At 50.6% G+C, this 69,953-nt stretch overlaps 3 protein-coding genes across 4 annotated transcripts; 1 reads left to right on the top strand and 2 right to left on the bottom strand.

Moving 5' to 3' along the window:
• Positions 1-23,416: 23,416 nt before the first annotated feature.
• DEDD2 (death effector domain containing 2) lies at positions 23,417-49,148 on the bottom strand. The gene is made up of 5 exons (XM_066373620.1): positions 49,009-49,148; positions 48,027-48,392; positions 46,187-46,309; positions 40,251-40,391; positions 23,417-27,387 (listed from the first exon to the last, which is right to left on the bottom strand). Exons 2-5 carry the CDS (start codon positions 48,352-48,354, stop codon positions 26,996-26,998), a joined length of 984 nt encoding a protein of 327 aa, XP_066229717.1. The 5' UTR covers positions 48,355-48,392; positions 49,009-49,148; the 3' UTR covers positions 23,417-26,995.
• A 1,611-nt stretch (positions 49,149-50,759) lies between these two features.
• ZNF526 (zinc finger protein 526) lies at positions 50,760-56,649 on the top strand. Of its 2 annotated transcripts, none has more exons than XM_066373618.1 (2): positions 50,760-50,852; positions 54,037-56,649. In XM_066373618.1, the coding sequence occupies exon 2, from the start codon at positions 54,054-54,056 to the stop codon at positions 56,058-56,060; it is 2,007 nt and encodes a 668-aa protein (XP_066229715.1). In that variant the 5' UTR covers positions 50,760-50,852; positions 54,037-54,053; the 3' UTR covers positions 56,061-56,649. The 2 variants fall into 2 exon arrangements, with proteins under 2 accessions (XP_066229715.1, XP_066229716.1); XM_066373619.1 differs by lacking the exon at positions 50,760-50,852 and adding an exon at positions 51,937-52,058.
• A 2,483-nt stretch (positions 56,650-59,132) lies between these two features.
• On the bottom strand, positions 59,133-69,632 carry GSK3A (glycogen synthase kinase 3 alpha). The gene is made up of 11 exons (XM_066373617.1): positions 68,849-69,632; positions 67,013-67,200; positions 64,873-64,956; positions 64,604-64,714; positions 62,912-63,042; positions 62,714-62,820; positions 61,870-61,967; positions 61,698-61,793; positions 61,099-61,285; positions 60,350-60,442; positions 59,133-59,807 (listed from the first exon to the last, which is right to left on the bottom strand). The coding sequence occupies exons 1-11, from the start codon at positions 69,147-69,149 to the stop codon at positions 59,734-59,736; spliced, it is 1,470 nt and encodes a 489-aa protein (XP_066229714.1). The 5' UTR covers positions 69,150-69,632; the 3' UTR covers positions 59,133-59,733.
• Positions 69,633-69,953: the final 321 nt, after the last annotated feature.

The following is a 69,953-nucleotide window of genomic DNA, read 5'->3' as shown; positions in this document are numbered from 1 at the left end:
GGCCCTTTCCCCACTGAGGCGAGAATGACCGCCTAGTCTCTGCTCTGTGCCCCCCCCAGCCAGCTCCAGCCAAATGCACCATCATTTGTCCAGCCCCAGGTCACATCAATTGTCGAGCCTCCCCTCCTTGCTGACCAGCCATCTCGGCCATCAGCGGCCTCGGCCATTAGCTGGCTCCCGCCTCTGGCCTGCATTTGTTGAATCTCCCTTACCTGGCAGAACCGTCCAGACCAATGAAGCCCTTTCAGGGTTTGCCTGACCCTCTCCTCAAGGGAGTCCGATAGCCTCTGTTATGTGACCTGCAGCCCATGCTTCAGGGCAACCCCCTTTGGCACACTACTCAGGCGGTCATTTTTCAATGACCGCTGGCCACGATGGTTCTGGTGGATTGTGAGGCTGTGTGTTTGAGTATGTGTGTGAGTCCTCTTATGGTGGACTGGCTTCAGCTGTGCATTAAGTCAAAAGGAGTGTGTGTGTGTGTGTGTGTGTGTGTGTGTGTGTGTGAATAAGGGGTTAGGATTTAGCAGCTGTGCTTAAAAGTCAAAGAGTATCTGAGAGTGTGCTTATATATATGGGGAGTTAGGATGTTGGGCTGTTTCACCTGTGTGTGTTGCATGTGCACTTATCTGTGTGCTTTAATGCAGAGAGAGACTCAGTCTGTAGGTCTGGGCTTGGTGTGGAGGGCCAGGAAAGGCTGTTTCTGTCTTGGGCATGGGGGGCTGTGTGGTACAGGCATATGCTTCTCAAGCGGTTGTGAGCCAGTGGAGTGTGTCTCTCCGACTCTGGTGCCTGTGTTTGTAAAAGTGACAGATGCTGCCTCCCTGGCCTCGCTGCAGCGGATTAAGTCTGTGAATGCCACATGAGTCCGCACCCCAGTGGGGGAGGGTCCCTGCTCTCATACTTGTATGTGTGGGCCACAGCCCTGAACAGTATAGGATCCTGGGGATGAGAGCGGAAGTACCCCCTTGTTGTTTTCTGCCAGGGTGAAGATCTCTGCGTGTGCTTCCACATGTGTACACTCATGCTCACATACTAGTCTATGTTGTCCAAGGTACATTGTCACAAGATGCACATGTGTGTGAGTGATCACATGCGAGATAGCTCCCGAGGGCCCGCCAGATCAAGTCCAAACTTCTCAGATCCTCTACACTGTGCTTGTCTCTGCTCAGGCCACGCCCCCAACCCAAACTGCATCCTCCTGGCTGCCCTCAGCCATCTTTCTGCCCTGCCCCCTCTGTCCCTTCCTCACGGCCTGAGCATCCTCAAAGACCCCCTTCCCAGTTTAAACCCACGCCTGTCTTCATCTCCAGATTCCCAATGACGCTGAACCTCCCTTTGTGCTTCAGGCACCCAGGGTCATCCGAATCTGCCGTTGGTGCCTAACAATTGTTTTCAGGTAAGGAGTACTCATGCCGCTATCGACTGATTACCTCAGGGAACTAACTGTACTTCATGAGCTCAGTGACTCACACCACTCAGTAAATACCTACTGCATGCGGGACCTAGGATGTGGGGCCACCGCCTCCAGCCTCCTTGTGAGCGGGTTGGAGCTAGGCAAGCTGCCGGCTCTGAGAAGCCGTTAGGGTGGGGCTGTGGGTGAAGGAAGGCGCACCTGCCTCTCAAGCCCACCACCTGTATCTGGGAAAGGACTGTGCGGCACCAGGCTCCCCTGCAAACATTGGGGACAATGTAAGCTCATCCACAGCCCTGTCTTTGGACAGGCCCAACAAGGTGAGCCCATGACCTGACTCATTGTGGCTTTCCCTTCAGGACACAAAGCGAGACCCAGGTCCTCGCAGCCCTCACTGAGCCATGTAAGGCGTCCATTCACCTGACAAGTCCTGGAAAACAGGTCCGTAGATAGACATCTCAGGGGGCAGGGGGCAACGTGGGAGAAGGGGCAGAACCAGAGACAGAAATAGTGCTGGGACAGCTAAGGGAAGAGAGACAGACCAGGCTCAGTACCAGGAGTCCAAAGACCTTAACTCTAGCAATATTTGGTGGCTCACGGACTGGAAGAATCATGTGGACCTCAGACCTTCATCTGTGCAGGGGCACCACAAGGGCTGCTGTAAGAGCTAGGCAGATGTAAGGGGTGTTGTCAACCTCATTATTATTATTATTAGGTTAGGAGGTGTTATACTAAAGGAAAAAATGATGATTGATATATATTTAGAAGAAAAAAACAGACCCCAATCTGAAAATACCCCACACCCATGCTCTCCTCCAACAATTCTCCACACTCCATATCTCAATTATTTCAATCCTGAAAAAAGACCCTGGAAATTAACCAGCACATGCCAGACAGGGAAACTGCTCTGTTGCCCCCATTGAGGTCTAGGCAGCCCCTGGTGTGGCCATTTGTCCCCACTTCGTGGGTCATCCCTCATGCACTAGGATAATGCACCAGGACTCTAACAAGCTCTATCTCATGGGGTACTGAGGCTGGGGCCCTTAGCTTGGCTGTCACATTGGTGCAGAGGGGGTTCTGGCCTATAGTCTCTGCATGCAAGGAGTGAGTGTGTATGAACCAGAATGGAGGTGGCGTGAGGTGGCCACTGATGGACCCACTGGAAAAAAATCTGGCCAGCATACAGTCTGGAGTGTATCGGCTAATCTCTGCCTCTCTCTCTCTCTCTCTCTCTCTCTCTCTCATACACACATACACACACACATACTGGGGCCGAGTGCTTTCCCTTCCACGACCCCTTCCACAGACACTCTCCATTTCCCCTGCAAAGACTGGCAAAGGGAAGTGAGGGCAACCAAGGCCCCCAAAGCTGGTATTGCAACGAGCCAGAGGGTTGAACAGCAGCCTAAGGGAAATGGGGATCTCAGCTTCTCCAATGGGCACGAATGGGCTTCTGGCCAGCATTATCCAGAAATCAGGAAGTAGATGCAGAATTGTGTTACTAACAACTGCAGATCCTTCTTATGGCCCTGACATGGAATGCTATGTTACTATGGAAGAGCCACGGAAGGTTTCCCAGGGCTGGTTGACTTCAGAGAGGGGGAAATCTTTTCTTGTTTTGTTTTCTTGAACCCAGCTTCCAAATTGCTGTGCAAGTACGCTATCGAGCCTACCACACACCTGTGACCTCCGTGCACATTTCTCATCACTGCACCCAGGCCCTGCTACACAAACCCACCCTCCCTCTGACCCAGGATACAGAGCCACCTAACAAGAACAACAACAACACATAATAGCTCTATACAGAAATAGTACTTTTACATAATGTATACCCTTGTGTGTACACAGCACCTTCAGACCTCATGCATGCATGCAGAGCCTCTACCCTAAGCATACTGCACATCCAAATTCACACACCAACCATTGATGCCAGATGTGACACCCAGACCTGCACACGCGTGGATGTCTGTCACACAGAGCCGGAGAGTGCCTTCAGAGTGTACATGCGGTGAGGGGTCCATGAACATCAAGACAAGGGAAGGACCAGTATAAATACATACATCAACTCTCTCCTGCATACTTATCACCTACAATGGAGACCCCAGTACCAGGCCCCCCACTGAGCACACATGTCATGACTCTATACCTTTGGCTCCTCACTATGGCAAGGCACCCAAACCCTGCACACAGTCAGCCCCTCCTGATCACTGCTCGTAATGTACACAAGCCTTGCGCGTACACACACACTGCCTCCATGGTTGGATTCTGCACACCAACCCCCACTGTGCATTGATGCTACATTCTTCCCTGTACCCTGAGGGAGGGAGACAAATTTACCTGACAGTATGGCAAGAGACTAAGTTCCCAAGTTAAGTGGCTCATTGTGCCTTTCTCTAAATCCAGGACCTACTCCCCTACTTCACAGGGCCCAGGATGGTGGGAGAAAGTAAGGAGTGGTCAGCAAGCCAGAAGCTTTCTCTTAGTGTCTCCACCCGGGGCTCAAAAGCTCTGAGGACCCTCTCAAGTGGACCCGAACCCTAATTTCTTCCCCTTTTCCTTCCCATTAGCCAACCATGTCATTTTCTTCTCTGTCCACACCCTTCTTTCTCTGTGGGACTGAGTCCATAGCCGTGAGCTCTCACTTAAGGTCTTCCCCTCCCCCTCCCATGGACCCAATGAGCATTTAGCTGGAATTCCCTAGGAGGCCAGAGGAAATAGGGGGTGGTGCTAAAACCCCCAAGGAAGACCAAGCCCCCAGCAGGGAAAAGAGTGTATAAATACAGTGTGGTGTGGAGTAGGGATTAGGGTTATGGGAACTTGAGGGATTCTCGTCTTTGTATGGAGCTCCTCTGCCTGACACACTGTTTAAGGCCAATGCTACTAAACTGATGAATAAATGGAACTGAAGGAAGAGACAGAGAGGATGAAGAGACAGACAGAGAAAATAAGTGGCAAAGAGGAAGAATAAAAGAAAGGAGAAAGGGTGGGGAGAAAAAAGGAAAAAAAGGGAGAGGTGTTGAAAAGGAAGACAGAAAGAAAAGAAAGAAAAACTGGGGGTGGGGGTGCTTTAACTGAGAGCAGGACGAGACAGAAAAACTGGAAAACAGGGAGAAAGAGGAACCGGCAAAAGAGATGGAGTAAAAGGAGTCAAAAAAGGACAGGAGAAGAAGAGAAGGGAGTAAAAAGGCAAGAGGAGGCGGCCGACGGGTTCCCCAAGTTACACACTTTACTCGGAGAGCTGAGGGGCGGGCCCTGGCTCCCCAACATCACTTCGGACCCGGAAGCTTCACTGCCCACCTCTCCTCCTGCCCGAGACCCCACCACCTCTTTGCGCCCCATCCTGGCTGCTCCTTCTTCCCGTCTTCCACACTTCCGCAGTCCGAGACACCGGGTTCCTTTCTCTGGTCCCTCATTCCCACCCCCTCAGCCCTTCCTAGTTCCCTATACCCTCTTACCACCCCCCGCCCCCGCCCACTCATCCTGCTTGCTTTGCAGCTTCAGACAGTATCACCAATCATTATGCTTACCATCATCACACTAAACCGACCCCCACACCCCCCAGTAAAGGGGGGGAAAAAAAACACCAGGCGGCACCACCATCGGCCTTGACCCCCTCTCGCCTCATTTTCACCACAGTCGCCCCTTCCCTAAATGCAAGGTCCAAAATCGGGATCCAGCCCAGCCCGGAGCTCCCCTCCGAAGCGTCGAAGCCAGCCTTAGCCGAGGCCACCTCGCCTCTCTTCTCCGTGCTCGCTCTTTTTCTATATGGTGGTTCAGGCTTCGATGTGCTTTATTTTCGTCTTTTTATTAGTATTGTTATTTTTTTCTTGCCTTTTTAATTTTTTTTTTTTTTATTCTTTGGCCCGGGGGCGGCAACGATGAACGCCCACCTCCTTTCTGGTCGTCGCCAGGTCCCGGCTGTCGGCTCTTTCTCTAGTCTACGCTCCTCTCGCCTTCCTCGCTCCTTTCTCTTCTGTCTCCGCTCGCTCCTCCGTCCTTTCAGCTCCGTCCTCAGTCGACTGCTCTCTCCTCTTTCTACAGCCTCCGCTCCAAGCCTCGTCTTTTCCCATCCTTCTTGCCCCTTGTCCCCTTTTTCTCGCCCCTTTCTCCTCTCCGTTCTTATTTCTTCCCATCCCACCCCCCCACCACCACCACGCATATCTCTCCTTTAGTTCCCTCGCTGCCACCGACAGCAAGCCAACCCCCCTCGCCCCAAAATAATAAAAATACCCAGCCAGGGGCAAAGCCCCGACGCCGGGCGTCGGGAGGGAAGCGAGAGGGCTGGGGCCGCGGCGGCGGCGGGCAGCCGGAGCGCGGTGCGGAGCGAGCGGCGCCCGCCAGGCTCCCGCTCGGAGAGCTCTCTGCAATAGGCCGAGCCGGCTGCATTAAGCTTCTTGCAATCAATAAAGCGCGGGTCAGATTATGCAAAGCGTAGATATTAATATGCAAAGTTTTAAAGATTTTTAAATGGAAGGGCGAGCGCGGCGCGGGCGGGCGGGCAGGGGCTGCGAGGGGAGAGGGAGGAAGGGAGGGCGGGCGAGCGGGCGCGCAGGCGAGCTGGGGAGAGGAGGAGGCTGCCCGCCGCCCGCCCGCCTGGCTGCGCCGCGCCGCCTTGCCTTACCGCTGCTCCCATCGGTAGGCGCCGCTGTCTTCGCCATGCGCGTCAGCTGCACGGCTCCGAGGGGATGGCCGAGGAGGAGCCGCCGCCGCCAACGCTACCCCCGCTCCCGCTCCCGCTCCCGCGCCCGCTCGCTGCCTGCTGCTGGCGCTGCTCTGGCCGCTGCTCTTCGCCTGAGCTGCCGGCGCGAGCCCAGGCGCGCGCCATCCCCGGCTCCCACCTTGTCCCCATGGCAACCCCGGGCCCAAGGATGCTCAGAGAGAGAGAGCGCGAGAGAGAGAGCGAGGGGGGAGAGAGGGAGAGGGAGAGGGAGAGGGCGGGGAGCGCCGGGGACACGGAGGCAGGGAGAGGTCCGAGACCCACAGAGATACACAGAGACAGAGAGATACCGAGATACTCACAGATACACTTAAATAGACATAGTGACAGAGAAAGGAGAGGGGCAGGGATTAGTGGAGGATACCCATACAAGGAGGAGCTGAGAGACACACAGAGATACAGAGAGACACAGAAAGAGACAGCAGGGTAAAGGAAGGGAACAGGAGTCCAGGGGGGCTCAAAGGCAGGGAGAGACCCTGAGGGCCAGAGACCCTCAGAGACACCAAGAGACATCCAGAGACAGAGAGAAAAGGGGGAGGAGAGAGGGCAGCAAGCACAGAGGACACAGAAACAAGGAAAGAGAAAAAGAGATGCCCAAAGGCAGAGACATACAGAGATACAGAGACACCTATAGAGACAGGGGCTCAGAGAAAAGGGGGGGGGGCAAAGGAGGACTCAAAAGCAGGGAGAGGCCCTAAGACCAAAGAGTCAAAGAAACACCAGAAACACAGAGACAAGGAAAGGACAGGGGAAAGGGCAGAAGTACAGGGGACATGGAAGCAGGGAGACAGAGACAGAGAGATGCCAGAGACACACAGAAACATATAAACACATGCTCGGCGGGGTTGGGGGTAAGGGAGACAGGTAGAGAGCAGAAGATGGGGACAGAAAAGCAGAGAGAGGCACTAAGAACCACAGAGACACCCAGAGACAAAGCGATAAGGAGAAGAGTCCATGGAGAGAGAGAGATGAAGAGCTGGAAAAAAGAAAGACAGCCACAGAGAAGAAGACATACAAGCAGGAGATACAGATAGTCAGAGAGAGACAGAGACAAAGATAGAGACAGAGATAAGAGAGATAGACATGCAAGAATCAGAGATAGGAATATCTCTGGGATCAGAGATAGGAATATCTCTGGAATCAGAGATAGGAATATCTTCTTCTCTTTAGACAGAGAAGAATAAAGAGGCAAGATAGAGTTAGAGAGAGACAGAGACACTCACAGACAGATAGATAGAGATAAGAGAGACATTCTGAATCAGAGAGATATGAAGAAACAGCCACTGAGAGAGGCAAAGCCAGAAAGACACCGACAGAGACCAAAAGATACAGAGACTGAGGCAGAGAAAAAGGCACACAGAGAAAGAGACAGAGATAAACAAGGAGACAGATGATTAGTGAAATGTAGACAGAAACAGTGAAACAGACATAGGGATTCTGGGAGAGAATCTAAGAAACAGACAGAAAGAAAGAAATGTGCAAAGAAAGACACAGAGACCACGACAGAAAAAGAGAAAAATTAATACAGAGACAGTGAGAAACAGAAAGCAAAGAGGGACAGAATCAAAGTGATGCAGAGAAACAGAGATACAGAGAGAGAGATAGACTACAAAAGACAAGGAAGGAGAAACCTAAGGAGACAGAGTTAGGGCGAGAAGGAGACAGACACTGGAAGAGGCTTTTTGGTAGACTGAGATACATAGAAGATACAAGACAGAGACAACAAGAGATAAAGGGAGAGTCGGAAGTGGAGGATGAGACTTGGGAAAAGGGGGCAGGCGGGACCAAAAGACAGAGCCTAAGGAGGCAGAAATGGGCAGGCTGCGGTGAGAGCAGAGACAGGGAGAGTGACAAGTGGGGCTAGGGAAGCACCAAGGGGGAGAGGGCAGGTGGGGGAGACAAGAACAGCGGGGAGGGAGGCGGCAATACCGGGTCACTGACTACCTCCCCCGTGTTAGGCTTAGTAAGTCTGGGGAGGGAGAGGCAGGGAAGGTGAGCTGCGGGGGAAGGGACCCGGGCCGGAGCAAAGTCTGCGCTGGGTCTCGGGAGGGCACGTTCCTCCCGCCCCCTGCCGGCAGGGGCGCGGCTGTACATGGAGAAGGATGGGGCTGCGATGGTACCCAGACCGCAAGGGGGTTTAGAGGAGGAGGGAAGAGGGAGGACGCGGCCGCGCGCCGCGTGGTCTCGTATCAGCAGCCGCAGCCGCCCGTGGCTTTGTTACCCGCACCGCTGCCCCGCGCGGACTGAGTGGGCACACGGGACCCTCACGACGTATGCGTGAGAAAAACACGAGAATCACCACTGCCCACGTGTAGAGAGGCTCCTGAGACTTTCACTGCAAGTGCGTAACAGAAATAAATCCCGGAAACACCTACCCCGCGGGCGCACAAAGTAAGTACACGGGACCTGTGCGGAGGGCACAACAGACATGGAACTACTACCCCCTGTACGAAGCAGCCTCTGTGTGCATAGCACAAATGCAGGAAACAGGTACACTACCCTGTGTGCACACAAAGGTACCTATGCAGCATGTGTGTAAGAGACACGAAACCACTTAATAACCTCTGTACAGAGCAGCCCCCCCCCTCGAGGGCCCACACTGCGTGTACACAACACATTAATAAGGAACTGCCTTCACCACTTGCACGCAAACTAGGCACATAGCACCTGCAGGGCATGGACCACACATTGAGCAGCTTCCCAGGACCTGCACAACACAAATGAATGCAGGAGTGCCCTATGGCTGTGCCTATAAAGTAGGCACACGGACCTGATGACCTCTCTGGTGGGAACATGATAGACATTCAGGAGCAGATTCTAGAGGTCCACAGAGTGCATGTAATGCAAGTAAAGACTTTGCATACAAAGGCAATTGTCCCACTAGCAAGGAGGGAACTCAAAAAGGATGCCTGGAATGACAACACAGGGTCACCCACCCTGGAAGGAGCAAGAAGGGACAGTGGACCCTGCGATGAATATCCTGACAGACTCCTGAGCACCTGTTATCTATGTACTATAGACAGAGTAGCTGCAGAGGGCCGGATGCCTACTAGAAGGGACACTCGGGCCAGGGCGGGGCCAGGGATGTGCAGTTCTCTGCCTCACCTCCAGCACTTAAAAGGACCAGCATGTGGTGGGGGCCCAACCCTTCTAAGAATGATAATTATATGTACCATGAATACACATTAAACACAGGAGTACCAATATTAAGGATCTAGAAACACTAATGTGATACATGTGAAGTCCATATCAGATGCTCACTGGACAGTATGTTGAGGGGCAGTGGTCTGCTGCCTATGTGTGATAAAGGTCTCTTAATTATCCAGAATATCCACATTAAGCAGAAGCTGACATCCTTCACCTACTTACCAGAGGCAGATCCAGTAGGTGACTCAAACAACTGTGGGTGCAGGTTGTCCTAAATGCTCTGGGGGCCCCACCTAGCCCTGAATCATGACCCCATGAGGCTGAATGCAGCCTGTGTATACATGCCAGCCACATGCAAAGATGTATGCAGCACACTGAGCTCAACACAGGGAAAATATTCATGCTCTCTCTGCTCCTGAGAGCCCTCATTCTATAAGCACTGGATTCCTCTGAGCCATGTGTGCACCTGCGGTCTAGGTGACAGACATCTCCAGGCACACTCACACCTCTTCCTGTGCAGACGAACTTGTGTGCTCAGCTCCCAGTCCCTCCTCATCCTGCCTGTTCACATTTCAGAAACATGTAAAGTAACAGCACCTGCCGAATACTAAGTGCAGTATGTTGTAAGCTATGAATACTCTTCATTGGGTGTGTGCATCAGAATGTATCTCCGAACAAATGCACACGCTCACTAATGCAATGTGTCTATTTGTGCATCTCTGGCCACCTATCTGTGTGTGTGTGTACATCTTTTTGTCTGGGTGGGTCACAAGCCTCGGGTCTCTCTTAAAACCCTGAGGATAAGAGGGGTGAGATGGGAAATAGAGCCACACAGAGGGAAAGGAAGAAAGGGCAAAGAAGGAGGGAAGTGGAGCAGGAAGAGGGGTAAAGAAGAGAACTGGAACTGGAATAGGACCTCTGGGTAAGGAAGAAAGGAAGGAAGCCCTGGGGACAGAAGCAGATGGGGAGAGGGTAGGAAAGGAGGGAGCACAGGAGCAGGAAGAGAATGGATGGCAGAGAAAGGAGGGGCGGCTGAGAAGGAGGAGGGTGAGTGGGGACTGATTAGAGAATGGTGGAGTGCAGAGAGAGTGTGGGATTAAGGGTATCAAGAAGAGAGAAGGGCCTGACCAGGCGGTGGCGCAGTGGATAGAGCGTTGGACTGGGATGTGGAAGGACCCAGGTTCGAGACCCTGAGGTCGCCAGCTTGAGCGCGGGCTCATCTGTTTTGAGCAAAAGCTCACCAGCTTGGACCCAAGGTCGCTGGCTCGAGCAAGGGGTTACTCCATCCGCTGAAGGCCCATGGTCAAGGCACATATGAGAAAGCAATCAATGAACAACGAAGGTGTCTCAACGAAAAACTGATGATTGATACTTCTCATTTCTCTTCGTTCCTGTCTGTCTATCCCTATCTATCTGTCTGTCTATCCCTCTCTCTGACTCTCTGTCTCTGTTAAAAAAATAAAAACATTAAAAAAAAAAGAAGAAGAGAAAGGGTGGAAGACGCTGTGACTATCTCCATAATTACAAGAAGATCAGTATATATGATAGCTGATCAATAAATTTTTTTGTTGTCAAAAAAGAAGAGAGACAGGGACTGGGGAGGGGAGAAAGGAACTGGGAAATGAAAGGAGGAGGTAAGGGAAAGAAATAAGAAAGACAGAGGTATTTCTGGTCTGTACAAAATTTAGAGATTCTTCCAAGGGCCTCCCACAGGAAGGTGTTTGAGTGGGAGTTGGAGGAGAATGACAGGAAGTGGAAGAGAGAAGGGAAGGAAAATCATAATGTAGTTCACCAGGATGGGGCAGCCAGCTGCTTCTAGCATCCTCCAAGAGATGGGCCCCTGGGGCATAGGAGATCCACAGACCAGGCCCAGGTGTAGAGGGGAAGGTCCTGGAAGAGGTGGTAAAAGAAGCTGAGAGACTGGCAGACTTAAGAGGGGGAGGGCAAAGGGGCAAGGCCAGGGCTCGAGTTGACAGAGACTTCCAAAGACCAGAAGGAGCAGGGGTGAGCAGGAGTGGGGACTCAGGACCAGGTGGACGGAAGAAGCTTAGAGAGGGTCAGAGGAGCTAGGGCCTGCTGGGTGGAGACAGCCAGGCAAATGGAGGAGCAGCTGGAAGGCTAGGTGAAGGCCATGGACATCCTGCAGATGTGTCCTACCTTATGCACATTGCAGGGTCAGAAGCTTTCTCTGGTTGGCTCTTCCAGATCATTTCATTTAAGATCTATTCACTGAGGGCTACTAGGACTATGCTGCAAGCTGAAGACACAAAGGTGACCAAGACACAACTCTGCTATCATAGGCAGCATTATCTGGGGGAGAACAGAAAATAAATACGCAGTTGCTGATATACATAGTGACGCAGATGAACCCCAAAGCACAGTGAAAGAAACGGGACATAGAAGACAACATACGGCTCTGGGCCAAGCAGCTCAGTTGCTTACAGCATTGTCCCGATGTGCCAAGGTTGCCGGTTTGATGACCCGTCAGGACACATGCAAGAATCAACCAATGATGCATAAATAAGTGGATCAACAAATCAATGTTTCTCTCTCTCTCTCCCTCCCTCTCTCTCTAAAATCAGTTTTTTAAAAACTTTAAGACTACTTACTGTAGGATTCCATTTATATGGACTTCTAGACTGAGTAAAACTTTAGTGGCAGAAAAGCAGAGCAGTGGTTGAAATGGCGTGAGCATGGGAAGAAACTGCAGCGAAGAGCCAAGAAAGGAATGGGGGGGGGGGGGTCATGGAAATGTTTTGCATCATAATTTTAATAGTGATTACATGACTGTGTGTGTGACAGAGAAAACAACTCTATGCTTAAAATTGGTGACTCTTGCCTGACCAGGTGGTGGCACAGTGGATAGAGTGTCGGACTGGGATGTGGAAGGACCCAGGTTCGAGACCCCGAGGTCGCCAGCTTGAGCGCGGGCTCATCTGGCTTGAGCAAAGAGCTCACCAGCTTAGACCCTAGGCCCCTGCCTCCAGCAGGGGGTTACTCGGTCTGCTGAAGGCCCGCGGTCAAGGCACATGTGAGAAAGCAATCAATGAACAACTAAGAAGTCGCAAAGTGCAACGAGAAACTGATGATTGATGCTTCTCATCTCTCTCCGTTCCTGTCTGTCTGTCCCTGTCTATCTCTGCCTCTGTAAAAAAAAAAAATTAAAAAAAAAATTGGTGACTCTTATTGTATTTGTCATACTGTAATAAGGCTAACCAAAAATAAATAAACAAGCAATTACAAGGCAGAACAGTCAGACTTGACATAGGGAAAGCAGAGGGCTCTGTAGGAGCGAAGAGGAGGTAGTGGGGACAGTGAGGAAGGCTTCTGGGAAGCATGATACCAGAGATAAGACCTGAAGGCTGGGAGCAGAGGTGAGTCATTTCCATGGAAGGACTTTCACAAGGAAGGAGGGGAGAACTGAAAAAAGTTCCATTTGTCTGACACACAGAATGTGAAGTAGAGCTATCAAGAAATGAAAGCAGGCCTGACCTGTGGTGGCGCAGTGGATAAAGCGTCGACCTGGAAATGCTGAGGTCACCGGTTCGAAACGCTGGGCTTGCCTGGTCAAGGCACATATGGGAGTTGATGCTTCCAGCTCCTTCCCAACTTCTCTCTCTGTCTCTCTTTCTCCATTTCTCTCTCCTCTCTAAAATGAATAAATAAAATAAAAAATTCAAAAAAAAAAGAAGTAATTTAAAAAAAGAAAGAAATGAAAGCAGAGAAAATCAAGGTCCAAAATGCAAACCCCATGACTACTGGGAGTACCATGCTGAATAAGCCGTACCTGTACCCACAAAGGCCCAGAAAGGGAAACTATAAGACAGGACTGGAAATTTCTCATCTGCCCTGTCCCTTTACAGAAAGGGCTTTCTTCCTCTGCCCGTCCAGAACTTCTTCCCTGCTCCCTTCACGTGGAGACATCTCCCCTCACTAGGAAAAGGCCTTTGCAAAGGTCTGAGGCCCCAGTCACTACACATCTACCCACAAACTCTCTCTGGCCCCAGCGAATCTCTCCTACCTGGATTCTGTGTGGCTACTGCCCCCTGGTGGCTAGAGTGATGCATTACTTAGAATGAAAGGACAGTCCCAAGGCCAGGCCTAATCTCTGTCCCTCCAAGCTCTGTCCCTCCAAGTGGTCTAAACCACTCCCAGATGTCCTTCTCCGTGCTATACCCAACGGGCTTTTCAGTTCTATATGACTTTCCTTCTCTACAGCGCATGGCCACCATCTCTCAGAAATCCTCTTTGGGGAATTTGTTGCTAGATGAGATGCTGCCCAGCTCATGAATCACTTAATAAAGCCAATTAGATCTCAAAAAAAAAAAAAAATCCTCTTTATATTTTAGAAAGCTCACTTCCTTGGTTCTCCTCCTCAGTCTCAGAGCTCTCCCAGGGTACACTGTCTCTTCTCACAACTCAATATGTCAGTAACCCCCAAATTTGTCTCCAACTTCTCCCTCTCTCCTAGATTTCAGACCAAGGTATCTAGCCATCTCTTGGAGGTCCCAAAGGCAATTCAAAACCAATGCATCCAACCTGAACAGGCCACCTTCCCCACCATGCCCTACCCCGGACCTGGGATCCCTCTCTTCATAGTGACACCTCCATCCAATCTGACATTTAAGTCAGAAAAACAACCCCCAGCCTTGTCAGCCTCTTCCTCACATTCACATCCAAATCAGGCTCAAATCCTGCCCAGTTCATTTACCTCCTTACTATTAAGATGAACCATATAAAAATCGCCAATCATCAACTGGCCTTTTCTTACAAAACAGTAATTTCATAGAATTTTTCTCAATATTTCTCAAATCTTCTCCTCTTCCCTGCTGGTAGTATCCTAGTTCAAGCCTCCACGCCTCCTACTCACCTGCTGCACCTGCCTCCCAGCCTCCCAGCCTGCAGTCCGTCCTCCACATTGGGCACTGAGATGTTCTTTTCTACAACACGGCTCTAATCAAGTCACTTCCTGGCTTCAAACTCTCAGGGCTCTGTATTGCAAACTCCTCAGCCAGCTTGTCGGGCCCTGCACAATATCTGCTCCCCTCCCTCTCCAGTCACTACCCACGGTCCACCCTATACTCCAGCCACACACCATTCCACCACCACGTCCTTGAATCTGCCACTTCTTTTTTTTTTTTTTTTTTTGTATTTTTCTGAAGTTGGAAATGGGGAGGCAGTGAGACAGACTCCCGCATGCGCCTGACCGGGATCCACCCAGCATGCCCACCAGGGGGCGATGCTCTGCCCATCTGGGGCGTCGCTCTGCCATCTGGGGCATCACTCTGTTGCAACCAGAGCCATTCTAGCGCCTGAGGCAGAGGCCACAGAGCCATCCTCAGTGCCCAGGCCAACTTTGTTCCAATGGAGCCTTGGCTGCGGGAGGGGAAGAGAGAGACAGAGAGGAAGGAGGGGGGAGGGGTGGAGAAGTAGATGGGCGCTTCTCCTGTGTGCCCTGGCCGGGAATCGAACCCAGGTCTCCTGCACGCCAGGCTGATGCTCTACCACTGAGCCAACCGGCCAGGGCTGAATCTGCCACTTCTTACCTGCTAGCCTTGGCATATGCTGTTTCCTATAACTGGAATGTCCTTTCCACTTTTCTCGCCCTTGCTAACTTCTATTCGACTTCAAAACCCAGCTCATGTATCTCAGGCTATCATAAATATCCAGTTTATGCATTTACGCATCAATATACACAGCTGGAATACCTGTATAAGTATGACTTCCATGGGGGGTGCTAGGCATGCAAAGGGGCAGATGGTACAATTACTCCCCTCAGGAACTCATGGTCCAGTGGGAGCGACAAACACATCAATTAATCAAAACAACACAAATCCAGCCTGGGGAAATTTTCCTGAGTTGTAAAGGGAAGTAGTTCTTCCAAAGTTGGAGGGGCATTAAACTGAGAGAGGACATCACGAACAAAAGCATGAATGTGACAAAGAGCAAACTGTGTAAAGCAGGCAGCAGAGTTGCTACAGCATAAGCTATGAAGGAGAGATGCTGCTGGAGAGGCTAGATGGGGCCCAGTCATTGAGCGTCTTTTGATCTCAGAGACCATGGGAGTTGTATAAAGGCAGCTTTGCGTTTTTGAAAAATAGATTTGAAGGGGCAAGAATAGAGGCAGGAGCCTGACCAAGCGGTGGCGCAGTGGATAGAATGTCGGGCTGGGATGCGGAGGACCCAGGTTCAAGACCCCCAAGGTTGCCAGCTTGAGCAAAAAGCTCACCAGCTTGGACCCAAGGTCACTGCCTTGAGCAAGGGGTTACTCAGTCTGCTGAAGGCCCATGGTCAAGGCACATATGAGAAAGCAATCAGTGAACAGCTAAGGTGTCGCAACAAAAAACTGATGATTGATGCTTCTCATCTCTCTTCGTTCCTGTCTGTCTCTCTCTATCTATCCCTCTCTCTGACTCTCTCTCTGTCTCTGAAAAATAAATAAATAAATAAATAAATATCCCTTAAAAAAAAAAAAAAGAATAGAGGCAGGAGCCCTGGCCGGTTGGCTCAGTGGCTAGAACGTCAACCCAGCATATGGATGTCCCGGGTTCAATTCCCAGTCAGGGCACACAGAAGAAGCAACCATCTGCTTCTCTTCCCCTCCCTCTCTCCTTTATCTCCCTCTCCCCCTCCCGCAGCCAGTGGCTCCATTGGTTTGAGTGTCGGCCCCAGGCACTGAGGATAACTCAGTTGGTCCGAGCATCAGCCACAGACAGGGGCTGCTGGGTGGATCCCAGTTGGGGTGCATGCAGGAGTCTGTCTCATTATTTCCTCTCCTCTCACTTAAAAAAAGAAAAGAAAAAAGGAATAGAGGCAGGAAAAGTCAGGAAGAGGTGCTAAAGGCTGGTGTTGTGACATTGGTCTCAGGAGAACAGAGGAGGTGACAAGATTGAAAACCTTGAGGTAAATTGAGTCAGCAGGCTTTATGTTTAGTTATAAGGGTGAGAGATGGTGGCCACATTTCTTGCCCAGATGCCTAGGTGTATGGAGGTGCCATTCATTGAGATGAGAGAAAATAAGAGGAAGCACAGAACTTATTTAATGAAGTCTTTTTGAAACCTCAAATTTGAGGTGCCCAGGGCCCAGGGCCTGCACCCAGCAGTCTACATGGCTCTATAGTCAATATTACAATTTGTTCATGAGCAGTATCATGGAGACAGATCTGAGCTAAAATCTGGGCATCGTGAGCATACAGGTGATAGCTAGAATCATGAGAGTGGATTACATCCCTCAGGAAGGATATGTAGAATGAGAAGAGCTATGGGCCAAAGAAGGGCCCAGGGGAAGAACCGTATTTCAAAGGTGGGCAGAGGAAGAGAAGTACCTAAATGGACCAGAGAAGGAGCTGTCGGGGAGGAAGGAGATCCTTGCATGCTACATCATGGTAGGTGTGGTAGGCAGCCTCAAAGTGCCCCCAAAGGCCCTGCCTCCTGGGACTTCACGCCCTTATGTGATTCCCTCCCCATGACTGCGGATTGGACCTAGTGACTCACTGCTAATGAGTAGGATATGGCAGAAGTAATGGGATGTCATGTCTGAGTTTAAATTATAAAAAGACTTATGAGCATGTCTCTCTTTTTTCCTCTCTCTTTCCTCTCTCTCTTTCTCTCTCTCAAATTACTCACCCTGGGGAGAAACTATGTCCGTGTACACACACACACACACACACACACACACACACACACACACACACACACACACCTGGAGTCTTAAAAGGAGACCACACCCCTCAGCTGAGAGGGTGCATGGATTCCTGAACTGCAGAAACTATGAGATAATAAATGTTTGTTGTTCTGAGATGCTAAGTTTTAGGGTTTTTGTTATGCAGAAGCCAAGGGAGGAAAAATTTTGAGAGATACTGGTTTTGGTTAATGGAGTTAAAAACTGCAGATAGACTGAAAATGTCCTTAGATTTGGAAAAGGTCATTAACAAGCTGGGTTCCAGTGGTTTCAGTGAGTTGAGACTCCATTGGGAGATGAAGGCTGGGGCTGGTGAGCAGGATTGTTCTGCAGACATCCGTTGCTTCTGCCGGCCCAGCATCCATTTTCCCATTGTCTATGACATCTCCCTGATTTTTCTCTGAGTAACCACCCATGGCCTAGCGGATACGATTCCATGAGACTGTCCATCAGGGTGCCCAGCTGTCCACAGGCCAAGGGGAAGCCACATGACTCAAGCTGCACCAATCAGAAACTCTCCCTGGAATTTGAATCATGAGCTTACGTGACAGGAGGCTGGAACCTGGTTAGAGCTGATTCGTGTGGCAGCCAGGACCCTGAGGAAACTGCCATTCCTTCCTGCTGCCTCCATTCCTGCCACTGCCCTGGTTCCAGTCCTTTCCTGGTTCTTCAGTCTCTCTTTCCATTGTGGGTGCCATCCTCATTTTCTTCTAATAAATTGATTGCTTTCTTAAATTAATTAGCAAGAGGCAGACTCTGTTGCTTGCAGCCAAAGAACCCTAACTCATATTTATTTCAAGAATTTTGGATGAGATGAGTAGGGGAACAAAGGGCAGACACAGAGTAAAGGGAGGTAGAGGTTTTTGTTAGTTTTTATGGTGGTAGAAATTTGGATAAGAAGGAAGAGAGAGACAGAGGACTGTTGAAACAGAAACGGGAAGGATTAAAAAAAAAAAAAAAAAAAAGGAAGGATAATGGAGTAATATTCTGGGAGTCCTGATGGGATGGGTGACACATGAGTAGGGAGGTTGGACTAAAACAGAGCCTGGAGAAGTGATGTACATCTCGGTGTAGGTTTGAATAGGAAGTTGAAGAAAGTTAATTAAGCTAAGTTGATCAGCCTTAATTTCATTTGTTGGGACTGAAAGGGTGGAGTTCGGAGATACGCACAGGGAAGTAGTGACAGAGAGGAAGCTGACCGAGAAGTGGCGTGGTTTCCACAGGACCAAGGTTAGGGCTGTGGTGACAGATGAGGCAGAAGGCCAGGGGCGGAAGGGAATCAAGGAAGTGCTTGTCATCTTCCGTTGGCCCTTCCAGGCCCACCCTCCACCCTACCCTGCCCACACAAACAGCATCATCCAGGCTGCCTTACCCTCTGACTTCAGTGGGCCCTCCATGGGAGGCAGCAGTGGGACATTATTAGAGAGTGGGAGAAGTAAGCATCATTCAGGATATTTCTTCTCCTTCTGCCAGTCTTGTGTCAGCACCATGGTCTGGCAGCAGCTGTACCCTCCACAACTCTGGTGCCACCCAGGTACTTTCCACGGCTCTCACCAAGCTCCAGTGATACCATCTTTTCCTTTCCTTACCCATGCAGACCTAAGGGTGGCATGAGTTCCTGCTGCCTTCATGTCCCTGTTGTTCATTCAACCCTGCCCACACCTCTGCGAATAGCTCCTTCGTTCAATTATCTTCAAAATGCCAACTGTAGTGCCCTCTGTTTCCTGCTGAGACCCTGGCTATTAGAGAGCTAGCAAGACAGATCAGATGGTCCAGTAAGAGGTTCTGGCTGGGGAGGGAAGGGGAAAAAGCCTGGAGGGGTCTGGCCAACTGGCAGAAAACAGAGGAACCAAGCGGGTGGAGCTCTCTCTGAGTGGAGGCTACAGGTGTTCTGGCAGTGAGGACCTGCCAGGCCTCGAGGGCAGGTGCTGGGATCAGAGTCGAGGATACTGGATTTCAAACACAGAAGACAGTGCTGGGTTGTGGTTAAAACCAGGGCTTTTTAATTTGGAACCAAAAGACTTGAGTGTTAGAATCCTGGCTCTGCCACTTTGTTAAATGTTTCACCCAGGAAATGACTTCACCTTCCTGAGTGTGTATCCTCACCTTTAAAATGAGGATATTAATACCCACCTTACAGGTTTTGTGAGGGGTAAACACATGTAACCCACTTGGCACAGGGCCTGGCACTTGATATAAGTGCTCAGTGAATGTTTGCTATGCATGCTGCACTTCCAGGTCATGACTAATCCAAGGTGCAGTCGTGGCCGTGGATGCATGGAGTGAAACAAAAGTTAGCAGAGATGAGGTGGAAAGAGATCGAGAGGCTGGATCAGTGGGAGGATGGACCATCAATGGGAGATTAAGTACCATAGCAGGATGGCAGGGGCTCAGGTGGGAAGTCTGTGAGGAGGTGCTAGAGCAGGGGTCCCCAAACTACGGCCCGCGGGCCGCATGCGGCCCCCTGAGGCCATTTATCCGGCCCCCACTGCACTTCCAGAAGAGGCACCTCTTTCATTGGTGGTCAGTGAGAGGAGCATAGTTCCCATTGAAATACTGGTCAGTTTGTTGATTTAAATTTACTTATTCTTTATTTTCAATATTGTATTTGTTCCCATTTTGTTTTTTTACTTTAAAATAAGATATGTGCAGTGTGCATAGGGATTTGTTCATAGTTTTTTTTATAGTCCGGCCCTCCAACGGTCTGAGGGACAGTGAACTGGCCCCCTGTGTAAAAAGTTTGGGGACCCCTGTGCTAGAGTCTTCAGGGATGAAGGGAAGCAACCAGGGAGTCCACAGATGTCAGAGGAAATGGGACAGAGGGCAGTAGGACCTGAAGACACAAGGCTCACGGAAGCCAGGTTCTGTGAAGCCAGATGAAGTCAGAGTCTGCCTCAGCTGAGTTCCCACAGCCCTTGCATGTCACTTTGAGATGTCCCCAATGCTCACGTCCTGTCCTAAGACAGAGCTCATCAAGGGCGGGACTGGGATCCTCCCTTGCAGCTAGAATAGATATATGCCTTGGTAAATGATTGTTGAATGACTTATGACTTGAGGGTAAGAGAAGGAGAAAAGTGCAGGTGACATTTAGCAAAGTGGCAGAGCCAGGATTCAGGATTCTTTTTTCTTTTCTTTTAAGAGAGAGACAGAAAAAGACAGGAACATTGAGCTGTGCCCTGACCCAGGATTGAACTGGCACCCTCTGCGCCTTGAGCTATCCAGCCAGGGCTTAATTTTTTATTGATTGATTGGTTTTTAGAGAAACAGAGAGAGGAAGAGAGAGAGAGGAGAGGGGGAAGGGAAGCATTTGTTGTTTCACTTAGTTGTGTATTTATTGGTTGCTTCCTGTTTGTGCCCTGACCAGGGATCAAACCCTTGTTTCAGGATGATGCTCTAACCTGTGGTCCCCAACCTATTTTGGGCCATGGATCGGTTTAATGTCAGAAAATATTTTCAGGCCCTGGCCGGTTGGCTCAGCGGTAGAGCGTCGGCCTAGCGTGCGGAGGACCCGGGTTCGATTCCCGGCCAGGGCACACAGGAGAAGCGCCCATTTGCTTCTCCACCCCTCCGCCGCGCCTTCCTCTCTGTCTCTCTCTTCCCCTCCCGCAGCCAAGGCTCCATTGGAGCAAAAGATGGCCCGGGCGCTGGGGATGGCTCTGTGGCCTCTGCCTCAGGCGCTAGAGTAGCTCTGGTCGCAACATGGCGACGCCCAGGATGGGCAGAGCATCGCCCCCTGGTGGGCAGAGCTTCGCCCCTGGTGGGCGTGCCGGGTGGATCCCGGTCGGGCGCATGCGGGAGTCTGTCTGACTGTCTCTCCCTGTTTCCAGCTTCGGTGGGACAGATAAATGTATCACGTGACCAAGACAAGCGTCAAGAGTGAGTCTCAGACGAATGTAAGAGGGAATCTGGTCATTTTTTAAAAATAAAACATCATTCAGACTTAAATATAAATAAAACGGAAATAATGTAAGTTATTTATTCTTTCTCTGCCGATCGGTACCAAATGGCCCACGGACTGGTACCAGTCCCCAGCCCGGGGATTGGGAACCACTGCTCTAACCAACTGAGCTAACCTGCCAGGGCCAGAGTCAGGATTCTAACACCGTAGTCTTTCGGTTCCAAATTAAAAAGCCCTGGTTTTAACCACAACCCAGCACTGTCTTCTGTGTTTGAAATCCAGTATCCTCCACTCTGATCCCAGCACCTGCCCTCCAGGCCTGGCAGGCCCTCGCTGCCAGCACACCTGTAGCCTCAACTCAGAGAGCTCCACCCGCTTGGTTCCTCTGTTTTCTGCCAGTCGGCCAGACCCCTCCTGGTTTTGCTCCCTTTCCTTCCCATCTTATTTACTGTTGGTTTCATTCCACTTACATCTGCATTTTCTTTACTTTTAATAACCTAATGCTTAAAACACACCTCTTATTGCCTGACCAGTGATAGCACAGTGGATAGCATGTCAACTTGGATGCTGAGATAGCAGGTTCAACCCTGAGGTTGCCGGCTTGAGAGTAGGTTCACCAGCTTGAGCACAGGGGCGCCAGCTTAAGCAACATGATCCCATGGTCACTGGCTTGAGCCCAAGGTCACTGGCTCATCTGGAGTCCCCCAATTAAGGCACGTATGATAAGCAATCAATGAACTAAAGTGACACAACTATGAGTTGATGCTTCTCTCTCTTCCTCTCTTGCACACGCAAAAATAAATAAAACCCCTCTTATTCAATTTAAATGTCTCCTGCAACCTTTATACATGCTATTCACCTCTCTAGAATACCTTTGCTCATTCTATCCACCTAAAGACCACCTACTCCTCATCCAAAGAGAAATTAATCTTCAGAATTAAAAAAAAAACCACCACGACATATCACCACACATCTGTCAGATTGGCAAAATTAAAGTGTGACAATACTGTACGGGCAAGGATGTGAATAAAGAGAACTCTCATTCAGCACTGATGGGAGAGTAAATTGGTATAAACACTTTAGAAAAACAGTTTATGTCCTGGCCAGATAGCTCAGTTGGTTAGAGCATTGTCCCAAAGCGCGGATTGCCAGATTGATTCCTAGTCAGGGTACACACAGAGATTGCTGTTCCTGCCTCTCTCTCTTTTCCTTCTGATCCTCTCTCTCTCTCTCTCTCTTCCTTCTTCTCCCTCTAAAGTTAATAAACAATTTTTAAAAAAGATTTATGAGTATGGTAGACTAAAAAATGTCCCCCCAAAGATGTCCATAGCTTAATCCCTGGAATCTGTGAGTTATTATATGTGGCAAAAATACTTTGCAGATGTGATTAAAATAAGGATTTTGATATGAGATTATCCTGAATTATTCCAGTGCGCCTCTCATAATCCTTATGAGAGGGAGGTAAAGGGAGATTTGACACAGACAGAAGAGGAGGAAATGTGAAACAGAGGCAGAGGTTGGAGTGATGTGGCCACAAACCTAGGACTGCTGGCAGCCTCCAGGATTAGGAAGAAGCAAGGAACAAATTCTTCCCTAGAGCCTCCAAAGGGAGTATGGGCCTGCTGACAACTTAACTTTGTCCCAGTGATACTGACTTTAGACTTCTGGCCTCCAGGAGCATGAGAATACATTTCTGTTGTGTTAAGCTATGAAATTTGTGGCTGTTACTGCCTATGTTAGTTTTCCTAGTGCTGTATCTACCAAACCTGAACATACTTTACCCATGTCCACAAATTCCACTTCTAGCTAAATACCAACAGAAATGTAAGCATCTGTTCATCAAGAAACACGTAGAGCCTGACCAGGCGGTGGCGCAGTGGGTAGAGCATCAAACTGGGACGTGGAGGACCCAGGTTTGAAACCCCAAGGTCACCAGTTTGAGCGCAGGCTCATCCAGGTTGAGGATCACAGTCACTGGCTTGAACCCAAGGTCGCTGGCTTGACAAGGGGTCACTCGCTCTGCTGGAGCCCCCTGGTCAAGGCACGTATGAGAAAGCAATCAACGAACAACTAAGGTGCCGCAACAAAGAATTGATGCTTCTTCTCTCTCTCCCTTCCTGCCTTTCTGTCCCTATCTGTCCCTTTCTCTGTCTCTGTCACAAAAAAAGAAACATGTAGAATGTTCACAGCAGCATTATTCCTAACAGCCCCAAACTGGAAACAACCTAAATGTCCATCAACAGTGTAATGCATGGACTAGTTGTGGGATGTTTATAAAAATAGGTCAACTACAGCCTGACCTGTGGTGGCGCAGTGGATAAAGTGTCGACCTGGAAAGAAATACTGAGGTCGCTGGTTTGAAACCCTGGGCTTGCCTGGTCAAGGCACATATGGGAGTTGATGCTTCCTGCTCCTCCCCACCTTCTCTCTCCTCTCTCTCTCCCTGTCTCTCTCTCTCCCTTTCTCTCTCCTCTCTAAATTGAATAAATTTTAAAAAATTAAAAAAAAAATAGGTCAACTACAAATAAACATATGGAAGAAACTCACACATACATCGAGCAAAACCAGAAACAAAACATATTTTATGATGCCATTTATGTCAAGTGCAAAGAGAGGTAAAATTACCTATATCACTGGGTGATGTAAAACTAGAAAGTTAAAGAAAAGCAAGAAATTATTACTGTCAAAGTCAGGGTAGTGTTCCTATGCAGGGAGAGTGGAGCTTGATTAGGAAACCACAGGACAGGAAGGAGTTGGGGTGGGGGAGCTGCTGGGGTACTGGCCATGTAGTCTTGAACGGGAGGCACAGGTATTTTACAACTTAACTGTACACTTATGTTTTATGTTAGTCACAATTAAAATGTATCTTGGTGGTGCTGGTTGTGGCATTAATTTTTAAGAGTGAACAGGGAGTTTTCCAATCCATGAAGCTTTCCTGGCTCCCTCCACCCAGTATCCTTGGGGCTCCTCCAGCCTCTGCTGCCTGTTCAGTCACTGACCGCTCTGAGCTGCCCCTCGGTGTCCCAGTCTGGCTCACCCACCAGGACAGAAGCCAGCACTCAGGCTGGAGTCCTCTCAGGGCCCCCAGCAGAAGCCAACCCAAGGCTTGGCCCTTGGAGGCCTTGGAGAACGTGTGCTTCCATGCCCCAGGCCCACTGGGCATGCTTCACCTTTCCACTTACGTTGTAATTGTCAAGGCCCATGTCAGTCTGCCAGCATGTGGCAGCAAAGACCGTGAACACAATGAGGGGGTGGCTGACTCTACATTACCACTTACCTTTAACTGTCCACCTCTGTATCTCCTTCAGGAATGTTCCCTAAGGTTTAAGCGAGGTTCTCAGCCTGGAATATCCCCTCTGTCATCCTATTGATCTCCTACTCATCCTTCAGGAGCCAGCTGCAGGCTCCCTGCCTTTGTGAAACCATGGCTTGCCTTCCTCTGAGCTCCTAGTCCCCTATTTCCTTGGCCGCAGCCTGTTCAAGCCCAGCCCCACAAATCTTTCTCGACTTCTATAGTTCTTTGATCTTCCTGAGTTGTCCTTTAAGGCCTGGGTCTGACCCATTTCTGGGCCTCAGGAGTCTGTCAGGCCACCCCTGGCACCAAGTGAGGGTTCTAACAAGCCCAGGAGGGCTCCATAACATATGCACTCAGGGCGGCTCTGGGGGCGCAAAATGCCTACAGGTTCCCGCCACATGGCAAGAACTGCACCTCTGCTCTGGCTCACTCACTCGCTTGCTCAGAGGGCCTTGAAGTTAGGATCCCTTACCTCCCCCCCCATGCACATGCTAGCCTGAAGCAGCACTGAGATGTTGAAAAGGGAACCTGAAGGGGGTGGGGCTTGTGGGAAGGGCCTAATTAGGGCGGGGCTGAGGCAGGCAGCCAGATTTGTAGCAGTAACTGAGCCCTGAAGCAAAGGACAGGCCTGAATCTTGTCCAGCAAGGGGGCTGGTGGGGGCCCATCAGTAACTAGGGGAGAAGCGTCAGGAACCGTGGCCTGAAAAGTAAGTCCTTAGCACAGTAAAGCCCAAGTCAAGTCCCAAATCTCGAAGATCCAGTAAAGAAAGCCTACTCCTGCCAAGCCAAGGAGGGTCCCAGGTCAAGGAAAGCAGAAAGTGCAGATGCTCCTCCCTCCCCAACCTAACTTGGCCCACTAGGGCAGAGCTGCTTCTTTATCCCTCAGGCAAGTCACTTTCCCTCTCTGAGTCCATTTCCTGTCAAAATCCCTACTTCACACAGGGAGCTAACAGTAGACTTTAGCTCCCTCCCAGAGAAGGTACATGGACAGTCTGGATCAGTGCTTGACTCCTGGACAGCACTCAACTCCTCAACTTGCCACTTTACCCCGTTCATCAGCACAAGTCAAGAGTCCAGGACAGGTTCCTAGGTGTGCGCAGGCCCACCCCCTGCCCAAGGAAGGGCCAGCAGTTGGAATCCCTGTCCATTCTAGCCCCAGCTCCCTTCCCCAAAAGAAAGGAAAACCCTGGGTATCGTGTAAAAAACTTGAGTTCCCAAGCCCATAAACAAAAGATGAAGCAAGAGCAGGAGACCACAACTACCTCAGAAAGAGGAAGAACAGAGATCCCAATTTTGACTATACAGGTGTGACAGGTGAAGAATCAACTGGAGGGGTTCTAGGCAGAGAAGCCTGGCTGCTGCTGTTTGGTTTCCAAACCTCTGAGCTCTGTCCGCCTTGCAGAAAGCTGGCCCAAATCACAGAACAAGTTAGAAACACCACATTCCCAAGGAGTCAAGCATGTGCAAATGGGGCTGGGAGCATCTGTGACTCCAAGGCAGCATTTTCTTTGACAGATGAGGAACCGGAGGCCCAGAGGGCAAGCCTGTGGTAACAACTAGTATATCCTGCTCACCCTCCTGCCTGATACTGGGCCAGGAACTCCAGGATTGGAATTAGGCCCAGGCTTTCAGCAGTTCCTTCCTCTAGCCCAGGGGTCTCAAACTCGCAGCCCGCCGAACAATTTTGTGCGGCCCGCAGACTAATCCACGAAGTTCAAAATATTTTGGATAAAATTAAGTAAGCCTAGGGGCCTACTTGTATTTTTAATTTCTCTAGCATCCTAGCTAGATATTAGCTTAGTTAACAGCAGTTTGTGATGTGAACTACAGTTTCTGGTCGTTTTGTGACACTGAATAAATTGCATGTACGATTGTGCATGTTGTACTGATTTTTTTTTGTTTTCAACTGCAGTGAGAAAAGTGTTGCGTAACAGTTGCCTTTGTAGACCTAGTGCGGCCCGCCGAACGGCTGTGATCTTGCTCTGCGGCCCACATGCTGAGTTGAGTTTGAGACCCCTGCTCTAGCCCATTAAAAAAGAGTTCCAGGAAGCACTGATGCCCACCTAAGCCCCTTCCAGGGCAGTTTTATTGGTGCCATTTATAAAAGACCCAAGCCTTTGCCTTTCCCTTGCTGAGAAGGCAGTTGGTCCTGGCCCCACGGGCTATAGCACACTTGGTTTGATACAGCTGGTAACACACAAGTGACACTGTGTGTAATCCTGTGCGGGTCTGCATCCAGCTCTGGGAATCAGAAGGTGGAGGGCCAGGTCTGTGTGTGGAAGGTGGGCAGAACCTTGTCTGGCTGTAGAGATGTGTGGGCAAGGTGAGCAGGCCCAGTGTGCACCCAGTTCCAGTGCCTGAAGTCCAGAGGGGGCAGTAACATCAGAGATCCTGAGAGAGAAGCCCTTAGGCCAAAGAATCGTGTGAAGCAAGCCAGGGCAGGAGCCCAGGGGAGATTTCCATGGGGGCACTGTGTGCACACAGCCCAGAGTCGGGGACACAATGTGCAAGGGGCCTTTGGTGAGTATGTGGCTATGTCTCCTTCCCTTTGGGATCTGCATGCCCGAGCCCCTGGCCTCCTGGAGCTGAAGGGACATACCTGAGGGTGGGGATGGGGGAGCTTGGAAAGGAAATTCAGCTGGAAGTGGTTTAGGCCTCAGAGCCCATATCTTGTCAGAGGAGCTCTCAAGATGCCAGGCTGTCAGAGGACCTGGCCATCTGTCTGCCTGTTTCAGTCCTCAAGAGCTGCTGCAGTGACAGTCCCCTAGGGGCAAATATCGTCTTCATCCTCCTGGGGAGAAGGCGGCCAAAGGCTGGAAGGCGAGGTCAGTCCTGCCAGATCCAAGATCAGGAGGCCTCCGGTGGGCGCCGTCCCCCCTCCTCCTCCATTAGCAGCAGCCGACGTCGGCCAGCCTCGTAGTCAGCCTCGTCCACACTGACCAGCAGGCGGACAGCCTCCCGGCCCACAGCCTCACGCAGGGCCTCAGTCAGGAACACGCCTCGCAGGGCCTGTAGCAGGGCACCGCTTAGGTAGTCCCCCCAGAAGGCGTCCAGATAGGAAAGCTCCGAGAACTTGATGTCACACACCACGGAGCCCAGGTCTCGAGAGCGCAGCACTGCAGTGGCCTGCCCAAACACGTCCAGCTGCCGCGCCAGTGCCTGGGGCCGCCGGGATGCCACACCCTGCTCCAAGGCTGGACCGTGTTCGCAGTACTCTGCTCGTACCCTGAGCCGGATGTCTGTGGAGAAAGGGGGACTGGTTAGTGACGGGCTGATACCCGACACACTGCACAGGGGGACTGGCACCTTCCTCCCTCTCTTGAGCCTCCTCTGCAGTCTCCTCCCATTACCCTGTGGGCTGTACAGCACCTGCCCCACATCCTTCCCCCTCTGGTAACCACATCCAGTACAGATGACACCCTCTCATAGCTTCCCTCCTGTGGTCTGGCTTCTGTCACCTCCTGACCTGGCGCCCTCCTCTTTCTCTCATGTGCCCCACTCGAGCCCCACTATCTCCTTGCTGCTCCCCACCCACCATGAGGCAGGTTCGACTCAGGCCTGCCTCGCCATCCGTGGGGAACGCTCAGTCCCCAGTCTCCACAGTACTTGCCCTTTCACTTCCTTTAGGTCTTTGCTCAGATGTCACCTTTCCAATGAGGCCCATGCCAACCATCCCATTTAAAACTACTACTACTACTGCCCTGGCAAGGTAGTTCAGTTGGTTAGAGCATCATCCAGATTCCAAAGGCTGCAGGTTCAATCCCTAGTCAGGGCACATACAAGAATCAACAAGGTCCTGGCCAGGTAGCTAAGTTGGTTACAGTGTCATCTCAATAGCCAAGGTTGCAGGTTTGATTCCCAAGTCAGGGCACATAAAACAATCACCCAATGAGTCTGACCAGGTGGCAGCGCAGTGGATAGAGTGTTAGCCTGATACATGGAGGACCCAGGTTCAAAACCCCGAGGTTGCCAGCTTGAGCGCAGGCTCACCAGCTTGAGCGTGGGGTCACTGGCTTGAACATGGGATCACAGACATGACCCCATGGTCACTGGCTTGAGCAAGGGGTCCCTTGTTCTGCTGTAGCCCCCCGGTCAAGGCACATATGAGAAAGCAATCAATGAACAACTAAGGTGCCGCGCCTGACCTGTGGTGGTGCAATGTGATAAAGCGTCGACCTGGAACACTGAGGTTGCTGGTTCGAAACCTTGGGCTTGCCTGGTCAAGGCACATATGGGAGTTGATGCTCTCTGCTCCTCCCCTTTCTTTCTCTCTCTCTCTCTCTCTCTCTCTCCCCCCCCTCTAAAAATCAATAAAAATCAATAAATAATAGAAAAATACCCCCAAAAAAATTAAAAAAAAAAAAAAAAAAAACAAGGTGCCATGCCACAATGAAAAATTGATGCTTCTCATCTCTCTCCCTTCCTGTCTGTCCATCTCTGTCTCTCTCACAAAAAAAAAAAATTAAAAAATCACCCGATGAACACATAGTAGTAACAAATCAATGTCCATGCCCTCCCTTCTCTTTCCAAAATCAAAAAAATTAAAATAAAAAAAGAATGAAACAATAAATGCGTATGTATAGCAAATAAATGCTTGTCACTCTTTTTCTCTCCCTTCCTCTCTCTCTAAAACCAATAAATAGGCCCTTTTTTAAATAGGCCCTTGCTGGGCACTCAATTGGTTTCAGTGTCATCCCAACATACTGAGGTTTCAGGTTGGATCCGCAGTCAGGACACATGCAAGAATCAACCAACGATGGTATGATAGGTGGAGCAACAAATGGATGTCTGTCTCTCTCTGTCCATCTCTCTCCCTTCCTCCCTCTCTCTAAAAATTAATAACTGCTTGACCAGGCAGTGGCACAGTGGATAGTCAAACTGGGATGCTGAGGACTCAGGTTCGAGACTCCGAGGTCGCCAGCTTGAGCGCGGGCTCATCTGGTTTGAGCAAAAGCTCACCAGCTTGGACCCAAGGTCACTGGCTCGAGCAAGGGGTTACTCGGTCAGCTGAAGGCTGACGGTCAAGGCACATATGAGAAAGCAATCAATGAACAACTAAGGTGTCGCCAATGCGCAACAAAAAACTGATGATTGATGCTTCTCATCTCTCTGTGTTCCTGTCTGTCTGTCCCTGTCTATCCCTCTCTCTGACTCACTCTGTCTCTGTAAAAAAATAATAATAATAATAATAATAACTGCCTGACCTGTGGTGGCGCAGGGGATAAAGCATTGACCTGGAACACTGAGGTTGCTGGTTCGAAACCCTGGGCTTGCCTGATCAAGGCACATATGGGAATTGATGCTCCCACTGCACCCCCCCTTCTCTCTCTCTTTCTTTTCTCTAAAATGACAATAAAATCTTTAAATAAATAAAATTAAAATAACTAAAAGAAAAAAAAATTTTTTTAGTGAGAAAGATAGAAAGAGAGAGAGAGAGAGAGAGAGAGGGACAGCCGGGCAGACAGACATGAAAAGAGAGCAATGAGAAGCATCAACTCGTAGTTGCGGCACTTTATTTCACTGATTGCTTCTTACTACAACAACTCTGAAGAGCCAACCACTTTCCCTCGGGGGATTCTGGAGGATAAGCCCTGTGGGGCAGAGACCACATTCAACCCCTTTGACAAATGAGGAAACTGAAGCTCTGGGAGAGGTGTCACATCCTGGACTTCCTTCACCTTTCACAGACCATGTGAGCAGCAGAGCAGAAAGTAGAAGGCAAGTCCCTGCTCTCCCAGATGCCTTCTCAGCACCACCGACCTCCTCTTCCCACTCCAAACCCCAAACCCTTCCTCCTCCTGTTTCAGGGGCACCTCCCCCTCTCTGCTTGAGGCCCAGAGAAAGCTGCCTGGCCTCAACCCCCAGGACCTCCCACGGCACTCAGCCCAGCTCCCTCCACCCAAAGGACCAGAGAAGACCTCTGGCCTCACATCCTTGACTCCTATGAGTATCTGACCATACCCTCAATCTGTGCGGGCGGGGGAACAGAAGGCTGGAAGGGGCAGCACCTGTCCAAGGCTCCACAGGGCTGTGGCAGAGATGCAGAGCCAGGGCACAGAGTACGACAGCCCTTGCAGCAAGTGCCAGCTCTGCCACTCTCCAGCTATGGGGCCTTGGGCATGTGACCTCACCTGAGTCTCAGTTTCCCCATCTGAAAACCAAAGACACAAGAGATCCCTGCTACACAGTAGGGTAATGAGGATGAAATGAGGCAACCTGTGAAATGCTTGAACCAGGGCCTACAACCCAGAACACACTCAGAAACATGAACCGTGCTTTTGACACTCGTCTCCAGCTCCACAGCCCCTACCCAGACCTTGCCCTTTCTTGCCGAGGCCCCTGAGCCAAACTCCTCCCTCATCTCCTTCAATCCTGGCTACATCCTCCCATACCCTGCCCTCTAGTCATAATGAAATGCTCCTAGCACAAGCCTTACTCACTCACAAACATGTCCTGCCAGCTTCCTCTGGCCAAAACAGCCCCACTCACCTACCATGTCCTGCCCAGGTGAATCCCCTCCCAGAGCACCTTTCCCCTCAGCAGATTACTAGTAGACCAATGGCATGAACTGTCTGTCTGTGCATCCAGAATCCACCCCATAACATGTGGGGGGTTTAGAAGGAAGATGGAACCAGAGTACAGTTCTGTGTGTCTCATTCATTCTTTTGTTCAACAACTATTTACTGAGGGCCAGCAACATGGGGGTGACATGAGCACCCCGCCACAGGTGGAACCGGAAGACATATGTAACCCCTATTTAGGGAGCACTTCCCATTGGCCTGGCCCTACTCAAGTCTTTTCTCTATCTCAGGCCAGGAGTTCTCAGGCACCTTCATTACCTCCATTCACACAGGAGGAAATCCTTCATGAGACCACGGTCCACCCTTGGTCTAGAACACAAGAGGACAGCACACAGAGGCCGTGCATTATGTGAACTGCCCTTCCAACACTGGCCCTGGACCACAGCATATGTACAATCTCCCCTTGATTCCTCACCAAAATAATTTAATAACAATAGGTGATACCTCAAAAGTACTTACTGAAGACTGGCATATACTTCATACTTATTGACCCTCTAATTATCCCTGCAACCTTTTACAGCAGTGCGATTATCCCCTTTTCGCAGATGGGGAAACTGAGGCACAGGGGATGAGTCACCTACCCAAGCCACAAAGAAAATGGCAGAGCTAGAATTCCAACTGAGGTGCCTGGCTGCAGAGGCCAAGCTATTAATACCCTTATCCTGTTCTCTGCCTCTAACAACCATACACAGAAATCTATAATTAAAAGATATCCTGAGGGTGAGGAAAGAAAATTATAGAGAACAAGGTGTAATTTAAAGATTTTATTTATTGATTTTAGAGAGAGGAGAGAGAAGGGGGGCATGAAGAGCAGGAAGCATCAAGTTGTAGTAGTTGCTTCCCGTATGTGCCTTAACCAGGCAACCCCAGGGTTTCAAACTGGAGACCTCAGCATTCCAGGTCGACACTTTAATCCACTGTGCCACCACAGGTCAGGCACAAAGTATAATTTAGATTGAAATGATGAGAGAGGATCTCTCCAGCAAATGATATTGGAAGTGAAATGTGAATGAGGACACAAGCAGGTCAAGACAGAAAAACAGAAGGAGAGAAGAGCAGCATTCCCAGAAAAGAGGAAGGCACATGAAAATTCAGAGGCTAGATCTCGGTGGAGATGGGCACAAGGGGACAACTGGAGGGGGTGACTCCCCGGCAGGGAGTCTGGGACCTCTTGAGGTGACCACACCTCTCCACATTTCAATGGCCTCCTCCGTTAGACACCCTCACCCCAGCACCTCCTCTCACAGGCTCACTGTGAGGATTACATGGAGGATGCAGGTAAACAACTGAGGCCAGGGCCTGGCACTCATCACATCCTCTGAGTGCAGCAGGGTGTCAGGAAAAGGAGAAGGGCACCAGTCAGGGAAGACTGAAGGTGGCTGGCCCCAGATGGAAGTAGACATGGAGAGAAGTGGATGGGCTGACCCAGGTATGACAGTGAGGGATGCAGCAGGAAGAGCACCCAGCATGTGTGTAGCCTGGGTTGACAGCTGGCTGAGTTGCTTCCTGTGGCCAGGAACACTAAGCATTTGTCAGCAGTCCCTTTTCACTTTGGCAGCGGGAGGGAAATGCTCCCTACCCTCAGGTCAGGGGGATTATGTCTTCCTCCAGAGGAGAGCTATTCCTGTTTCCTGAATTCAAGTGGGCCTCAGAACCCTCTGGTCCCCCAAACCCACGCAACACCAGTATTTCTTCTGGGGCAGAATGGAACACAAAGGAAACTGGAAGGGACTTTCCCAGTGTGGTACCAGGGAGATAGGAGGGACACGCCTCAATCAGGTAAGCAGCCTTGCATGCCAGTCCCTGTGCTAGATGTGGCAGAGGGCCACAGAGAATTTCACTCAGGTCTGCACTCTGGGAGTTCCTACTAGGAAGACTAGGGACAAAGAGGACCTGTGCTCCCATGGTACAGGGCAGAGAGACGCAGCCAGTGTCCTCCAACAGAAAGACTCTGTCCCCCACTGCCACACAGGGCGAGGACCCCTCTCCTCTGGACAACAGTAAGACCTTTTTCTTTCTCCAGTATTTTCCTCAAGGCACAGCCAGAGTCAAAGTATCAAATGTCAAGTTCTTCAACCTCTACTGAACTAATGGATCAAGGCAATGAGAAGCTGCCAAAATGTTAGACAAAGTCGTAAGAACACAAGCCCACCCACGAAGTGAGTGTGAAAAACTGAAATGTCAAACCAGCATTTGATCAAGCCTTTTCAGCCCCATCCACCAATTTTTAGGAAATACAGACAATAGGAGAACACAGTCAACCCTACCACAGAATGAAACTGGCAAAATCCAGTCTTTGGGAAAGGCAAGGAAGAGAAAAGAGATGGCAGAGGAATCCTATAGATTAGGAGAGAGTTAGGAGAACCAACACTTGTGAGACAAGTGGAAATATGGCACTAATTACATATATATTTACTATTAAGACATTATTGTTGCCTAACCAGACAGTGGCACAGTGAATAGAGCGTTGGACTGGGACACGGAGGACCAAGGTTTGAGGCCCCAAGATCACCAGCTTGAGAGCGGGCTCATCTGGTTTGAGCAAGGCTCACCAGCTTGAGCCCAAGGTTGCTGGCTTGAGCAAGGGGTTACTCGGTCTGCAGTAGTCCCCCGGTCAAGGCACACATGAGAAAGCAATCAATGAACAACTAAGATGCCGCAACAAAGAATTGATACTTCTCATCTCTCTCCATTCCTATCTGTCTGTCCCTATCTGTCCCTCTGTCTCTGTCACAAAAAAAAAAATTATTGTTAGCTCTGTCCAGATAGCTTGGCTGGTTAGAGCATTGTCCCGATATGCAAAGGTTGTTGGTTTAATCCCTGGGTCAGGACACATACAGAAAAAATGATATTTCTGTCTTTCTCTCTTTCCCTTTCTCTTTGAAATCAATAAACAATAAATAAATAAATTTAAAAAGACATTACTGCCCTGGCCGGTTGGCTAAGTGGTAGAGCATTGGCCTGGCGTGCAGGAGTCCCGGGTTCGATTCCCGGCTAGGGCACACAGGAGAAGCGCCCATCTGCTTCTCCACCCCTCTCCCTCTCCTTCTTCTCTATCATTCTCTTCCTCTCCCACAGCCAAGGCTCCATTGGAGCAAAGTTGGCCCAGGCGCTGAAGATGGCTCTATGGCCTCTGCCTCAGGCGCTAGAATGGCTCTGGTTGCAACAGAGCGACGCCCCCTGGTGGGCATGCCGGGTGGATCCCGGTCGAGTGCATGCGGGAGTCTGTCTGACTGCCTCCCCGTTTCCAACTTCAGAAAGAAAAAAACAAAAAAACAAAAAAACAAAAATAAATAAATAAATAAAAAGACATTACTGTTAATTTAAAAAAATTTTTCCATTTATTTGAGAGACAGAAAAAAAGAGAAGGGAAGAGAGAAGGGTAAAAAAGGAGACAGAATGAGAAGCATCAACTCTTTGTTCCACTTAGTAGTTTCGTATAATTGTGCACTCACTGACTATATCTGTATGTGCCCTGACCAGGGATCAAACCCGTGAACTCAGTGCACTGGTATGACATTTGATCCACTGAGTCACCCAGCCAGGGCCAATACTAAGTTTTTAAAAGAATTCTTAACTGTTTTTTTCTATTTTTTTGTATTTTTCCAAAGTGAGAAGCAGAGGGCGGCAGACAGACTCCTGCATGCGCCCAACTGGGATCCACCCAGCATGCCCACCAGGAGCCGATGCTCTGCCCATCTGGGGTGTTGCTCCACTGCAACCAGAGCTATTCTAGTGCCTGAGGCAGAGGCCATGGAGCCATCCTCAGAGCCCGTACCAACTTTCCTCCCATGGAGCCTTGCTGCAGGAAGAGAGAGAGAAAGGAGAGGGAAAAGGGTGGAGAAGCTGATGGGCGCTTCTCCTGTGTGCCCTGGCCAGGAATCGAACCTGGGACTTCCACACGCCGGGTCAATGCTCTATCACTGAGCCAACTGGCCAGGGCCAAGAATTCTTAACTTTTAAAAGTACATAATGAGTGCCTGACCAGGTGGTGGCGCAGTGGATAGAGCGTCGGACTGGGATGTGGAAGGACCCAGGTTCGAGACCCCGAGGTCACCAGCTTGAGCGCGAGCTCATCTGGCTTGAGCAAAGAGCTCACCAGCTTGGACCCAAGGTCTCTGGCTCCAGCAGGGGGTTACTCGGTCTGCTGAAGGCCTGTGGTCAAGGCACATGTGAGAAAGCAATCAATGAACAATTAAGAAGTTGCAACGCGCAACGAGAAACTGATGATTGATGCTTTTCATCTCTCTCCGTTCCTGTCTGTCTATCCCTGTCTATCTTTGCCTCTGTAAAAAAAATAAATAAATAAATAAATAAATAAATAAATAAATAAAAAAGTACATAATGAGCCTGACCAGGCAGTGATGCAGAGGACCAGGTTTGAGACCCCAGGCTCTGCAGCTTGGACCCAAGGTCACTGGCTTGAGCAAGGGGTTACTCGGTCTGCTATAGCCCCACAGTCAAGGCACATATGAGAAATCAATCAATGAACTAAGGTGTCGCAACAAAAAACTGATGATTGATGCTTCTCATCTCTTTCCGTTCCTGTCTGTCTGTCCCTATCTATCCCTCTTTCTGACTCTCTCTCTGTAAAAAAAAAAAAAAAAAGTACATAATGAAAAATCTACAGATGAGCCTGACCAGGCAGTGGCGCAGTGGATAGAGCGTTGAACTGGGATGTGGAGGACCCAGGTTCAAGACCTCGAGATTGCCAGCTTGAGCGCAGGCTCATCTGGTTTGAGCAAGGCTCGCCAGCTTGAGCCCAAGGTCGCTGGCTCGAGCAAAGGGGTCACTCAGTCTCCTGTAGCTCCCAGTCAAGGCACATATGAGAAATCAATCAATGAACAACTAAGAAGCTGCAACGAAGAACTGATGTTTCTCATCTCTCTCTCTCTTCCTGTCTGTCTGTCCCTATCTGTCCCTCTCTCTGACTCTGTCTCTGCCATAAAAAAAGGAAGGAAGGAAGGAAGGAAGGAAGGAAAGGAGAGAGGGAGGAAGGAAGGAAGGAAAGGAGAGAGGGAGGAAGGGAGGAAGGAAGGAAGGGAGGAAGGAAGGGAGGGAGGGAGGGAGGGAGGGAGGAAGACCTACAGATTAAATAACTAGACACCTGGAACTGACTTCCAAACAATATGGCTGATGAAATAAATGACACCAGCCACAAGCTGACAACTGCTAAAGCTAGGTGATAGAAAGCATAGAGGGAAAAGCAAAGCTCAGCCCATCATTCCAATTCTCTAACTGCTTTCTATCACTTAAAAAACACAAAGCTCCTGATTGGTGGTGGTGCAATGGATCAAGCATCGACCTGAGATGCTGAGGTCCCAGGTTTAAAGCCCCAAGGTCACCAGGTTGAGCGTGGGCTCATCCAACTAGACCAGGGGTAGTCAACCTTTTTATACCTACCGCCCACTTTTGTATCTCTGTTAGTAGTAAAATTTCCTAACCACCCAAACGGTTCCACAGTAATGGTGATTTATAAGTAGGGAAGTAACTTTACTTTATAAAATTTATAAAGCAGAGTTATAGCAAGTTAAAGCATATAATAATAATTACTAACCAAGTACTTTATGTTGGATTTTCGCTAAGTTTGGCAGAATAAATCTTTATAAAACAACTTACTGTAGTTAAATCTATTTTTTTATTTATACTCTGGTTGCTCAGCTACCGCCCACCATGAAAGCTGGAACGCCCACTAGTCGGTGGTAGGGAACAGGTTGACTATCACTGAGCTAGAGCATGAGGTTGCCAGCTTGAGTGTATTATCATCAACATGATCCCAAGGTTGCTGGCTTGAGCATGGTACCATCAACATGATCCCATGGTCACTGTCTTGAGCCCAAAGGTCACTGTCTTGAGCCCAAGGTCGCTGGCTTGAGCCCAAAGTTGGTTGCTGGCTTGAGCAAGGGGTCACTGGCTCAGGTGGAGCCCCCAGGTCAAGGCGTGTATGAGAAGCAATCAATGAACAACTAAAGTGCCACAACTACAAGTTGATGCTTCTCATCTCTCTCCCTTCTTGTGTCTGTCTGTCTCTCTCTCTCTCTTTCTTGCAAAATAAGTAATGAGTGAATGAATGAATGAAAGCAAAGCCCAAGCCCATGACTCAGGCTCTGCAGGATGGACCCTGGTCACCTCTCCTGCCCTCACCTTCTAGCAACCCCACCTCCCTCCCTCCACTCCAAACTTGCCAGTTTCCCTGCCACCTCTTCACTACTACTGACACACTCCTTCTTGGGCCTGGGATCCTGCTGTCCCCTCTCCCTGGAATATTCTACCCCAGCCATCCATACAATCTTCTGACAGGCCTGTCTACACCATCCTATTTAGAAAATACATCTAAAACTGCACTTTCCATCACCCTTACCCTTTTGCCCTGCTTTCTCTTCTCAGCACACATCCGACATCTCTGTCTCTTGGTTTTCTCCTCCCACCAGAACTCAAGCTCTGTGAGGGCAAGCGCCTTCCATCTCTGCTACACCTAGTGTAAGCACTCTAGAAATGCATATGGAATCACCAAAGAAACAGACCTTTTGAGCCCAGCCCCACCCTGCCTCTTCTCTGCACAATGAAGGCCACCCCCCCAAAACCTCAATACTATCTTGAGAATTCAAGGCCAGGTGGGTAGCAGGCTCAGCACAGTACCCAGTGGATGGCCCTAATAGGGATGTGGAAAGTCAGAGGTCCTGTGTGCAAGCCCAGGACCCCCCCCCCCCACCTACCTACCCCCACATCTCCTTCCTCACACTCTACAGCCCTCAGTTTAGTTTGGTTCTATCCCTGTTTAGTCTGGTTCTACCCTTCAGTGGAAGGTCAACCCCCACAACTGTCACAAGTGAAGAGGAGGCAAGAGCAGCAGGTTCTTTCTTCATTCAGGTCTAGGGAGCCTCCTTCCACCCCTGGGACTGGGCCTCATTAAGTAAGCCGTCTCTGCTTTCAGAGGGAAAAACCAGGGCCCCACTGGGGAGAGCCTCACTCCAGCCCCACCCTGCCTGGTGAGTCAGCAGTCAGACCTGCTTACCATCCCCCATCAACAGCCAGCCACACCCCATGAACAACCTCCCTGCCCTCAAGGAAGAGACCTGATGCCTCCACTGGCAAAACTCCTCTGCAGCCTCAGCCTGGCCTGCTCCCTAGAGAGGCTGTGAGTCCCTGGTCAACCTAGTCAGCCTGGTGACTCTGGTAATTATCCCTCAAGCTGTCTGAGGACACAGGCTGGCTCAGTTGGTCTGTTCCTCCTGACCCGCCAGTATTCAGGTATCTAGTCTCATCCACAGCAGAGTCCCCTCAACCCACCCAATCCAATCTTTGACAGGTCCAGTCAGCTTTACATCTGTATTTCCTTAGTCTACCCCTTCTTGCCCTCTCCAATATGACCACCACAGGTCAGACCTCTTCTTCTTGCTGGACTGGGCAGCCTTGTCATTCATTTCCCTGCTCCCACTTTAATTTATTTAACATGCACCCTGACAGGGCATGTACCGTGTGCCTGGAGTTGTTCTAAGTACTTACAAATCCTAACTCATTTATTAACTGCTTTTCCAGATGGGGTTAGAGCTCCTTTGAAAACAAAGGTATCAGATCACCTCACCCCTCTGCTCAAATCCCTTGATAGGACTTGCTATATGTAAAAAAAAAGCCAAACTCGCACCCACTTGGAGGCCTGATGAGCTACTCCACCCTCTCCTCCACCTGCTCCCCACCCTGTCTTTTTTTGCTTTTGTTTTTTTTACAGAGACAGAGAGAGAGTCAGAGAGAGGGATAGACAGGGACAGACAGACAGGAACAGAGAGATGAGAAGCATCAATCATAGTTTTTCGTTGCACATTGCGACACCTTAGTTGTTCATTGATTGCTCTCTCATATGTGCCTTGACCGCGGGCCTTCAGAAGACCGAGTAACCCCTTGCTCAAGCCAGCGACCTTGGGTCCAAGCTGGTGAGCTTTGCTCAAACCAGATGAGCCCGTGCTCAAGTTGGCAAGCTCGGGGTCTCGAACCTGGGTCCTCGGCATCCCAGTCCGATGCTCTATCCACTGCGCCACCGCCTGGTCAGGCTCCCCACCCTGTCTTGGTGAGGCTTACTGTCTACAATGAGCTCAGTTTCACTGCTCTGTCAATCTACTAGAAAAAGGTCGCCTCCATAAGGGAAAAGACCTCACGGCTATTCCAGCCCCAAACACACAAGCACAGTGACAATGAAAAGGGAAAACTGGCCCTGGCCGGTTGGCTCAGCGGTAGAGCGTCGGCCTGGCGTGCAGAAGTCCCGGGTTCGATTCCCGGCCAGGGCACACAGGAGAGGCGCCCATTTGCTTCTCCACCCCTCCCCCTCTCCTTCCTCTCTGTCTCTCTCTTCCCCTCCCGCAGGGAGGCTCCATTGGAGCAAAGATGGCCCGGGCGCGCTGGGGATGGCTCTGTGGCCTCTGCCTCAGGCACTGGACTGGCTCTGGATGCAACAGAGCTATGCCCCAGAGGGGCAGAGCATCACCCCCTGGTGGGCATGCCGGGTGGATCCTGGTCGGGCGCATGCGGGAGTCTGTCTGACTGCCTCCCTGTTTCCAGCTTCGGAAAAAATGAAAAAAAAAAAAAAAAAAAAAAAAAAAGGAAAGAAAAGGGAAAACTGGTACATAGCAAGGGCCCAGGCCAGGTGCTGTTCCAAGTGTACTGTGTGTGTTAACTCATTTTCTCTTTCAACAATCCTGGTTGGAAGGTACCATTATTAGTTTTGTTGTACAGATATGGAGATTGAGGCACAGAGAGGTTCAGTCACCTGCACAAGATCAGACAGACTATTTAATTGTTAAGGCCAGAAGGTAAATTGGGCAGCTTATCCTAGGGTCCTGTTTTTACCCCTGCAGAAGAAATGACTGTTGAATAAATACATCTTGCAAATATTTGCTGAATAAACAAACGAAATGAGAAGCAGCGAGTTGTCAGGGAAGGCTTCTTAGGGGAGGTGGCACAGGATGTGATCTTTCAACTACAGACAGAATGAAGATAAGCAAGGTTAATAGAGAAAAAATGATTTCACTGTGCTAAAGAGGGACAAGAAATGCTGCCCAGCCTGACCTGTGGTGGCGCAGCAGATAAAGCATCAACCTGCAATAATGAGACCGCTTGTTCAAAATCCCAGGCTTGTCCAGTCAAGACAACTACTATAAATTGATGCTTCCAACTTCTCGTTCCCCTCTTCCCCACTTCTCTCCTTCTCTAACTCTCCTCTCTCTAAATCAATAAATAAATAAAAAAAGGCCCGGGCCAGATAGCTCAGTTGGTCCTGAAACGCAGAGGTTGCCAGTTCAATCCCTGGTCAGGGTACATACAGGAACAGGTTGATGTTCCTGTCTCTCTCTCTTCTTCCTCTCTTGCTAAAATCAGTAAAATAAGTAAATAAAAAATAACTATTGCCAACATCCTAGGTGTCACTAGGTGTGCCACACCCCAGACAAGTACTCATTCCTCTTGTCCTCTGGCTTAGCAGTCTGCCATGGGTACTGTACATGCATTCCCCAAGGCCCAAAGACACCTACCACAGGTCACTCTGCCTTCTGAGGTGGATCTGGTCTGCTCCTGCGGCTGCCGGGGGACGGCTGGGCCCCGTCTCCGCCGCCGTCTGGCACCACCACTGGGCCGGCCCCGACTCCGTCGCTGCCGCTTGGTTGGTGGGGCGCCTGATGAAAGAATGAAACAGTTGAGGACCAGATGATAGGCAGAGAACCAAGGCAGGTGCCCGGGGCCCAGGGAAGAGCTGCAGGCTGTTCTCTATTCCATGAGAGCCTGGGTGAGCACCTCTGCCTTGGAGGCCCTGTCTGTAAAATGGGGAATGAGTACAACATGGAGTCATCTAGATTTAAGGATCAACAAGCACGCACCCCCAGCCAGCAATCCCACTCCCAGGTGTGACCATTCAGTTACTCCTGCGCTCTCACACCAGGAGACCAACAATGGGACAGCTACAGGCACTGTTTATAGGTTTTGATTGCATATATTTGGAAACAATGTAAATGTGAGACAATAAGAATACAGAGTAATTTCCAGGATAGATTGTTTGGTGAAGTAAACCAAGGTGCAAAAGAGGTGTCTACAGCTTGTTATATTTCAGGTAGGAAGAGAAACTAGAATATATACATATTTGCCATCTTTGAAGGTGAAACACTATAAGAAAAATTAAAAATAAATGAAACTGATTACCTATTTACTGGAGGGAGGAACACAGTGGAAGTGATACTTTTAAGAACATCTCTTTTACATCTTTAGTTTTGACAGTCAAAAAATTTTTAGAAAATAAATCATAAAATTAAATACAAACAGAAACAAATGAACTACCCTGGCTGGGTAGTTCAGTTGGTTAGAGCCTAGTCTTGATGTGCCAAGGTTGTGGGTTCAATCCCCCATCACAGCACATACAAGAATCAACCAATAAATACATAAATAAGTAGAACAACAAATCTGTTTCCCCTCTCACTCTCTCCCCCTCCCGCTTAAAATCATTAAGTAAAGCCTGATTAGGTGGTGGCTAAGTGGATAGAGCATCAACCTGAGATGCTGAGGACCCAGGTTCAAATCCCCGAGGTTGCCAGCTTGAGTGCGGACTCATCTGGCTTGAGCGTGGGTTCACCAGCTTGAGCACAGGGTTACCAACTTGAGCCCAAAGGTCGCTGGCTTGAGCAAGGGGTTAACTGGCTGGGCAGGAGCCCCTGGTCATGGCACATATGAGAAAGCAATCAATGAACTACTAAAGTGTTGCAACTATGAGTTGTTAAGCTTCTCATCTCTCTCCCTTCCAGTCTATCTGCCTGTCTGTCTTTCTCTCTTGATCTCTCACTAAAAAACAAAAAAGTAAAATGGAAAGAAAAAGAAACAAATTAAACTAACTATATATAATTGATAACATAACAGGTGCAGAAAAGAATTATTTCAAGGTACCTGGATGATCATTCTGAATACAAACTCTCAATTGGCCTTACTCTCAAGGACCAGAACCACAAATATGTGGTTTCCTTCATTATATAGAGTCAGCAGTGGCATCAACACTGTAATTTTGAAGCTAATGTTTTATTGTTGTAAAGGAAAACAAATAAATCCATATCTCACTATTATTAAGAACCAACATTTTCAGTATAAAAGAAAAAATCCTTATATGTTAATTTTCAATTAAAATACTAATATAAACTAATATGTTTTTTTGTGTCAAAGAGAGAGAGAGAAACTGAAAGAGAGAAGGACAAGTAGGTACAGACAGGAAGGGATGAGACTTCTTGAGAAGCATCAATTCTTCATTGCAGCTCCTCTGTCACCTTAGTTGTTCACTGATTGCTTTCTCGTATGTACCTTGACAGGGGGGCTACATACAACAGAGAAAGTGACCCCTTGCTCAAGCCAGTGACCCAGGGCTCAAGCTGGTGAGCCCGCACTCAAGCCCAAACCTCGGGGTTTCAAACCTGGGTCCTCTGAATCCCAGTCTGACGCTCCATCCACTGTGCCACAGCCTGGTCAAGCACTAATATGAACTTTAAAAAAGTTTCTAACTGTTCGCTAAAAGAGCCTAGAAACGATGTACAATACACACTCAGCACCCAAATCTGTCTCTGTTCCTTTTTTTTTTTTTTAAGTGAAAGAGACAGACAGAGAGAGGAGAAGCATCAACTCTTAGTTGTGACACTTTAGTTGTTCACTGATTGCTTCTCATGTACGCCTTGATGGGAAGGGGGTGCTCAAGCTTAGCCAGTGACCCCTTGCTCAAGCCAGCGACCTCTGGGCTCAAGCCAGAGACCATGGGATCATGTCGATAATCCCACGCTCAAGCCGCTTAAGCCAGATGAGCCCACGCTCAGGCCAGCAACCTTGGGGAGCAACCTTGGGGTTTCAAACCTGGGATCTTAGCATCCCAGGTTGACAATCTTATCTATTGTGCCATCACTGGTCAAATTTGGTCTTTTATTTATTTTTTTTAAGATTTTACTTATTGTTTTATAGAGAGAGGACAGGAGCAGGGGAGCAAGAACTATCAATTCATAGCTGCTTCACTTTAGTTGTTCATTCATTGCTTGTCATATGTGCCTTGATGAGGCAAGCCCAGGACTTTGAACCAGCAACCGCAACATTCCAAGAAGACGCTTTAGCCACTGCACCACCACAGGACAGACAAATCTTGGTCTCTAAATATCACTACCTCTAAAAGAAACCAGACTTCTGGAAAGAGTGATAACAGGAATAGGGAAGGAAAAGTACAGGTGAGTGTCACATCTTGCAGTGCCACAAAGCAGGAAGCACCCAGTCCGTGACAGAGATTAGTCAAAAAAACAAAAGGAGCCTGACCAAGTGGTGGCACAGCGGATAGAGTGCCAACCTGAGACGTTGCTCTGTCAGTTTGAAACCCTGAGGTTGCCAGCTTGAAAGTGGGTTCATCTGGCTTAAGTGCAGGCTCACTAGCTTGAGTGCGGGGTCACTGGCTCAGCTGCAGTACCCCAGTCAAGGCACACATGAGAAAGTGAACAACCAAAGTGATGCAAATACGAATCAATGCTTCTTATCTCTTCCTTCCTGTCTCTCTTTAAAAAAAAGACACAGGAGGCCATGGCCAGGTGGCTCAATGGATAAAACATCCACCCAGAGCACCAGAGGTCATAGGTTCAACAGCTGGTCAGGGCATGTATGAGAAATGAGGAATGAGTACACAACTAAAAAAAGAAAGAAACAATTAAGTGAAACAGTGAGTTGATGTTTCTCTCTTTCTTTCTTCCTTTCCCCCCTTCAGCTCTATTACTGGAAAATCAATGGAAAATATAAAACAACAACCCAGGAGTTAGCCAATTTGAACATCAGGAAGAAAGACTAATTAATTTTAATACAGTAAATAAAGAACACAAATCCACAGTGATACTTTCTACCAAAAAAAGGGGAGGGGGCAGAGACTGTATTGGAAAAAAAAGAAAACTCCTCTTGAAAAAATGCCAGCTAATAGATATAGAAAAATGAAAGAACTAGAAAATCACCATTTTCTGAACATCAGCATAATAATGGTTCGGGCAGGACTCACCAATGGATGCTAAGCCCACTGGAGATGCTGCTGGAGAACAGGATGTGTTGAAGTGTCATTCCGTAGATCATTTCCTAACCATAAAGGGGAAAAATGTCCCTTTGCAAAGGATCAATATAGCAGATACCACCTTAACTAAGAGATCAAACCTGCCCCCTCACAACAGGAAAATCAGACCTTATTTCTCCTAATGTACTCCAATGCAAAGCACATGGCATCAACCAAGAAACAGTCCTGCCAAACAGTGGAACCTAAATCGAATCAAGCCTCCAGACCCAATTCCCACTTCACAGGAGATAAGGGACAAAGGGACAAGTTAAATGACACCATTAGGAAATTATCAGATACCTCCAGAAATAATTGGATCATTCCACAAAATAACTGGTCCGGTAAGACTCAGGAAGTCAATGTTGTGAAAAAAAAGAAAAATGTATGGGTTGGGGAGGAATTTCATTTTTATAGTATGGGGTTAAGGAGACATCATAAAATTTAAGCCAGGTGGCGGCGCAGTGGATGGTGTTGACCTGGGACACTGAGGACCAAGGTTCGAAACCTGTTTCAAAACCCCGAGGTCACTGGCTTGTGCAAGGGATAACTGGCTCAGCTGAAGCCGCTCTCCATCAAGGCACGTATGAGAAGCAATCAGAGAACAACTAAGGTGCCGCAACTATGAGCTGATACTTCTCATGTCTCTCTCTTCCTGTCTGCCCGTCGCTTTAAAAAAAAAAAAAATCATAACTCAACTATGAGTCTTTATAAATATGAAAATGGCCCAATAGGCCTGATCAGGTGGTGGCACAGTGGAGAGTGTCGGTCTGGAATGCTGAGGATCCAGATTTGAAACCCCAAGATCACCAGCTCGAGCACGGGGTTGTTGGCTTGAGCATGGGATCATAGACATGACCCCGTGGATGCTGGCTTGAGCGCAAAGGTCACTGGCTTGAAGCTCATGGTTGCTGGCTTGAGTCCAAAGTTGTTGGCTTGAGCTGGGGTCGCTGGTTCAGCTGAAGCCCCCCCACCCAGTCAAGTCAAATATGAGAAAGCAATCAATGAGCAACTAAGCTGCCAGAACTAAGAGCTGATGCTTCTCATCTCTCTCTCTTCCTGCCTGTCTGTCCCTCTCTCCTTGCCCTTGTAAAAGAAAAGAAAATGGCCCATTAAGATTATCAGAGAATTAGTGTGTACTGTATTAGGTATGGTAATTGTCATGAAGTTGAGGATGAGAATCTCCTTATTCTTAGGAGAGGCCAGCTGATTTAGGGATCAAGTCCTAGAATTTACTTTCAAAGAATTCAACAAAAACAAAAACAACAACAAAATAATACTTAGGCATACACACATGTAAAGTAAAAGTAAAAAAATGAACATAAAGTTACTGAATTTAGAAAGATATGAACATATTGACTATACTAATCTTTTAATTTCTCTATACATTTAAAATTGTTTGAATAATTAAAAAATGAAAGGCCCTGGCCGGTTGGCTCGGTGGTAGAGCATCGGCCTGGCGTGCGGAAGTCCCGGGTTCGATTCCCGGCCAGGGCACACAGGAGAGGCGCCCATCTGCTTCTCCACCCCTCCCCCTCTCCTTCCTCTCTGTCTCCCTCTTCCCCTCCCACAGCCGAGGCTCCATTGGAGCAAAAGATGGCCCGGGCGTTGGGGGATGGCTCCTTGGCCTCTGCCCCAGGCGCTAGAGTGGCTCCGGTCGCCACAGAGCGACGCCCCGGATGGGCAAAGCATCGCCCCCTGGTGGGCATGCCGGGTGGATTCCGGTCGGGCGCATGCGGGAGTCTGTCTGACTGCCTCCCCATTTCCAGCTTCAGAAACATACAAAATAAATAAATAAATAAATAAATAAATAAATAAATGCATTTGAATGAAAAAAAAAAAATGAAGTGGGGGGGGCCTGACCTGTGGTGGTGCAGTGGATGAAGTATTGACCTGTAATGCTGACATCACCAGTAAGAAACCCGACTTGACCAAAGGCACATATGAGAAGCAACTACGAATTAATGTTTCCTGCTCCACCTCCCCCCACCTTTCTCTCTCTCTCTTTCAAATCAATAAGTAAAATCCTAAAAAAGGGGGGGGGGGGAGACTGAGTAAATTAATTGGCACAATAATTAAAAGATTCCAATTAGAGTTATTAAACATGAATAAACCTCAGAAATATGTCCAGCAAAGACAACCACATAAAGAATGATGAACCCATAAATGGGATGCCATTTAGATAAAATACAAAACCATGAGAAACAACTCTATACGTTGCTTCTCGACTTGTACTTTTGTAGAAATAGTAAACCCACAAAGCAAAAATGAGACAGAATGACTCCTTGGGCCCCTTCCTTGACGGGCCAGGACGGGAGAGGTTCACCAGGGTGCAGAAGAAAGAAAGAAAAACCACCTTCATGCCCATCCAGCTGGGCTCACCTGTCTCCCACTGGCCCTGCTGAGCATCTGAAGAACTGCTCGACTGCCGACTGTGATGACAGCTACCCTCCGTTCTCTTTGTAGAAGAACTGGAGGTGCCATAGTTATAGCGTTCTGGAGACACTGTGGGGAGAGAAAAATGGAAAGAAGTATTCATAGCCTCTGACCTTTCCCAGGCCCAGCCTCCAATTCAGACCCCCTGAGATGAACAACCCCTCCCCCCACACACACAGGGTACCTGAGTTCCCCAGAGATCAGAGTCCAAATACCCATTCCATTCCCAATACCTCCTGTCCAATGGTTGCTTGATGCCTCCCAACATAGAGGAGGACTCAGTCGGTGCTACTCTACAGACTGAGTCATGGTCAGGATTGCTGCAATGCTGCCCACCATCTAGTGCCCCAGCTCTCCCTAAGGCCCAAGGAGTAAGCAGGCCTCTGTTCAGGCTCCCCAATCTTCTCTTTCTGAGCCTGACCACCATGCATACCAAAAGTGCTTGGTTCTTCCCTAGTGCTGTTCTTCTCCAGGTTATCTAAACCCCATTGGCTTTTTCTGGGCAGGGGAGCCTCAAAACCCACCTCTCCAAACCAGGCCCTGCACCCTGCCAAGTAATCCCACCAAGGCCTTAACAGTTCAAGGCCTATCCATGCACGGGGTTCCTGGCCTTCGCGGGACTGCTGTCCTTCCCTCACAAGGATAAAGGGCATCAACTCTGGATACAAACTAGCTGAGTATGAATCCTAGCTCTCACTTTCTAGCTGTGTTCTCTGCAAGCCCCTGTGATGCGGCTTCTCACCTACCTCTGTACCCTTTCTTTGGTCTCCCCACCTGCTCCTGCCACACTGGCCTCTGATGATGCCAAACTCATTCCTGTCTCAGAGCTTCAAAACTTGCCTTTCTTTCCCCTGGAATTTTTTAGATTTTATTTACTGATTTTTAGAGGAAGAGGATGGTGGGAGGGAAGGTGGTAGGAAGGGAAGGAGGGAAAGAAGGAGGCAGGAAGAGAGGGGGAGAAGGGGAGAGGGAGAGAGAGAAGCTGGAAACATCAACTTGTAGTAGTTGCTTCCTATATGTGCCTTGACCTGACAAGCTGAGCAGATGACCTCAGCGTTTCAGGTCAACCCTTTATCCACTGCGCCACCACAGGTCAGGCCCTCTCCCTGGAATTTTCTATGTATGGTGGCAGCAGTGCGCCTCAGTTCAAATGTCACTTTCTCAGAAAGGTCTTGACTGGTTATCCAATGTAAGAGACCTCCCTTCACTTAGAAGAACTCCCTACTTTCTCTATATCATTACTTTGTTTTAGTGTTTCTATAACCATATGTTAAAAAAAATAAGTCGTTTATCTGTTTTAATACCTGATTCCCCCAATAAACGTAAACCTCACGTAATAAGCATACTGTTCTATCACCTTGTATCTCCTGCGCCCGGCACACAGGATTCAGTTCTTATATATGAGCAAGCTACTTAACATCTCTAAACCTGTTGTTTTCCCTGGACTGTGGGACGGTAACAGGACTTCTTCATAGTATTACCAGGAGGATATAAGGTGATAGCTCATATAAAGGGCTTACTCTGTGTTCTGGCATGAAACAAGCCCTCCATAAACAGTGGTGACAAACATCATTATTGATGTGGCCAAATTCCACAAGCTTGCCCCTCCCAAAGCCATACCTCCTCCCTCTTGTGTTTCTCATTGATACTCTGGGAGGAGGGGACAGTGGAATAGGACATGAGCTGTCTGATATGGAACTGTCCATATCAGGGTACGATGGGGGTCCAGATGCAGAGTAAGGCCCTCTCCCCACTGGAAGTCTATCGGTCTCCCATTCCACCATACCTGGCCTGCGCCTCTTGCGTGCCAGGTGCGGCAGCAAGTCGTGCCGGGCCAGCACTCGCAGGAGTTGCCCAAGGAGCCGCAGGTTGCTCTCGTCGCACTGCCCGCGGCGCTCCAGCTCTAGCAGCAGCTCCAGGCCACTACGGGCGTGGGATAGGCCGCCGGGGGCGCCGGGGGCCTCGTCCAGCAGGAAGGCCAGCAGATCCAGTTCGCACTCGGTCAGCTGCCCGCCCACCACCTCGAACATACGATGAAGCGACAGCATCCCGTAGTAGTCCAGGCACTCATCCTCCTCCCAGCTCGGGGCAGGGGTCGACCCAGACAGCGCCATACCCGGGGGAGGGGGGCGGAACAAGCTCGAACCAGGGCCTAGAACCCACTCAGCGGGGAGGGGGCTGTGGTCAGAGACTTGGGGGCCCAAACGCCAATCCCACCAGTATGTCCCCCGGCCCCCGGAAGAGGGGCACGGCCACCCTCACACCCCAGATCTCCCAGCCTTCCCCTCCCTTCGGAAGGGAATGGTAACATCCGAAGTCCCCTAGTAACAGGTCGAGACGCCAGACTTCACTCAACCTCCTATCGGTCGGGCCCACAGAGCCCGAACGCCCCTCCCCAGGTGGTATGTTCCGAACCAGTCTCCGGAACCGACCAAGTGATTCGGTCCGAACAAGCCTGGCGGCCCACCCCGGTGCACCCTCCTGACTGCCCTTTGACTCTGGGAAGTACCGTTCGAACGTGCCCCTGGGCTCCGTCCATCGGTACTGCCCGATTAGCCCCACGGCTCCACCCGAGTGCTATCATCCGAAAACGACCCTTTGGCCGCTACAAGTGGGACCGACCAAATCAGCCCTTCGCTCAACACAAGCGCTGCAGTCCGAACCCGACCCCCACGCCCTGTATGGACGGCACCGCCCTCTCCCCAGCACCCAGGTGCCTTCGTCTACCCGACACCCTTACTCGCCCTTAGGCCTCTCTGGATCCTCACCAGAATCCGGCGTCTGACGACTCCCGGGCGACGGCCGCAGCCACTTGTTTTGGATCTTTCTGGCACCTTCTCTATTATTACGCCTGCGTCACCTCGCCCCTCCTCCTTCCCCCAACTCACGCAGGTGCGACCGCCACGCCCCTTAGGCGCAAGCGCAGAATGAGGCTTTCAAGCCCCGCTCCTCAGGGCCCGCCTCCAACCGTGGCGCCGGAGCCGGCCCGTGCTGCGCCTGCGCAGAACGATAGTGGATCCATGTCGGGGTTGGAATTGGCACAGGGTTGCTGGGTTGCTTTCGCCGGTCTGTAATTTATACCGCCGGGTCATTGTTTCCCCACTTCAGGACCTTTTGGAACTATTCCTCTCACGCACTACAGCCCCCTCCTAATCACGACCTAAACGCCCACATTACCACTGCTCCCAACTGCGCATGGCAAAAGACTGCAAACAGGACGGACCTTCCTGACTCTAATTAGAGCCCAGGCCCCTATAATGAGGACTTGAACCCTCCTCTTTTAGATTGCCTCTTACTCCTAATGGCAACCAGGAACCTGAAACCCAGCTATTTCATGATCTCAACTAGAATCCCTTCTCATCCACAGAACCCTCAACTCCCATCTGTAAGTTCCTTCCCCTGATCAGGACAAGGACTCCCGCATCTCATGTTAGGAACCAATACTTCCTTCCTGATTGCAATAGGCCCCTCTATCCCGACCATGAATCCCACTCCCCCTATAACCCCTCTAGTCTCTTTCCTCCAAGGTCACAGGACCTCCCAATAACCCATCTCTAACCTATGAGTTTCTCTCTGGATAGAGCAGCTCTCTTATCAGAAAAGTTGGAGTTCAGGCTGCGTGAATAAGCCTCCTCCCCAAAGGCGGAGCCTTGGGCGTGGAGGCCACCCTGTCCCACCCCCTTAGGTGACTCAAGGTCAGTGCCCGCACCTGCATTGAGATAGGTCCCCTTCTGTACCAGTTCCCACCCCAGGAATTATCTCTCTTTGGGAGGCAGGAGACCTAGGTCCTGCCTGGCACTGGCTCAGCCAGCGCTGGTTCTGCTTGTATTGCAGCAATGACCCTTCCTCTCTCTAACGGCAGCTGTAACCTATTGAAATCCAGTTCTGGGTCAAAAGCACGTTGGTGCCCAATGAGTGAATATCATTAAATCAACCAAAGAGTGGGAGGGAAGGGAAAGTCAACTGAGAAGGAGTACCTGTACATGCGTGTTAAATGGGTTATAGTGAGCACCCTCGGTGTTATCAGGCCCTGTGTTGAGCATTTTTATGTATTTTCACATAAAAATAAAAATTTTGTTTTCACATTTTATGTGATTTCATCCAGTCCCCTCAACAACCTTTTATGACTCAAGCCCATTTCACACAGGAGTAAACGTGAGGCCCAGTGAGGGGTAGTACTCCAAGAAGTCTTGCTCGAAAGCTGTGCTCTCCAGAGATGCTTAGACTCTTCAGCTATAAAATGAAAAATGACACCTCTATTTAGGTCTCCCGCTGCTTAGTTCACTCCGTGGGCTCTCGCTTTCCAGTGGTGCTCACTTCTCTCCACTTTCAGACTTGGCAGAAAGTCGGCCGAGAGAACTGCGCACGCGTTTCTTGGAGCCCGGAGCCCAGCACACAGGACTCAGTTGTGTGCGTGGAGAAACTCGCGGAGCCCCGCCTGAGCTTCAACACGCAGGCTCAAGGCCGCGTACATTACGCTGCCAGCTCTGATTGGCCGTCACGGGTAAGGGCACCGCCCAATGGGAGGTGTGGATAGTGAGGGGTGCCGCACTCCTGGAGCTGAGCGTCTGTGTCAAGAGCCGCGGGGGCTGCAGGGAAGCGAAAGAGACTGGTGAGGGGCTCCGGGGGGTGAGCGGGCAAAGAGAGCGCTGGACGAACGGCGAGATTGGAGGGAGGACGAAGGGACACCGGGGGTCGAAGAGCTTTGGGGCCTGTGCTATGGCGGGAGCGGCGCGGGGTGGCAGGAAAACGCTCTATCGTGTGTGCCCTGGAGCATTGATTGAGCCCCCGCGATGTGCAGGAACCTACGCTTGAGCCCGCCGTTCCTCCACCCCTTGCAGGGAGCTCTTAAGTTGCGGGGTTGATAATGTCTGGTCAGAGAAAAGGGTTGTGTGGATATGCAGCGGGAAAGTTGAATTCCCAGGTCGTTGGTGGGTTTTTTCCTGGAAGGACTTGTAGATCTACTGCATAGAAAGCCCCCAATCCTTCTGCCAAGAGTTAATGATCCAAGACTGGGAAGGGGGAATGTAAACGAGGAAAGTCTGAATGTTAGTCTCTCGGGCTACCTTCTAGGACATTTACTGGGTGCCTACTTTATGTAAGCTTTACACCAGGTACTGGGCCTTGTCCTAGAGTTCTGTTTGGAGTGGGGCTGTAAGCAAGGAAGATTTAAAGTGGTTGACTACAGAGGACGATCCTTTATTGAATGGCTATTGTGTACACCGCTCTGGCAACTTAAAATTAGTGAGAGTTAAGGAAAGTTTAGTGCCTAGGCTTTTTTTTTTTTTTTTTTTTTAGAGAGGAGAGGGAGAGACAGAGAGAGAGAAGGGGGGGAGGAGCTGGAAGCATCAACTCCCATATGTGCCTTGACCAGGCAAGCCCAAGGTTTTGAACTGGCGACCTCAGCATTTCCAGGTCAACGCTTTATCCACTGCGCCACCACAGGTCAGGCCGTGCCTAGGCTTTTAATGAATTATTTACTCAAGGAGCATTTATTGGGCACCAACTGAAAGCAGAGCTCTGTGCTGGGCTGTTATTGTGGGAGTTCACAGCTTAATAGGAGAGTCGATCTGGTGGGAGAGGTGGAATGTGCACAGAGACAATTAAACTCTTCTTCTTTTTATTTTTTTTTTTATTTTATTTTTAACTTTACTCAGTTTTTTTAGAGAGAGAGATACAGAGAGAGAGAGAGAGAGAGAGAAGGGAGAGGAGCATAAAGCATCAACTCTCATATGTGCCTTGGCCAGGCAAGCCCAGGGTTTTGAACCGGCGATCTCAGCGTTCCCAGGTCGACACTTTATCCATTGCGCCACCACAGGTCAGGCTTCTTTTTATTTTTTAATGTTTATTGTATTGATTTTAAAGAGAGAGAGGAAGGGAGAGAGGAGAGACAGGAACATCGATATGCTTTTGTATGTGCCCTGACTGGGGATCAAACTGGCAACCTTTGTGCGTCAGGACAGTGCTCTAACCAACCAAGCTATCTGGCCAGGGCAGGGTCTCACTTCTTGGAGGGAGCATTATTCATTCACTAAATACCTACTCAGTGCCTGTTGTGTGCTAAGTGTTGTTCTTGGCACTGCAAATACTGTTTATCAGTTATGAGCACACTAAAATCCCTGCCCTCTGGGAGCTTAATATGAACAACTTTTATGTGCCAGGTTGGAAACTGAATTCCACCTGCCTTCTGGCACTAACAAACGAGTTAAAGAAGAGATGGAGAAGGTGAAAATTGAATTTGGAAAATTAACTACTATGCTTGCAGGGTTGTGTGGGGGGGTCATTGGGGTCATTTGCTGAAGGGCCCCAGGGCCCTTGCTGTGTGAAAGGACCTGGGTTGGATCTAGCTCACACATCTAGAAGGGAAAATGGGGCACATAGAGAAAGTTCAGTAGTTAAAATCTCTGCCCCTTGCCTGACCTGTGGTGGTGCAGTGGATAAAGCGTCAGCCTAGAATGCTGAGTTCGCTGGTTCGAAGTCCTGGGCTTGCCTGGTCAAGACACATATGAGAAACAACTACTTCTCTCCCTCTTTCTCTCCTCTCTTAAATCAATAAAAATCTTTATAAAAAGAAAAAAAAAATCCTTTCCCTTGCAGTGGTTTTGTTGGTGACAACAATCACTCTAATGAATCAGAGTTGTTCTGCCTACAAGCCAGTGAGGAGCATAAAAAATTTATCCCAGGTTCATAATTTCTGTGATAGAGGTGACACTGTGTAACATAGGAACCCCGAGGAGGAGGGGATTAGCCATCAGCCTCAGGCTGTAGACAAGTTGTCAGAAAAGGCTTCACAAAGGAAATCCTAAGGAGTTTGCTAGACAAAGAGAACTTTCTTGGCAGAAGGAATAGCAGCATCAAGACCTAGGGTCTAAAAACATCTCTGGATAACTGTAAGTGGTTCTGTCTAGCCTTTATCAAGTACCAGGAACTTTGTAGTCAGTACTACTTTTAACCCCATTTCCCAAGTGAGAAAACAGTCTCAGAGAGAGGAAGTGAGTGACGAAGCTCAGATTCAAGCCAAGAACAGTCTTGTTCCCAGCCATAGGCCTTTTTTTTTTTTTTTTTTTTTTTGCGACAGAGAGGGACAGATAGAGACAGACAGAAAAGGAGAAAGGTGAGAAGCATCAAGTCTACATTGTGGCACCTTAGTTGTTCATTGATTGCTTTCTCCTATGTGCCTTGACTGGGGTGAGAGGGCGGGTACAGCAGAGTGAGTAACTGCTTCCTCAAGCCAACAACCTTGGACTTCAAGCCAGTGACCTTTGGGCTTCAGTCAGTGACCATGGGGCCATGTCTATGATCCCAGCTCAAGTCAGAGACCCTGAGCTCAAGCTGGTGAGCCCGCGCTCAAGCCGGTGACCTCGGGGTTTAGAACCTGGGTCCTCTGCATCCCAGTCCAACACTCTATCCACTGTGCCACGTACTGGTCAGGCAAGGCCCTAGGCTCTTAATCTCTTTGTCTTGCTACATCTCTGTGTCTCCATGTAGAAGGAGGAAAGGTGTTGCACAGAGGGAACTGCACAGGCAAAGACCGAGGCTGGAAAAGACATGTTCACAGAAAGGATACAACTGGCCCTCAGGGTGAGGAGGGCTGTCTTTTTCCTGCAGATAGCTGGCCACCATGAGACATGTTTTAGCTTCAGAGTCGTGGGCTCATTGAAGACTGAAACGTAAACACTGGATTTAGACTTGGTGGCTAACAGAGGCTAGTGAGTGATAGGATGGGCAAGGGAACTGCTGAGACATCCTCCTCTCCTTTGATTCCTGGTGTCTCACCAGCTCTCATCTTTCTCCAGGCACAGCCTCCCCTACAATGGCAGAGATGGTGGCTGAGGTCACTGAGATGGCCGAGATGCCAACACAAATGTCACCAGGGGCAGTAGAAATGTCGATACCAGTGTTTGGGGAGATGACAGAGATATCAACAGAGGTGACTGAAATGAAACCTGGGGAGGCCCTTGCCTCATCCCTCTTTTTCCAGCACCATCAGTTCATGTGCTCTGAGTGTGGCAGCCTCTACAACACACTAGAGGAAGTCATCTCGCACCAGGAGCAGCACGTGCCCACTGTCACCGAGGGGGCACTGACCATCCAGGATGCTGGTCTGGAGCCAGAGCTGATGCCAGGTGCTGAGGATGGACCCTTCCAGTGTGGTGAGTGCAACCAGCTCATCCTCTCTCGTGATGAGCTCCTGGCTCACCAGGATGCCCACCTCCGGGAGTCTGCAAGCCAGATACAGTACCAGTGTGGGGACTGCCAGGAGCTGTTCCCCTCACCTGAGCTGTGGGTGGCACATCGGAAGGCCCAGCATCTTTCTACTGCAGCAGCCGGACCACCAGTGCCGCCACTCCCACCACCTCCAGCACCACCACCTCCACCCTCTGCTCCAGCTGGAGTCAAGATGGAACCTTACGAGTGTCCAGAGTGCTGTACACTCTGTGCCACCCCTGAGGAGTTCTTGGAGCATCAAGGTGCCCACTTCGACTCCCTAGAGAAAGAGGAATGCAATGGGCTAGAGGAAGACGAAGAAGATGAAGATGATGATGAGACAGAGGAGGAAGAGGAAGCTTTAGCAGCAGAGATTGGTGATGATGCTATAGGAGGTGAGAAGTCCACGGCCAACCAGGCCCAGAGCTGTGGAGACTGTCCTCAACACTGGACTTCAGCAGGGGCACGCCAGCAACACCGGCAGGCATCCCGTGGCCCAGCATCAACAACCCACCCCTTCTGCTGCAGCCAGTGCCAACGCAGCTTCAGCTCAGCAAACCGGCTGCTGGCTCATGGGAGGGCTCATGTTGGTGGCACACATGAGTGCACCATATGCTTCAAGGTCTTCAAGAAAGCAGCCTCACTGGAGCAGCACCTACGGCTGCACCGTGGGGAAGCCCGCTACCTCTGTGTGGACTGCGGCCGTGGCTTCAGCACAGAACTCACATTGGTGGCTCACCGGCGAGCTCACACTGCCAACCCATTGCACCGCTGCCGCTGTGGCAAGACATTTAGCAACATGACCAAGTTTCTCTACCACAGGCGCACCCATGCAGGCAAGAGCGGGGTGCCCCCCACCACTGCAGCAGCCTCCCGTCCTCCAGCTGAGCCCAGACCCCCACCAACACCCCCTACCCTGCCTGCCCAGCTACCCTGCCCACAGTGTTCCAAGTCCTTTGCCTCAGCCTCCCGCCTTTCCCGGCACCGGCGCACAGTCCACGGGCCCCCTGAGCGGCGACACTGCTGCGGGGTCTGCGGCAAGGGCTTCAAGAAGCTGGTCCATGTTCACAACCACCTACGGACACATACAGGCGAGAGGCCCTTCCAGTGCCACTCCTGTGGCAAGACTTTTGCTTCTCTGGCCAATCTCAGCCGCCACCAACTGACCCACACAGGTGTGCGCCCCTATCAGTGCCTGGACTGTGGCAAGCGCTTCACGCAGAGCTCCAACCTGCAGCAGCACCGAAGACTGCACCTGCGGCCTGTGGCTTTTGCTCGCGCACCCCGCCTCCCCATCACCAGTCTCTACAAGAGCCCCTACTACTGCGGGACATGTGGCCGCTGGTTCCGCGCCATGGCAGGCCTGCGCCTGCATCAGCGGGTTCATGCCCGAGCACGGACGATAACACTGCAGCCCAGATCACCACCGCCTGCCCCGCCCCCGCCCTCCCATCCTCAGCAAACTATCATGTGCACTGAGCTTGGGGAGACCATTGCCATCATTGAGACATCCCAACCACTGGCACTTGAGGACACACTGCAGCTGTGCCAGGCAGCACTGGGGGCCAGCGAAATGAGTGGGCTGTTGCAGTTGGACACGGCCTTCCTGTGACATAGCTGAGAGCAACAGCAAAAGAGTTTGATTGCAACAGCAAGTGTGAGCACCTCTAGGGAAAAGAGGGACCACCCCCTGGCAAGCCATTCTGGCACCTACTGGGTGCCAGGATCCACTGTGGCCTCTTACCCACTGAGTCCTCAGAACAGCCTTGTCAGTTTTCTCGTTACCTTTCTCTGTCGGAGGGAAACTGAAGCTCTGAGACATGATACGATCTGTCCCAGGTCACCCCACAAAGCAGGGTTTGCCAAGGTTCTTTGCATCACCCTGCTGCCCGGCCACATTAGGTAACCTTTCCTGAGCCCTGCTGTGTTCTCAGGTGTGTGCCCCATAGGTCTCCAGGTCCACTGCTGTCTCCTGGCTCTATCCTTCCCTGGACTATAAGCACCCAGGTTTCAGCTCTGCCTGGTGAAGAAGACACTTCTCTGGGCTTCCTTAAACTCAGTTTTAACAATGTGGAAGGAAACCTGTTGGTGCCCAGGTGCTCAGCTGCAGACGTGATGCTGGAGACCTGGGAATGAGTCACAGGCTCTGTCCAGGAGGCCTGCAGTGTGGTAGGTGGAACATGTTCAAGTACAGATGGCCATGTTCTCCAAATGTGTCTTGTTGATTCTTTCAGCTTGGGTGTCCAAAGGCCTCTTTCTGAGTGTTGAGTGATGTTTGAGGCAAGGAGCAAGCCAGGCGTCTGATCTGCCCCTTGGGGCAGACATCTCAGCCCCGGTTCCTCAGGGTTGTAATGGGGACATGTGTGCATGGACAGTAGGTTGCAGACCAGGGAACAAAGCTCAGTGGTGGGAGATCAGGAGTTAAGAGACTTCCAAGAGGAGGTAGGAATCTGCTAGCAGACAAGAACATTCCAGGCAGGAAGCACAGAGGATGAGTTCTTAGTATGGTTGGAGACCGTCCAGTCATTCACAACACAGTAACAGTGAACGTTTGACTCCCTAGCCGTGGCAGGCACCAGTGACCACTGTACATGTATTATGATCCCAACAGGCCTGTGAGGTGATCTTGGGATTATCTGTGTTGCACAGATGAGAAAATGGGCAGAGACTTGCCCAAGGTCGAGGTGTCACTGAAATTTGCACCCAGGCCATCCCTTCAACCCATGTCTGTAATCAATGTTATCGAATGTGACCTGAAACCCTTGCAAGGGCTGGGAACTCAGAGGATTCATTTTAACCGGAGGGAAGGTGAGTCAGTGTCACAGAACAGTTGGGGTCTTGATCACAGGTCTTGGTAAAAGGAAAGAATCTGCAACCTTTCCAAAGGTTCCCTGAGGTGACAAACTACCTCTCAACACAAATGATATATACAGCAGATCAGGTTTGCTGGGCAGGCTCCTCCCAGGCCTCTGCAGATAAAGGTGCTCCAGCAGGTGAGGCAAACAGGGCAGAGTGAGTTGTCTGGGAGGCCTAGACCTGGGAAGGCCTTGAAACCAGGCTAAGTCAGGGCAGTCCGAGAAGGGATGGGTCCTAATGGGGGTTAGGGCTCCCTGAGGTCATGGTGGGCAGAGGGGAGTGGGAGGTGGATGAGCGTCACCCTTGGTGACCTCATGGCTGACCAGATGTGAAAAACAGTGAGGAAGGGGTTCCCAGGAGCCTGAAGTGTGTGCCCTGAGCCCAGATCAGCTCTTCTCCCCTCATCTGGTCCACTTGCTTTATGTATTCATCATATGAAAAAGGTGATACCCACTTGGTGTTGAGCAGGGAGGGCCAGGGTTTGCTTTGGGCAGTATACAGGTGCCCCAGGGGCTGGCCTAAGCAGACAAAAGTCCAGATGCTACATGGGCAAAGCTCCTCTCTGGCCTTTTTATGTCTTTGTACTGATTTTAGTGCGAGAGGACAGGAGAGAGAAAGAAAGACAGGAATATCAATCTGTTTCTGTATGTGCCCTGACCAGGGATCAAACTGGCAACCTCTGCTCCAGGACCACACTCTTAACCGACTCAGCTCTCTGGCCAGGGCTCCTCTCTGTCTTTCTTGACCAGTGGAGCACATGTCAGTTGCTCCTCCCCAGACCTTCTTCCTCCCGTGAGGCCACTCTCCTCACCTATTGCTGGCACCAAGTAGAGGAAGAGGTCCCATTTCCCTTTCCCCATGGCCTCACCATCTGGCCCCAGCATGTTTTCTTTTTTTTTTTTTTTAAGGGGGGGACAGAGATAGAGGGACATACAGGAAGGGAGAGAGATGATAAGCATCAAGTCTTCTTCACTGTGGCTCCTTAGTTGTTCATTGATCGCTTTCTCATATGTGCCTTGACCAGGGGCCTATAGCAGAGTGAGTGACCCCTTGCTCAAGCCAGCGACTTGGGGCTTCAAGCCAGTCAACTTTGGGCTCAAGTCACTGACCATGGGGTCATGTCTATGATCCCACACTCAAGCTGGTGAGCCTTGCTCAAACCAGATGAGCCCGCGCTCAAACTGGCAACCTCAGGGTTTCGAACCTGGGTCCTCCACGTCCCAGCCCAATGCTCTATCCAGTACGCCAGTTCCTAATCAGGCAAGCAGCATGTTTTTTTCTAAGTGAGTGTAAAAGTCAGGGGTCTCTGCACCAACCTTCCCAAGGGTGTCACTTCCCAGCATCACTAGGAGGTAGGGCCAGGTAGGTGCCCTGTTTAAGGCCTGGAAACAAAGGCTTGGGGATCTGCTAGGCTTTGAGAACAAGACCTCTGTCTCCATGCATGCCCACCGAGAGTCTACACAGCTAAGTTTTGTATACACCAGACCTTGAAGCAGCAGGAAGCAAAGACTGAGACAGCTCTTTGTTCAAGCCCTAACTCTGCCATTATGCTCTGCGGCCATGACTTCTCTCCTTCCCTGGGTGGAAGCAGATGATTAGTGCTGGGTCCAGGGGGCAAGCTCCTCCAGGCCTCTGCTGCGCATAAACCAGACCAGTTCATCCTCACACAGGAAGGTTGGGCACCGGGGCCAGAACCCAGACTCAGGCCTCAGATGAACCAGCCTAGGTTCACTCTACCCTGTCCCCCTGCCTGAGATACAGCCTGCTCCTATCCCAAGACAGCCCACCAGGCACCTCCCTCACCTCTGTGGAAATAGCCAGACAGAAGCAGGTTTTCATGCCAATAATTTACTGAACGGAGGTCTGTACACAGGCAAACCTTACTGTGGAAACTAAGACATCAGGACCCCACCCCCACCCTACCCCTAACCCGGCTCTCCAGGGTGGGGAGAGGAGGGAGGAAATCTCAGGGCAGAGAACAGAAGGGGGACACAGCTGTAGGAGAGGGGGAGCCAGGTTGGACGGTGTGAATCGACGTTTTCTTTAAGAAAAAAATTATAACAATCTATTTACACCCGGGGGCCAGGAAAAGAAGGAAATGGGCTGGTCTGGTTCTATTTACAAGGGACACAAGAGGGGAGGGTGGGTTGGAGGTGGAGGCCTGGGAAAGGGAAGGGGGCCAAGGAATAGGAGGTTCTCTTGCCCCCAACCCCATCCATCCTTCCTTCTCTTCCCTCCCCACAACCAGTTGAAATCCTCTTAAAATGCCCACCATAGGGGTGAGGCTGGTGAGGGAGGGACAGGAGGAGGGGACAGGAATTCATTTACCTCTGACCTCTAGTCTAGGGGCCCAGCCAGGGCAGGAGCTATGCCCCCCCCTTTCCAGCCCCACCTGGGGCTCCCAGATGGAAAGGTAGCTGGCAGGGCCCTCAGGATGAGTTAGTGAGGGGAACTGTGCCATCAGTAGACTGCCATTCCGAGCTGGTCTGAGCCTCACTTAAAGCTGAGGAGGAAGAAGGAGCAATTATTAGCCTTTCTTTGCCTTTTTAACCCCCCCTCCCTCCCCCCAATCCCCACAAGCAGGAAGTCTTGTGAGATGCTACATTAGAAATTGAAAGCTGTCATGTTAGGTCCAGGGCTGCAAACTCAAATGCCAGAGAGCCAGGTTGGTCCCTGAGTGGGTCACTGAGTGACTCACCAGAGAGCCAGGCCCCACCTTAAAGGGGATAGCTGGAACTCAGCCCTGAGGAAAGGCATGCCTACTGCTGTCCCATCTGATTTTCCCCCAAATGACCCCAAATTGTAAATGTGGGCAACAAATTCAACTGTTTGTGCAGGCTAACACATGTCTTTTGGTTTTACAGTTAGCATTTCAACACAAACCTAGGTGACCATGCCCAATACAAGTGGCCACTTGCGTGTTGTAAAACATGCTTTCCATACCATCCAACGGCCAGCAATTTTGAAGTACCTGGAGGACACTCAGGGCCTGTGAAAATAGCCCCCTGCCCCCCAGCTGAAAAGTGCTGCTCTGCCCTGACTTACCTTGTGAGGATGGGGTGAGGGTGGCAGTGCCCGCCGGGGACCTCAAGTGAGGAGGGATAAGAATGGCATTGAGAGATGGTTGGATGGAGAGTTCTAGAGACAGGAATGGACATGCCTTGTCAGAGGGCAGGGCATGGCATCTGTAGACCCAGATGGGGTTAGAAAAGGGTACTGAGGCCCTGGCCAGTTGCCTGAGCAGTAGGGCATTGGCCAGGTGTAATGATGTCCCAGGGTCGATGCCCCGTCAGGGCACACAGGAGAAGCGCCCACCTGGTTCTCCACCCCTACCTCTTCCCCTCCCACAGCCATGGCTCAGCTGATTCGAGTGCATTGGCCCAGGCACTGAGGATGGCTCCGTGGAGCCTGAGCCTCAGGTACTAAAAAGAGCTTGGCTGTGAGCATGGCCAGGTAGATAGCATTCGGGGCACATGCGGGAGTCTGTATCTCCCCTCCTCTCACTTGGAAAAGAAGGAAAAAAAAGGCTGTTGAATGGAAATCTGGCTTTTGGCAAGGCCAAAACATGGACACATGTTGCTGCTGAATAAAGGAAAAACTGCAAAGAACCTAGTACAGATCACAGGGTGCCAGTGAATCAGGTTTGGGTCTCACTGAATTGTGGCGTCTCTCCTGTGCCCCAGGCCTTCCTCGTCGCCCACCCTTAGCTCTCTACTCCTGTGTTCAACACCAAGCTCTTCTCCACAATCACTGGCTGCCCCTCCAGCTTCCCCCAACCCAGGCTGTGCCCTCACCACCAGGACTGAAATTGAAGAGGGGGGGAAGCGGGCGGTTGTTGGGAAGCTGGATTCCATGACATCGCAGTTCATCAAAGAAGCTGTGGGCGCAGGCTTCCAGCGGGGAGAGCCTCGAGGATGGGGTGTACTCCAGCAGGCTAGAGCAGAGCGCGATGGCCTCAGGTGGCGTTCGAGATTTGAACACCTGGAAGGAGGCGCAGAAGTCACAAGGGTGAGAGGCTCTGGGCACTGACATGTTCCTGTGCCTCACTGCCACAGCGCCCACAGCAAATGTGACTGCCCGCCTCCCACAAACCCACTTTCCAAATAAGGAAACTGAGGCACGACCACTGAGGGAAGTTCAGTTTGTATCAGGTGAGCAGCCGACCAGGTCTCATGACTATAGGCTCTGTCATAAGTCTGTTTCCCACTATAAAACTGGGGCTCCTAGATCTGCTATGGGGCCTCAACTTTTAGATTACTAGAAATTCCATAAATTGAAATCTGATAAGACATTGACCCGCTCCCAAGCCATGACTCTGTAGCCAGGTCCCCAGACCAGCTGGCATCCAATGGGGACCTTAGCTTTGCTGCCTGAGCCCCTAGCCCTGCCCCACCTTTGTCCAGGGGTGAGCTTTAATCTGGGGGAACTTGAACTCGGTGTAGTTGGGGTTCATCTCTCGGATCTGTTCCCGGGTTGGTGTTCCAAGCACCTGTAGGAAAATAAGGGGTCTGAGCCAGGACCCCTATCACTTAGCCCCACCCCTGCCCACCTGGCCTTGCCCTCACCTTGATGATCTCCACCAGCTGGTCTACTCCACTGTCCCCAGGGAAGATGGGCTGGCCCAGAAGGAGCTCAGCCAATACACAGCCAGCTGACCACACATCTAAAGGGGAGTGAGGGAGGGTTAGGGCTCCACGCCCATCCCCTCACAAACACTTCTGTCCCATATGAGCATCCTGAGAGGGGCCAAGAGCCCCATTTTCTCAGCTCAGAGAGTAAGCGCCTTGCTCAAGGTCACACAGTTTAGGAACACTGGAGCCTGACTTTGAAGCTCCAGGCCTTCCACTCTCCAATCTAGGTGAACAGCTGCAGCCTGGTACTCTTGCCCCTTCCTGGTCTGTACCTTGACCTCTACAACACAAATTCCTACCTAAGAAGCAGGCAGTTTCCTCACACTGCTGATGAACATCTCCTCCAAACCCTTCATGTCAACTCTTCGTGCCTGGAAGGTGGCCCTTTCATCTCCACCAACAGAGAGGGACACAGAGGCCCTGTGAGCAGGTCACACCCTCATAACCTCACCTCAGTTTTCCCCAAGGTCATCATCAACCCCTCCCCCTGGATGAGAAGAGAGGTTCTAGAGCCACTATGGACTCTAGAGTCAGGTCAGCTTTCAAAGCCCAACCCTGCCCAGTCCCGGCAGTACAACTGCAGGCAGGTGGCCTCACCGTTCTAAGCCTGAGACTGCTCATCTATAAAGGAACATATTATAGCATTGCCCTCCTAAATTTGTGAGGACTGCATATAAGAATAGATATTAAGCTTTATTGCCAAGCCTGGCAGACGTATACAGAACACAAAAAATGGCCATGACTGCCATCTCCGCTCCCAGCCTCCCGTAAGTCTGACCGATGGATGAAGTGTAATCAGTAGCTCCAAAGATCAGCTCTGGGGCCCGATAGTAGCGAGAACAGATGTAGGAGACATTGGGCTCCCCCCGGACCAGCTGCTTTGCACTGTAGGGAGAGGTAGGCAGCAGTAAACACAAGGCACAGGCCGGAGTCCCTCATCATTTTGGCCACCCAACACACCCCAAGTCAGGCCCACCTGCCAAAATCACAGAGCTTGAGGACAGCGGTGTCAGGGTCCACCAGCAGGTTCTGGGGCTTGATGTCACGGTGACACACACCCTGGGAGTGGATGTAGGCCAAGCTCCGGAAGAGCTGGTACATGTACACCTGGGACAGATGGGACAGGATTTGAGACCAGCTCTCCCCACAGCATACCACTGCCCCACCCTTCTGGCCCGAGGGGCCCTTCCAGGTCCTGTCTCCGACCTGAAACCCTTCCGCTGCCCCTTGGTTCTCAAACTTTAGTGTGCACCAGTCATTTGGAGGCCTTGTTAAAATAAGGACTGCTGGGCCCCACTCCCAGAGTTTGATTCAATAAATTCAGGATACAGCTTTTGCAACAACTCCCAGTGCTAGTGCTGGTCAACACTGTGGGAACTACCGCTTCAATCCTGTATCTCAGCAGAAGCCTGATGAATAAGACAGTGACATCAGGAAGGCCTTGTTTTAGAGGCTGGGGAGCCAGGCACTCAGGTCCCCCAAATCCACTGGCTGCAGGAAGGGCTCAGCCCACTTTACCTACCAGTCAAACCACCCACAAGCTGCCCCTCTCCAGATGGGCTTTCCTGCACTCTCCCACTGACTAAAACCTAAGTGCCAAGACAGCAGTGATCATTGTTTTCATCACTGCCTCACCGGGCCTGGCAGGTAATAAATGCTCAAGACTACTTCCTGGGCCCCTTCCTCCTCTGTTCCTGTTGCCCTTGGCCGGAGATACCACTTCCTCACCCTGTGCCTGGTCTCCTCCCAGAAGCCTTCCTTGATCCTTCTCGCCCCAAAGCAGGCAGGGCTGGGGGCCTTCTGTGTTTCCAGAATTCCCTGTGCTCCTTCTAGGAAGGCAGTTGCTAGTAGTTTTATAGATCTCTGTGATGATACTTGTCTACCCTGCTAAACTGAGAGGCTTCAAGGGCAAGGCCTGGGTCTTAGTCAACTGGGCCTTGAAAAATGCTCATTGCTGGGCCTGACAGACAAGCAGCCAGAGAACTCCCCTCCCCAGAGGTGAGGTCCCATAGCACCAACCACTGACAGAGCCCCGAGGCTCGCCAGGAGGAGCAACTGGGCCCCCTCCCACCTCCTCCCAATGCAGCAGGTTGTCCCAGCCTCTGTTCTCCGCATCATCCCTAGGCCCACTCACTCATTCATTCTTATTCACTCATTCTTTCATTCATTCATTCAAACAATTGCTGATGGATAAGAACACACAGGGCTCAGCACCAGGCACTGGGGAATGAACTGCAAAGAAAATGGATGAAGGTGCCTTGTCTCCTGGCTTTGTGGACACTAACCTTCCTCCAACCTCACCTTCTCCCCACTCAGCTGCCAGACCTCAGTATGTCCTGCTCTGCATTCTTCGTCACCATCATCTGATTCTGAGCTGCTTTCTCCAACACCACCAGTCTCACTGGGCTCCCAGTATAGCCCCAAGCAGGTACCTTGCAGCCTCCCCAGCCCTGGTCAGCCTCCCTCCCTGATTCAATCAGGCCTCAGGCTGGGCTGCCCTGCATTTGGTGAGCTCCATCTCTGAGGGTATGGGGACAAGGACAAAGAACACAAGGCCGCTAAAGACCAACAGAAACTTGGAGAACAAGGGAACCCACCGAAGGCAGGAGGGTCCGGAGCCCCTAACTTCTTGGGCCTGGGCCCCAGCAGCCTGCCTGCCTGTGCCCACCTTGACATAGATGATAGGGATGGTCAACTTGGCCTTGGTGAAATGGCGGGCCACCCGGTACACCGTCTCGGGCACATATTCCAGCACCAAATTTAGGTAAAGCTCGTCTTTCTGTGGAGAGCAAAGGAGAGGTGTGAGGCACTGTGAAAAAAACAAATGGGGAGGGAAGGTTTGAAGAAAAGTAGGGAAAGACTGGCAGTCATGAAAAAGGCAGGTAGGAAAACAGGTAGAGTGAAAGGGAAGGATTCCCCCTACCCCCAAGGTCTCACCTTCTCCCCACTGGAGTAGAAAAAGTATCTCAGCCTCACGATATTGCAGTGGTCCAGCTTCCGCATAATCTGTAGCTCTCGGTTCTTATAGGCAAAGGGAGAGAGCTTCAGAAAACCACCAACTCTCTTTACCTCCCCTCCCTAGCACCCCTCAACACAGCCCTGCTCCGCCATTCCTGCCAACAGAGCCAGGCAGTTATCCCATGTGTCCCAGCTCACAGGCCCCCTGGGGCTGCCCCTAATTCTTCACCCCCAACCTACGCCTCACCCACAAGCTGGAGATCTACGGGTCAAACCCAAACCATAGATGTGCTGGCTTCAGTCCATTTTTTAAAATGTTCAGTTTATTGCGGACATTTGAAAATCAAATGACTTCACATATAAATCCGGTTTTGCGGCTTCTCTTAAAAACTTAGATGATATGGCCGCATGAGGCCCACCCCCCTGCATGGTACATGGAACAACAGACAAGTAGGTAGCCATCCAGTTCACCCCAGTCCCCACTCCTCCCTAGTGCTTCCCCTGGACGCATCTGGGCCCTTGAACCCTGGCTTGGATCCTGAATCCCACACTCCAGGTTTCCAATTCTCATGGTCCCAAAGAGGACCCAGCCTCAGCCTCTTACCAGAAGGCCCAGTCTCAGCATTCTTCCCCATTCTCTGTTCCCCTCTGGGGCCTCAAAACTCCCCACCCTCTGGTCCTTTCCACTTCTGGCACCAACACTAATCAAATTCTGACTGACATCCTAAAGCTCTTCCTGCCCCTGAGAGTACTCACTGTCTAGACCCTAAGCCTGTTTCCCTCTCAGTCTATACTCTCTTCTTCTATGTCCAGACTAGCCTAGCCTCCAAAATGCCACCCTTCACATACCAATTATCAAAAAAAAATATATATATATACACCAATTATCCCTTGACTTCTACTCCTCCATCTCCTTCTCGTCCCCTGGGCATCCACCAGCTTACATGGACACCCCTACTTCAGCAGGATAGAGCCCCACAGCAAGGCATGTGGTTTGGTGAGCACTGGGCAGGCGGGATTCCACCCTGCGCTTACCAAGGACTGGGGTAGAGTGAGACCTTTGCACTTATCAGCCTCACCAGCTTCCTTTCTCCTCTGAGCAGAAGCTTAACTTAGTGATTAAGATGGAAAGCTAGGGGCCCTGGCTGGTTGGCTCAGCGGTAGAGCGTTGGCCTGGCGTGCGGGGGACCCAGGTTCAATTCCCGGCCAGAGCACATAGGAGAAGCGCCCATTTGCTTCTCCACCCCCCCCTCCTTCCTCTCTGTCTCTCTCTTCCCCTCCTGCAGCCAAGGCTCCATTGGAGCAAAGATGGCCCGGGCGCTGGGGATGGCTCCTTGGCCTCTGCCAAGGCGCTAGAGTGGCTCTGGTCTTGGCAGAGCGAGGCCCTGGAGGGGCAGAGCATCGCCCCCCCCCCCCCCCCGTGGGCAGAGCATCGCCCCCTGGTGGGCAGAGCATCGCCCCTGGTGGGTGTGCTGGGTGGATCCCGGTCGGGCGCATGGGGGAGTCTGTCTGACTGTCTCTTCCCGTTTCCAGCTTCAGAAAAATACAAAAAAAAAAAAAAAAAAAAAGATGGAAAGCTAGGGAATTAGAACCTAGTCTTGACCTCTGATGATTCTCTTATCTGAGTCTGTTTTTTATTTCTGCTTACTTAAAATGGGAATAACAGCACCTACATCTCCACACAATCTTTTTTTTTTTTAAGTGAGAGGAGAGGAGATAGTAAGACAGGCTCCCCGCACATATCCGACTGGAATCCACATGGCAACCCCCGTCTGGGGCTGATGCTCTAATCAACTGAGCTATCCTCAGCACCTGAGGTCGACGCTCGGACCAACCAAGGTAAACATAATCTTTATATAAATTAAGCAAGAACCTACCTGCAAAAGCACTTACAAACAGCAAAACCCCAATCAACTGACAGCTCTGGGCTTTCCTGGAACCTACATTCCCATGTCCCATACAACTCCCTTCTTTCCCCCTTCTCCTCTGGCCAAGGCTCCGATCCCCTGTGGGAGCCCAAGGCCAGTGCTCTTGCTGGGACTCTCACCAGTCATGCCTAGTTAAACCTTCTTGTCCCCATTCTCCCCAAGCTACCCTATCCCCCCCCCCCCCAAGCTACCTTGAACCTCTTATCCTGGAGAACCTTCTTGATGGCTACCAGCTCCCTGGTCTCTGCCAGCCGTGCCTGGTACACAACTCCAAACGAACCATTGCCAATCACTTTGATGTCTGTATAAGCCACCTCCTGGGAGCGCTCTGGGCCTTGGCCTAAAGTGGCCACCACTGTGGTCACCTTCCCACTGTCACCTAGGGAACAAAGGAGACACAAAATCTACTGACCTTTTCCCCCTGGCCACCACCCCATCCTAGGACTGTGGTGGGAAGGGAAATCTCCACAGGAAGCTCTCTGGGACTTCTTTTTCCTTTTTCCTCCTCCCATTTAGGAAGACACTGGCACCTGAACCTCTTTCTGATCTCGAATCTCTACTTCTAGTAAGCAGCAAACTACTGGGTTCTCTTAGTCTGGGGAGACACTGACACTCCCAGCTATTAAATCCACCCGAGTTCACTGCGCTCTGGCTCTCCTGACTGGGGAAAGCCTGACCTCACCTCTTCTACTTCAGAGAGCACTAACCTTGTGGTATTTCTACTTTAGGAAAGCACTAACCTTCCTTACACCTCAGGGGAGAATGACCTCTATGTCCTCCCTGGTGAAGCTGGTAACTTCACCACTGGTTTTTGGTGATAGAAATAAATGACTCCTCCCAGCATCAGTGCTAATGACTTGACTCACCTTGGAGACAGTTAGCCCTTATTCAAATACTTTGAAGTTAGAGAAGGCACTGACCTGACCTCGACCTCATCTGTGTGGTCCAGAGCCCCAGACCCCTTCCTGTATGTGGGTGGTCCCTAAGAGAGAAGCACTAAATTGTCAAACTGGTGAACCTGCTCTCTAGGATCAGAGGGCTAGCCCAGTCTCAGTCCCTCGTAGGAAAATTGGACTTCCCAGCTCCAGTCCCTAAATAACAGCAAATTGTGGTGGCATTCTTTGGGGCCAGTGATCACTTTTCTTCAGGAAACTGATTAAAGGTTCCCCAAAGAAAAGGGATCAGTGATGAGTCAAATCCATTTTGAGGGACCAGTTAACACCTTCTTTTGGAAGTTTTGAGTCTGTTTAGTTACTTTTCCAGAGCCAATAATACCACACCACAGAATAAAAAACAGATATCTATAGGGAACTGTGACACTCCCCATCCCATCGCATTTTTGTGAAAGGAGACCCACTGAGCCATGTTTTTTGAAGAACTGTGACTACGACTTGGTCTGAATGCTGACTCCCAATGTCTTTATTTCTAAGAATTAGCAACCATTAATTTCCACCACTGGAAGTACAGTTCTACATAGTATGAAGAGATAATGATACCAGGCCTTGTTTTAAAGGGAAGATATGACCTGGGTACCAGATTTGGAAAGCTGTGGCCCTGTTCTTTGGAGTCACGGTAACCCCAAATACTTGTTAAGTGCTATGCACTCCGTATCTCCATCTTCTAAAGGGAAGCAAATTCAGATCCCCCCTTTTGGGTAGTGGTGGTGATTTTATTCTTGTTCTCTTTGGGAACAATAACCCTTGAGCCCCATTTATAAGAAATGATGACTCCTGATCTTGGATGGCAACATCCGATGCCCATCTTTAAGCCTCAAGGACCTAAGACCTCGGTATTTGAAGACGGAACCTGTAACCCCTGTTTCTTTCAGGGTTACTAACTCTAATCCTAAACTCGAAGTAGCGGTAACCCCCCCCCCCCCAGTTTTTCTCTGAGAGGAGAACTCAGATTCCAGTTTTTAGAGGCACTGACCTCGAGCTCTTATCTGAGCATATGACAGAACCTGATGGACGCTAGAGGGGCTTCAGGAACCCTGACCTCCACCCACCGCGGACGTCGCTAATACTCACGGCCCAGCTTCACTCCAGGCGGCGGGAAGCTGGTGCCCGCGCTGGGGCCGCCGCTGCCTACTCCGCCGCTGCCGCTAGGGCCACCTCCAGAGCTCGAGGCCCCCACGCCCCCACCCATGGCTCCGACTGACGTTTTCCCGCCGCTGCTGCCGCCCGGACCGGAGGCCGAGCCCCCGGGACCGCCGCCGCCGCCACCGCCGCCGCCGCCTGGCTCCGCGAACGAGCTGGTCCGCGCCCGGCCCGAGCCCCCGGGGCCGCCGCCCGAAGGCGGGCCGCCCCCCGAAGGCGCGCCGCCGCTCATGGCGCCGAGCGCAGGCACACGCCACGGGGCTCGGGCTGCCCGGGCTGCCGCCGCCTCCCCCGGCCTCCGGCCTTTTTCAGGCCGCGCCGCTCGGGCTCCGGCTCCGGCCCAGCACCCGCCGCGGGGCACACCGGGAGATGTAGTCCGTCTATCCTCGGCGCTACCGTCACCGCCCTCGGCCCGCAGAGAGCCGTGTAGTACGTCGGGAAATGGAGTTCGCGCAGCCTTCAGAGTAGACTGCGAGTATGATGGGCCCCGCTACACGTAGGGAAGTAGAATTATTGACAATAAGTCAGTCGACTGTGTCCACGGAGGACCCTGAATTACTTGGGGAAGCTGAATCAGAGTCGCACACTCACTGCACTGTGGCAACGGTGGGCCCCTCAGTGTGCCTCAAAAATGTAGTCTCAGCCTCTCTCAATGACTTGATGCACGCCGGGAAACGGAGTCTAGTCGTTCACTGAGTTGATCGGGATTCCCACCGGCGCCAGGTGTGCTCTGGGAAATTGAGTCTGCGCAGGAGGATCCCGCACATACCGGACCATGAGGCAAGCCGGGAAATGGAGTCATCGCCACGCCCTCACCGCATTGCAGGTGTAAAGAGACTTACAAAGTACGTCGGGAAATGGAGTCCCATGTGATCCCTAAACCCTAAACGCATACTGCAGTTCCGAAAACAGGCTAGATCAGGAAATAGAGTAGCTATAGCGCTCCTCTTCCATCGTACGCTAAGCCTCAGTTCCTGTCGGGATATGTAGTCAACACCAAGGCTTCGGAGCTGTTGCTACAACGAGCCCTTGTGTC

Source organism: Saccopteryx leptura, chromosome 3, assembly GCF_036850995.1.
Source record: "Saccopteryx leptura isolate mSacLep1 chromosome 3, mSacLep1_pri_phased_curated, whole genome shotgun sequence".
Lineage (NCBI taxonomy): Eukaryota > Metazoa > Chordata > Mammalia > Chiroptera > Emballonuridae > Saccopteryx > Saccopteryx leptura.
Note: the sequence above shows the minus strand (reverse complement) of the source record. Positions and strands in the feature narration are given on the sequence as shown.

Bases quoted from the DNA above. Each gene is read 5' to 3' on its own strand.
- DEDD2 (XM_066373620.1), bottom strand. From the start codon at position 48,354: ATGGCGCTGTCTGGGTCGACCCCTGCCCCGAGCTGGGAGGAGGATGAG. The intron at 46,310-48,026 runs GTATGGTGGAAT...CTCTCCCCACAG, and splicing joins ACGCAAGAGGCGCAGGCCAG to TGTCTCCAGAACGCTATAAC. The intron at 40,392-46,186 runs GTGAGCCCAGCT...TTCTTTCATCAG, and splicing joins GCAGGGCCAGTGGGAGACAG to GCGCCCCACCAACCAAGCGG.
- ZNF526 (XM_066373618.1), top strand. From the start codon at position 54,054: ATGGCAGAGATGGTGGCTGAGGTCACTGAGATGGCCGAGATGCCAACA.
- GSK3A (XM_066373617.1), bottom strand. From the start codon at position 69,149: ATGAGCGGCGGCGCGCCTTCGGGGGGCGGCCCGCCTTCGGGCGGCGGC. The intron at 64,957-67,012 runs GTAGCTTGGGGG...TTTGCCTATAAG, and splicing joins TCCAGGATAAGAGGTTCAAG to AACCGAGAGCTACAGATTAT. The intron at 61,968-62,713 runs GTCAGACTTACG...ACTCCCCTTTAG, and splicing joins TGATTACACTTCATCCATCG to ATGTGTGGTCAGCTGGCTGT.